Source organism: Castor canadensis, chromosome 1 (genome assembly GCF_047511655.1).
Source record: "Castor canadensis chromosome 1, mCasCan1.hap1v2, whole genome shotgun sequence".
Lineage (NCBI taxonomy): Eukaryota > Metazoa > Chordata > Mammalia > Rodentia > Castoridae > Castor > Castor canadensis.
The window spans coordinates 187,037,076-187,109,164 of record NC_133386.1 but is presented as its reverse complement, the minus strand read 5'-3'; the positions used below and the strand labels follow the sequence as shown (position 1 = coordinate 187,109,164).

Genomic DNA, 72,089 nt, shown 5'->3' with positions numbered 1-72,089 from the left:
CACTATATAAACACCAATGTGAAACAGAGTACATGATTAATAAACAGATAAATGAACTTCGGACAAAAATAGACAACATTAAAGATGAAACAACCCATGATATGGAATACTTCAGAAAAAGAATGAAATAGAACTGCAAAACAAAAGGGAAGGCCAAACCAGCAGAATAGAACAAACAGAAGACAGAATCTCAGGACTTGAAGATGAAATGGTAGTTAAAAGGAAAAACCGAAGAACTATTAATTAAACAACTCAAGAGTTGTGAAAAGGAAATGCAAGAACTCACTGACTCCATCAAAAGACTTGAGAATCATGGGCATCAAAGAAGGAGAGGAGGTGCAAGCAAAGGGAATGTGTAATATATTCAACAAAATAATAACAGAAAATTTCCCAAATCTAGAGAAAGATATTCCCATACAGATGCAAGAGGCCTCCAGGACACCAAACACACCAGATCAAAATAGAACTACCCAATGACATATCATCATTAAAACAACAAGTTCAGAAACTAGGGAAAGAATATTGAAGGCTGTAAGAGAGAAAAAACAAGTAACATACAAAGGTAAACCCATCAAAATCACAGCAGACATCTCAGCATAAACAATAAAAGCAAGAAGAGCAGGGAGTGAGATCTTCCGGGCACTGAATGAAAATAACTTCAACCCCAGGATACTCTACCCAGCAAAACTATCATTCAAAATAGATGGAGCAGTAAGTCTTCCATGATAAGCAGAAACTAAAACAATATGTGACCACAAAGCCACCACTACAAAAGATTCTTCAAGGGATTCTGCACACAGAAAGTGAAACCCAACTTAACCATGAAAAGACAAGCAGCATTAAACCAAAGGAAAGAAAAAGCAAGAAAGTAGAGAGTAATCTCAAATTAGGTACACACAATCAAACCTTCAAACAACTAAGACAACTAAATGACAGGACTCACAACATACCTACCTGCACTAACATTTAATGTTAACAGACTTAATTCACTCATCAAAAGGCACTGCTTGATGAAATGGATTAAAAAGGAAGATCCAACAATTTGTTGCTTACAGGAGACCCATCTCACTGACAGAAATAAGCATAGGCTTAGGATGAAAGGCTGGAAGAAGATTTACCAAGCCAGTGGACCCTGAAAACAGGCAGGAGTAGCAATACTTATCTCTGACAAAGTAGACTTCAAACCTACATTGATCAAACAGGATAAAGAAGGACATTCCATACTAATAAAAAAGGAAATAGACCAAAAGGAAATAATAATCATCAACCTTTATGCACCCAATGTCAATGAACCCAATTTCATCAAACATACCCTGAAAGACATAAAGGCATATATTTACTCCAACACAGTGGTTGTGGGAGACTTTAACAGCCCATTGTCATCAATAGATAGGTCATCCAAACAAAAGATCAATAAAGAAATCCAAGATCTAAATATACAATAGATCAAATGAACCTACTTGATGTCTACAGAACATTTCATCCAACTTCTACACAATATACATTCTTCTCAGCAGCCCAAGGAACCTTCTCCAAAATAGATCATATCCTAGGGCACAAAGCAAGCCTCAGGAAATATAAGAAAATACAAATTATACTGTGCATACTATCTGATCACAATGCAGTAAAACTAGAATGCAACAACAAAAGTAAAGACAAAAATCATGCAAACAGGTTGAAACTAAATAACTCATTATTTAATGAACAATGGGTAATTGATGAAATAAAAGAGGAAATTAAAAAGTTCCTGGAAGTCAATGAAAATGAAACACAACCTACTGGAATCTATGGGACACAGCAAAGGCAGTCCTGAGAGGAAGGTTTATAGCCATGAGTGCATACATCAAAAAAACTGAAAGATCCCAAATCAGTGACCTAATGATACATCTCAAACTCCTAGGAAAACAAGAACAAACAAATCCCAAAACAAATAAGAGAGAAATGATAAAAACAATAGCTGACATCAATGAAATAGAAACCAAAAATAACATACAAAGAATTAATGAAACAAAAAGTTGGTTCTTTGAAAAAATAAACAAGATCGATAGACCCCTGGCAAACCTGACTCAAATGAGGAGAGAAAAAACCCAAATTAGTAGAATCAGGAATGCAAAAGGGGAGAGAACAACAAACACCACAGAAATCTAGGATATTGTCAGAGAATACTTTGAGAACTTATATTCTGATAAATTTGAAAATCTTGAAGAGATGAACAGATTTCTAGATACTTATGACCATCCAAAATTGAACCAATAGGATATTAATCACCTGAATAGATGTACAACACAAAATGAAATTGAAGCAGCAGTAAAGAATCTGCCAAAAAAGAAAAGTCTAGGCCCTGATGGATTCTCTGCTGAATTCAATCAGACCTTTAAAGAAGAACTAATATTAACCCTCTTTAAACTGTTACAGAAAATAGAAAGAGAAGGAAAAATGTCTAACTCATTTTATGAAACCAGTATTACATTCATCCCAAAACCAGCCAAAGACACCTCCAAAAAGGAGAACTATAGGCCAATTCCATTAATGAACATCAGTGCAAAGCTCCTCAATAAAATAATGGCAAACCAAATTCAACAACACATCAGAAAGATCATTCACCATGACCAAGTCGGCTTCATCCCAGGGATGCAGAGGTGGTTCAGCATATGTAAATCTATAAATGTAATACATCACTTTAATAGAAGCCAAGACAAAAACCACCTGATCATCTCAATAGATGCAGAAAAAGCCTTTGACAAGATCCAACACCACTTCATGATAAAAGCTCTAAGAAAACTAGGAATAGAAGGAAAGTACCTCAATGGTATAAAGCCTGTATATGACAAACCTACAGCTGACATCACACTTAATGGTGAAAAACTGAAACCATTTCCCCTAAAATCAGGAAAGAGAAAAGGGTGCCCTCTATCCCCACTCCTACTCAACATAGTACTAGAATTCCTGGCCAGAACAATTAGGCAAGAAGAAGAAATAAAAGGAATAGAAGTAGGTAAAGAAACTGTCAAAATATCCCTATTTGCAGACAATATGATCATATACCTCAAAGACCCAAAAACTCTACCCCAAAACCCCTAGACACCATAAACAGCTACAGCAAGGTGGCAGGACACAAAATCAACTTACAAAAATCATTAGCTTTTATATACACCAATAACAAACAAACTGAGAAAGAATGTATGGAAACAATTCCATTTACAATAGCCTCAAAAAAAATCACATACTCAGGAGAAAACTTAACAAATGATGTGGATGACCTCTATAAGGAGAATGACAAACCCCTGAAGAAAGAGATCAAGGAAGATTACAGAAGGTGCAGAGATCTCCCATGCTCATGGATTAGCAGAATCAACATAGTAAAAATGGCTATACTACCAAAAGCAATCTACATGTTTAATGCAATTCCCATCAAAATCCCAATGACATTCATCAAAGAGATTGAAAAATCTACCCTAAAATTCATTAGGAAACAAGACACTGTGAATAGCCAAGGCAATACTCAGCAAAAAGAACAATGCTGGAGGTATCACAATAGCCATCTTCAAACTATATTACAAAGCAATAGCAATCAAAACAGCATGATACTGGCACAAAAACAGACATGAAGACAAGTAGAACAAAATAGTGGACCTGAATATGAATCCACACAATTATTCTTACCTTATTTTTTGACAAAGGCACTAAAAATGTATGATGGAGAAAAAGACAGCCCCTTCAACAAATGTTGTTGGGAGAAGTGGTTATCCATCTACAAAAAGCAGAAATTATATCCATGTTTATCACCCTATACTAGTATCATCTGAAAATGGATCAAGGACCTAATATCAGACTTGAAACTCTGAAGTTGGTACAGGAAAGAGCAGGAAACACTCTGGAAGTAGTAAGTATAGACAAGGACTTCCTCAATTAACCCCAGAAGCTCAGCAACTAAGAGAAAGTATGGACAGATTGGATTCATAAAACTAAAAATCTTCTACACAAAAAAAGAAATGGTCTATAACTGAAGAGACCACCTACATAGTGGTAGAAAATTTTTGCCAGCTATACATCAGACAAAGGACTGATAACCAGAATATGCGGGGAACTCAAAAAACTAAACTCTCCCCAAATCAAAGAATCAATAAAGAAATGGGCAACTGAACTAAACAGAACTTTCTTAAAAGAAGAAATTCAAATGGCCAAAATAAAAACACAAAAAATGTTCACCATCTCTAGCCATAAAGGAAATGCAAATCAAATCCACACTAAGATTTTATCTCACCCAGTTAGAATAGCCATCATTAAAAACATCACTAACAACAGGTGTTGGTGAGGATGTGGGGAAAAAGGAACCATTGTACACTGCTGGTGGGAATGCAAACTAGTGCAACCAGTCTGGAAAAAAATTTCTTGGCTTTTTCAAAATCTAAACTTAGATCTGCCATAAGATCCAGCAACCCCTCTCCTGGGGATATACCCAAAGGAATGAGACACAGGTTACTCCAGAGGCACTTGCACACCCATGCTTATTACAGCACTATTCACAATAGTCAAGTTATGGAAACAGCCAAGATGCCCCACTACTGATGAATGGATTAAGAAAATGTGATATTTTATACACAATGGAATTTTACTTAGCCATGAGGAAGAATGAAATCTTATCATGTGCAAGTAAATGGATGGAACTTGAGAACATCATTCTGAGCAAGGTTAGTCAGGCTCAGAAGACAAACATCATATGTTCTCCCGCATAGGCAGACTTTAGATCCAGGGCAAATACAGCAATGTAGTTGAACTTGGGTTACATGATAAGGGGAGAGCACACATGGGAGGTATGGGGATAGGTAAGAAACCTAAAACATGATAGTATTTTATGTCCCCACTGCAGAGGAACTAATACAGAAACCTTAAAGCAACAGAAGTCAATATGAGAAGGGGATCAGGAACTAGTTCAAAGGTCAGTTAGAGATGAATAAGCTTGGGATGTAACATATTTGTACATGGAAGCAATGCTAGGAATCTCTCTGTATAGCTATCCTTATCTCAACTAGCAAAAATGCTTTGTCTTTCTTATTATTGTTTACACTTTCTCTTCAACAAAATTAGAGATAAGGGCAGAACAGATTCTGCCTGAAAGTGAGGGGGAGTGGAGGGGGAAAATGGCCCAAAAAATATATGCACATAGAAATAAATGAATAAAAAAATCTGCCATTGATCACAATCTAGGAAGCAATATACTTTGCTTAGGAAAATTTTTCGGGGTATATTATACCTATGGAGAAGTCTCATTTAAAAAAAATCGCAAGAATTTTGAGAAATTAAAATATTCCAGTAGCTAGAATTAGGTAAGTAAAGAAAGAATAGTAGTATCTTATAATCAATCTCTTTATTCTTCATGAATTTTAAAACAATATGGTAGGTAATTTTATATGTTTCTGGGATAAATAGATGTCAAATCATACAGGTTTTATACATTTTTGGGTCTTTTTTAAAACTCTACATCATGTTTGTGAGATTTGTTTTGTTTATTCATATTTCATACAGTATAATTTCTGTGTAGCACTGCAATATACAGATATTCACATCTTTCTATATATATATATTTACATAATCTAAAGCAAAAGTCTGAACAAAATTTTCATAAAATTTAATGAACTCAAAACATCAAGTTATTAATATATTGTCTATGTCTGTTTCTATGATACAAGGACAAACCTGAGTGACTGTGACAGAGTTTATGGTTACAAACTCTAAAATATATACTATTTGACTCATTAATCAAATTAATAAAATTTGAGCTCTATTCGATTACATTCTATAACAAATAATTTAGCATTAATATTTCATATATTCTTAAGGTATTTGAACTAATTTCTCTTCATGATAAACCTAGAAATGGAATTTTTAAGTCACAGGGCATTTGTGCATCTAACCAAAGTGGATCCTGTCACAAATTTTATGAAGTAGAATATCAATTCTCCACTCTACTTTCAAGATTATTGGCTGTTCCCATCCTCAAGAATACTTGATAGTATTTTGAATGTTTTTGTTTTCACTATTTTGTAGGTGAGTCATAATGGCACTGACTGAGCTTTTAAAATGTGTACCGAAGCTCTAATAGGGTTGAACATTCATGATAATAATATGGTAATGAGAGTCTAAATTTGAATAAGAGGCACAGTTAAAAAGCCTGAAATTATAGATGCTTTGTATTCTGAAACTCATACTGCACCTATCTGACACCATTGCCATTCTTATCATAGATCAAAAAGGGCCATAAATGCAACATATTTGAGTACAAACATGAAGTGAATCATCTTTTTCAAAATAATTGCAGCATTGGAGGTGGGTTAACACAGCAGCAGAAACAAAATTCAAAAAGACACAATGTGGCACCTGGAAAGGGCACTGCAAATGGTATAGATTAAATTCCTCTTTTATGTAGAAGACTGAAGTAGACTGTGCTATACATATACACAAATATACTGCCTTTTTGCCATTCTTTTATATAGGAATTTCAGCATCAAAGATGAAGGAAGGTGTTGAACTATAGAATTTTTAGACCCTACACAAAGTCACTGATAATATTGCACTTGAGTAATAGTTGCTGTCAGTCATTGCTTGACATGAGATATGAATGTGATGTGGACAGACTTAGAGAAAAAAGAAATGATGAGGAGCAAATTAGAAAGTCTAGGATAGATGAGGTGTTCTGTAGTTCTGTGCAACCTCCAAGATAGGAAAGTCATGACCATCTACCTTAGTTTCTATTTGAGTTATGCAGTCCCTAAATTACTTCCCTAAAAACATTCTAGATAATTCATTTGGCACTGCAAAAATTCAAGGAAAATAGCTTACAATTAATCAAATGAATTTATTGTACTTTTAAACATAAATGCACTAGGGATTTAACTTTTCTTCTTTTTAGTTCTTTCCAACAACATCTAATAAAAGTGAAAATTAAAATACTTAAATCAATTTTTAGATGCTGAAATAAAAACAGCATATGAAAGAAATGGGCTGATTAGAGAAAAATTTGCATCTCCTAAGTTTTTGTCAATCTACTGCCATTTCATTTTGCTTACACTTTAATATTATCCAATGTTTTCCACCATGTAGCTATTTGTCTTAGGCTGAACTTTTATAATAAAATGCCATGGGTTAATTGGTTTACACCAAAAATTTATTTTCCACAATTCTGACTCTGAAAGTCCAAAATAGAGCTATGACATGTTTGGTGTCTTCTGAGAACCCATTTTATGGTTGATCAATAGTCCAGCTTTTAAAAGCTCTTGGTCCTCTATGGCAAGGGCACTAAATCCATTCCTAAGGGCTTTGCTCTTAAGAAGTTATCACTTCATAAAGACCTCACATCCTAATATCATTGTTTTGAGAGTTGGTATTTCATTATATGGACAAGTAGAAGTGCTCACAAGTGACAATTACGAAGGAGTAGAAGTCTTAGAGAAAATATAGTATAAGTGGAAACTCAAATGGCTTTTTATGTAAATCAGGACACCCTCAGAGGATTTTTTCAACATGCCATCTTCTGCTGACTGCCACAGTGTGCCACATGCCACCATCTAAGCAAAGGTTCTCTTTGGACTTTACTTTTATCCTGAAATGTTCTCACAAGGGAACATTCGATATTGGCTTCTAGAAAACTTAGCTGCACAGATGATTTTAGTTTCTACAATTGCAATGGATGATTGACAGTGCCCTTCTCTCTTCAGTGGTCCCACAAATACATGGACATATCCATTATTTTCTAAGGTAACTGACTCAGTTCTTGAGCCATAAGAAAATCAAAACAGAAAAAAAAATCAAATAGATACACAGATGTATCTTCTTAAATTCTTAGGAAAAATGATACCTATGTATGTGCAGATACATTTCCCCATTGTCATCCCATATACTTCCTTATAAGGTATATGTGTGTGTGTTTGTGTGTGTGAGAGAGAGAGAGAGAGATATACCATACCTTCAGTTATTTATTAACCAAGGTGTAGTCCTCTAAACAATTGTTGTCTGGAATTTTATTTAATTATTTGTTTCTTTTCTTTTTTTGTGTGTGTCCCAGAAATATGCAAATAATTTGAATAACAGGGATGGAATATTGAGTCCTTCGGTGCTTATAATCTAGTATTTCAGGTAGTGCTTTAAGAAACCTACTAACTTTATTTTTTTTTTTTTTTTGGCTGCATGTGACTTTATTAGCTATTTCATTTCCCAGTGCTATGTGACATTCTTCATGTTTCAATTCTTTTTTTTATTGTTTTATTATTCATATATTCATACAAAGCTTGGGTCATTTCTCCCCCCTGCCCCTACCCCCTCCCTTACAACCCACTCCACCCCCTCCCTTTTTCCCCACACCCCCTCGATACCGGGCGAAACTATTTTGCCCATATCTCTAATTTTGTTGAAGAGACAGTATAAGCAATAATAGGAAGGAACAAGGGTTTTTGCTGGTTGAGATAAGGATAGCTATACAGGGCATTGACTCACATTAATTTCCTGTGCATGTGTGTTACCTTCTAGGTTAATTCTTTTTGATCTAACCTTTTCTCTAGTTCCTGGTCCCCTTTTCCTATTGGCCTCAGTTGCTTTTAAGGTATCTGTTTTAATTTCTCTGCGTTAAGGGCAACGAATGTTAGCTAATTTTTTAGGTGTCTTACCTATCCTCACCCCTCCCTTGTGTGCTCCAATTTTTATCATGTGCTCAAAGTCCAATCCCATTGTTGTGTTTGCCCTTGATCTAATGTCTGCATATGAGGGAGAACATATGATTTTTGGTCTTTTGGGCCAGGCTAACCTCACTCAGAATGATGTTCTCCAATTCCATCCATTTACCAGAGAATGATAACATTTCATTCTTCTTCATGGCTGCAGAAACACACTAATTTTAAATAACAAGGTCTTACTTAAGCATCACAGAGCAGCATTTAACAAGGGCTGAGAATGGTGAAAAGGAGAGGCACCCTTCCCAGAAGTAGTGATGCACACACTGCCTGTTGAATTGTTCTTAATAACCTAAACTGGCTGGACATCTTTACTTTCCAAACATCATGGATCTTTGCATTTACAGATTCTCTAATTGTCAACCTTTCAGCTCATAATAATTTTCTTTCCCCAGAATGCATAACTTTAGAAGTAGCTGAATATCTCTGTCCAACCAAACCTTCCCCTGATGCTGGGTCTAGACATTTTCTCTGTATTATAACCCATACTATTTTTATTTCAGGATTTTTGGGTGCTTATGTTAAATTATTTCAGTGCTTGATATATTAGTGTTTGTTGCTTCCAGTAAAATATATAATTCAATGATAAATAGTCTATGAAATATGAAGAACATAACTGTCTCAAAGGGCATTTAACTGCTCACTAAATCTTATAATATTGAAATGATACCTAAATGAAAGAACAAAGAAAATGTAGCACAAAATAAAATTTTAAGAAAATGCTCTCAGAAAAGCAGTATAGCTTTTTAATTCAAGACATAACAAAACACATCATAAACTGCAATATTTTCTTTTGATAAAACATTACTACAAATATTAACCTGTCAAACTGTGTCACACAACTTTGTAGCTTGTGTATCAAGTCATAGTATTTTACATATTTACTACTGTAAATATGTGTGTATGGATAACATGATAACTTAAATTCACCTTTTATTTCTCAGTTTTTCCAGGACCTGTTTTACATCCTTATTCCAGAGGCCATAAATCAGAGAGTTCAGCATTGAAATCACAAATGTGTAGAACAGGGAGGTCATTTTAACTTGATCTAGAGAGTAGGAAGAACTTGGCCGGAAATACATGAAGAACCACAGTTCTTTGGAAAATTGCAGTTGCAGTTAAGTGAGAGGTGAAGGTGGAGAAAGCCTTGAGCCTCCTGTCAGCAGTGTGGAACTTTAAGCCTGATAAGATGATATACAATAGGAGACAAGAACCCCTGAAATGGTGCTCAGCTCAATAATACCAAAAATGGTGAATAATACTGGCTCATTGACTTCTATGTCAGACCAGGAAAGGAGGCAAAGTGGAGATAAATCACAGAAGAAATGACTGATCTCATTAGACCCACAGAAACACAAACAGAATGGCAATGTCTTATGTATCAAAGCATCTGCCATTCCCACCAGGTAAACCCCAGACATGAGCAAGGTGCACACCCTGCTGGACATGTTCACTGCATAGAGCAAGGGATTGCTGATGGCCGTGTACTGGTCAAGGTCATTACTCAAGCAGCACACACTCAGCATCTGCAAAGATACAGAAGATCAAAAACTGCACAGCACAGCCAAAAAAAGGGAATTGGCTTTTTCTCAGATAAGCGGTCCACTGGAATTTTGGGTCCAACTGCAGTGCAATAGCAAAGGTCACAGAAAAAGAGGTTGCTGAGGAAAAAGTACATTGATGTGTGAATCTGGGAGTCTAATCTAATTAAATGATCATTCCAAGGTTTGCTATAAGATTAGTGAGATAAACCAGTAGAAACATGGTAAACAGATTCACTTTCATCTCAGGATTATTGGTATTTCCCAGGAAAATGAATTCATTCAGAAAGGAGCAATTTCCTTTGTCCATTCTTCTTTGTACTTGCCTACCCATTAGAAAATGATAAAAAAATTGTTAGATGCACAGCTAATTCTTCAGAATATTCACAATGTATCTATAAGGCGGACAAAATTTGTAGCTTCAATTTTCATTTTTACTCTAGGGAAAACATGCAGTCATATATCACTCTTTTTTACTATAATTTTTTTATTGTCCTGGAAGTACATTGTGGCATTTACAAAAGTTCTTACAATGTATCAAATATATCAAACTTGAATTCATCCCCTCTATCATTTTCCTTTTTTTTCCCTCCCCCCAAAGAAGTATTGCATCTGTTTGAAATGATAATAAAACTTTTTTAAATCTGAGAAAGCACTTGAGAAAATGATACAAATCTAAATCCCATTTCCCAAGTATGTAGCTTTTTTGCAATATTAATTTCTCTAAACTCTATCTTTCTTATGTTAGGAAAGAAAATTTTACTTTATCAATATCTCAGCATACTTTTAAAATAGTGTGGAACAAATGCAATTGTAGAACTGTCTTAATGACAGAATCAAGCATTTTCTCTGCTTCAAAACGATCACAGGGAAGGAGAGTTACACATGTAGCTTTCTGCTCAAATCATGATTGACTTAAAAGACTGTTCCTTGAGTTATACAGATGTTGAGTAAATCACTGACTAACAATTATGAGTATTATTTTCTACTCTTGCTGATCTATGAGTTCTTTAATATTTGATGAGACCTGAGCAAAGTATTATTTCATTTTTTCTTATTGTGATTTTGCCAGAATGCTTATACCTATTTATTCTGATAGTCCCAAGCCAAAAAGAGATGAAGTTCCTGATCAAGGAAAGTTGCTTTTACAGAAGGAGTGTAATAAATTAAGAACACACTTGCATTATGTCAGATTTTAAATGGACTTACTCATCTATAAATGAAAACAGCATAATGGACAATAAAGTGCTGAGAGATATGAAAGCTTCTCTATGGGTATGTGTGGCCATGTAAGTTTTCATGCTTTTCCATGTGTGCTTGACACTGTAGACATATGGAAATTGGAAAGTGGGGGATGAACATTTGTGAGCATTCTGTCAGCCTAAGTACTCATGGTGCCACATGGAGTCAAAACTGCACACATTAATCTTTGCCATGTGGTATTACAGTTATTTAAATTACAAAATACACAAATTTCAAAATTCCTTAAACTCATGTATGTACATACACAATCATAAATCGAATAAACACAGCATATGAACCCATTTTATAATAATTAAAATGCTTTCTGGATAATGATAGGTCAATTCATGGTCGTACAGTTTTGAGAAGAAAATACTCTTTTTCAGAATTCATTGAACTGTGAAGACTGGTTAAGCTGGTTTAATTTACATTTCATTTTTTCTTGAAAAGGTTTTGTTAAACCTTATGTATTTCAATTCCTAAGTTGAGAAACTTACCCCAGGCAAGCAGCTCTTTGTCAGTTGAACACTAAGCAGTGAGCATTTTATTATAAAAGTAGCATTTGGGACTTAAATCTTTGAAACTACTTCCAGCAGGCTTTGTTGTTGTGTGAATGTGATTAATTGCATTTCTGCTTCTGCATTTCCCCTGTGAATTCAAAAGCATATATAGCAAAGTTGAGCTTTAATTCTTAAAAATTGTTCACAAACTCATCTGTGATGGGGCAACCACCTCAATCCAAATTTATAACATAAAATATATAGAATGCAAGCAAATTTTATACTACAAAGTATAATCTATGTCATTCTTGCTCAATTGAAGCAGAATCTAATGATACTCAAATACTGCCATCTTGAAACACTCTTAACTACTTTTGATAATTCATCCTTTCTTCCATTTTTAAAGTACTCTCCATAACTACCTCAATGGACTATTATGTTTGATGCCATTTTATTGACATATAAGTCAGATGTTATGAAATTCATACTTTTAGCAATAATTCTTTGGTTTTTAATATATTCATAAAATTATCCAGCCTTAGTCACCACTTACTTCGAGAATATTTTTCATCACATACTGAGTAGTGGTCCCTCCAATTTCTTTCCTACCTCAGGTCCTGGAAAACTTCACTTTCTAACTGTTTGTGTTCACCTACTTTTGACATCAAATATAAAGTTGTATAATTGGTGGTATTTTGTTTCATTATTCTTTCCTTTAACATAATGTTTTCAAAGCATGCTAAACATGCTTCAAAATTTCATTCATTTTGATAATTTTACAATGTTCTGGATTATATATATATAGTACTTTTTTATTACCATATATTAGTTGATTAGTTGTACAGAGGGAATTCATTGTGACATTTACATATGAGCTTAGAATGTATATTTTTTCTTTCTTTTATTTTATCATTTTACATCCACTTACATGTGTATACATGGTTTGGGCTATCTTCTCCCTCTTCACACCCTCCCCCCCACTTCCCCTTCTGGGCAGAGCCTGTTTGACCCTCTTGTTCTCTGATTTTGTTGAAGAAAAACCAGAAGAGCTAGTAAAAAAGACATACAGTTTTTGCTAGTTTGAGGTAAAGATAGCTAAACAGACATTCCCAGAATTGCTTCCATGCACATGTGTATTCAACCCACATTGACTCATCTCTGCCACACCTCTTCGCTGCTTCCTTGTCCTCTTCCCAAAGTGGCCTCTGCCAGTTTAAAATTACTATATTCACTCCACTACAGTGAGCACATCTACCACATCCAAGTTTTAGGTTTCCTTTCCTTTGTCTGTTCCTTCCTGTGCATTCTCCCCTCAGTGTGTGACCCATGTCCAATAATATTACTGCATTTGTTTTAGGTCTATAATCCATATATGAAGGAGAACATGCAATTTTTGGCATTGTAAGCCAGGCTAACTTCACTTAAGATGATGTTCTCCAGTTTCATCTGTTTACTTGAGAATGACAAAATTTCATTCTTCTTTGTGGCTGAGAAAAATTCCATTATATATAAATACACTTTTTCTTAAGCCATTCATTGGTAGTGAGGCATCTTGACTGTTTACATAACTTGGCTATTGTAAATAGTGCTGCAATAAACATGGGTACTCAGGTGCCTTTGTAATAGCCTGTGTCGTATTCCTTCGGGTATATCCCTGGGAGTAGTATTGCTGGATGATATGGTTAACATTCTTTGAAGGCACCAAGGAGCCACAAATTTATTAGGAATTTGAGTGGTAACTAGTCCCCACATGGTCAAACAAGAGGTACCTTGGGTAATGTTTACCTGATATGATAAGAGAAGTTGGACAGACTTGGAAACTATAGTTCTTTTTGTGGTTTTCGAGATGTGTTTTTGAGATAATTTAAGATCATAAATTGGAAAGGTTAGTGCCCTTGGTACTTTGGTTAAAGGGACAAGTTGCTGAGAGTCCACACAACATTTCCAGAATAAGAAGCTACCAATCTTTTGTTAGCTCTAGGTTAGTTTTATTTAGAAGTTGGTATGAGAAATTTGGGGTGGCCAGCAAATAAGTAGGATCTGAAGGCTTCCATAGAGGATGACTAAAGCAAGTTGTCAGTCCCAAGAGGAAAATCAAGTTAAGTGCTTTTAGGAAATGCTTCATAGTTATGAGTTCTCCAGAGTGGTAGTGTCTGGGAGGTGAGCCTGAGGAAGCATACCATAGCCAGATGAACTGTGTAAGGAATGTTCCCAGGAACAGGAGTCCTAGGCAGGGGGTCCATTTATACTGTGAAAGGGAGGTGAAAGAAGTAGGCATGTAAGGCTTTTGCTTATCTGTTAAACTGAAGTTTTTTAATCCCTCCAGAAGAGAAGTTTTAGGTCTTCTATCATCTCTCAGGAGTTAGTGTCCTTAGGCTAAACTTAATTGGAAGAGAGTTCTCCCATCACACAGTTTACTTTGGAAAGATGAACACAACTATTCATTCCCTCATTTTGATGGCTGTGGGAATGGGCAGAATCGCTGGACAGGAGCCCTTCCATTTTGGCTGAGGTTGGTAAGCTGGGATTCCTTCCTTCTAGGACATGATCAACACCTATTCTCCCAGTACAATTTTGAGTTCTCTAAACTAAAATAGGCAAGTAAAACCTATTTAATTCTAGGATTGCTTGTTGAAATGTTCCTAGAACTATTATATATTTTCAGACACCACCAGCCTCAGGATCCATCACCCAGTCATTGGAGAGGGTATGGCCTCCCATAGAGCATTTCAGAGAGGCTCAGACTAATTTTAGCCTTTAGGCTATTTCTAATTCTAAGCTGGGTAACAATAGAAGATGATTCCAATTTCCAGAGGTTTTGTGGCAAAGTTTGGCAAATGTATATATCATTGTTTTCTTGACACTTTCCACCTTACCATGGAACTGAGGTCTTTAGGCTGAATATAAATGATAGTTAATTCTCAAGGGCTGAGTGACCCCCTTGGTGACCTGTGAAACAAAAGCTGTCATATTATCACTCTGGAGTGGCCATGCTAGATCAAATCTAGGAATAATGTATTTAAGAACTAGCTTTGTCACCTAGAGGTTTTTTTCTGTCTGAGAGGAGAAAGCCTCAATCAATCCGATGAAAGTATCGATGATGACTAGAAACTCCTTATATCCTTAGCAAGGGCGCATGTGAGTGAAATCTTCTTGCCAATCCTGTCCTGGGTAAGTTAATTTCTTTAAATTGGATCAGCCAGCTGGGGAAACTTTGGACAGGGATTATCATCAGACCACAGGAGAAAGTCTTGGAAAAGCTGCTTAATTGTAGCATTTATTCTGGTCCTCACATACTACCTTTTGATTAGTTCCTGGGTTGCACTCCAGTCCAAATAGAAAGTGTTACATATAGACTTTATTGCTTTCCACTGAGTTGCTTGTGGCAGGACTAGTTTATTATTTACATGCTACCAAGCTCATTCTTTATGTCTTTCCATCAGAAAAGCTTCCTTTTCTTCATTGGTAATACATTTGGGATCTACAGGCTCCTGTGGAAGGAAAAGTACCACAGGGTGGAGACTAGAAGACATCTGTTGGCCTCAGAGCTGCCGAAAAACATAGTTATTTCCTTGTAACACCAGGGTTAAATCTTTCCCATGTCCCTACCAGTGGATTTCTGCTACTTCTTTAAATATGTGAATATTTTCCAGTAGATGGAGGATTTCTTTTCCATGCTTTATTGGGGATTGCCTTCCTGAGAGAAGTACCCTTTCCTTCCATATACATGCATGGGCATGTAGCACTAGGAAAAAATATTTTGAGTAAGTACATTTCTGTCTTTAGGGCTGAGATCCTGCCTGACAAAGGCTTTGCCTCCATGATGTCCTCTTGGATCACCACTACATATCCCACATTTCTTTTCCCATGCAGCACAAAACTTCTTCTATCCATTCATCCTCAGGTTTGAGGAATGGTTTATCTGCCAGGTCTGGTTACTTACATTGGCTTTTATGAACACCTGCTTGCAAGTATGCTCAGTCATTAGTTCAGAAAGTAGCAAAGATAGTGATTCAAGATCTTAAAGGTCTTTATTGTCACTTTTCGGGATGCTGAAAGGATGGCTTGATATTTAGTCAATCTTTCCCCAGAAATCCACAGCTATCTTAGTTTAAGTGTGGCCCTTACTTAATGAGGGCTAAGCACTTCTAGAAGCTGACCCATAGTTATTTTATTGGCATTCTCCACTAGGAGGGCAGTGGCAGCTATTGCCCTCATACATCCTGACAAACTCATGGCCATTCCACCCAATCTCTTAAAAATGTAGGCCACTGGATAAGCTATATCCCTAGTTTCTGGGTTAGGATGCCCACAGTAGTTCCCCCTTTTCTGATTAATACAGAATGAAAGATATTGCCAATTTGGGAATTACTAGGGATGGGACCTATTTTACCATGTTATAAACATCATCCATTCTCCAGTTCAATCTAAGTGTTCACTATCCGGTCCATTTGTTGCTTCTTATAGAGGCATGGCTATGACTCCAAACTTTGATATCCAGATCTGACAGAACCCTGCCATTCTTAAGCATGACTGATAATAAAATTTTGACCCAGAAGAGCTGATCCCTCTCTAGAGGAGGGATCAATGTTGGTATATGTTCAAAAGGTTTCCTCCAACCTATCATAAAATGATATAGGGGGAAAAAAGAGTAAAATGTTATAGAATTTTCTTTTTCTTCTTGAGTAATTCCTCTATCCTTATAATAATTAAGAGATGTAGTAATTCCCAATATCATCCCCCAGAGGCTTACTACCACCATGTTTTGCCTCACTCACATCCCCCGTGGAGTGTTGTAGTCTCATTTAGTTTCATTTTTACAGACAGTATCAGCCCCTGGCATATAATCCTGATTGTCCCTGGAAAAGATTTGTCTGTCCTCATATGGACAGAAGTTCTAATTGTTCTTTTCTGTGGGGGTGCAACAATTGACTAACAGGAATTGAGTATCTCTTCAGGACAGATCAAATGCCAATGACAGGGTCTGAAACTCATCTACAAATTTATTTGGTTCTTCAGAATACCTCCCCAACTTTTCCTTATGTTGCTGGATACCACACATGGAAATGGGTTCTTGAACTCAAATTGTACTTCCCAGCCCCACCACCTGTTGCAGCAGAAGTAAAGCTTAGAAGCCTCTGAGTAAGGTGTTCTGCTTTGAGTATGTGGGGAGCTTGTGAGTGTTGGGGTACAGAGGGAAAATTGTGGTAAGGAAGCAGTGGCATTCCCTTTGAGAGATAGGTCCCTATAGTAGGGGATCATCAGGACATCCACATTCTCATCATCTGCTTTCCCTTTTTGGGGTATGAGGGGTCCACCTACAAAAGGAAGCATTTTGATATATGGCTATATAGGCTTGAACATTCAGCATCTCAGACCACTTTATTTGTCTCTTACAAAACTTATCTAAGTGTAAGATGGTATTATGACTTAAGCTTCCATTCTTGGGCCACTTTTCTTGAGTCCTTAGTAAATATTGGGTACAGGGTATATTACAGCAAAGACAATGAGTCTTTTTTTCAGGTTAACTAGTTCAAAGCATTCCCCATGTTAAGGATACAGATGAGTAGAGAATACTTTGTAATAGAGGTGGCTCTCCCTATCTGACCTGTGAAAAGAGAAAGAGGAAAAGGGAGAAGGCAGGATCATGTACAGGAAACAGGACTTCTCAGAACTCTCAGGGAATCCTCTGGAGGGTCCAAGGAATCCTGAGATCTGAGACTTCCTCTAATTTACCCCACTATGCCCACTGTGACCAGATATGTCTGACTCTGGATGCATGCCAGTGCTGCTTGCTCATTTGGCTTTCTCCATGGGCAGTGTCCAACTCTTATTGGAGGTATCCCATGGTGAAGGACTTGGCTCTGGACATCTACTCAATTATTATGTTATTTTCCTGACACAAGATGCATCATGGAGTATGGTCAAACAGATGTGCCAAATGACCAAAGCAAACAAAGGAAGAATTAGTCCCTGGTCGCCCTGCATCAAGAAAAGAAAATTAGGGATCACTCCAGGATTCAGACTTGGAATTCTGTAGGGAAATCTGAAGTATTGTCTCAAAAATCATCATCTCAGAGTGATTTTTTTGGACATACTTGAGAAATAGATCTCAAAGTACTTCCTTAACACCTGAGATGTTGAAGAATGGTTCAGTCAAGTTCCAAGGTAGCCATGAGATCATCACATTCAAAAGGTGAAGGGACTAACTGAAATGACAAGACTCATCCCATGGGATATGGTTTCCCAAAGCAAGAAGAAAGTCAGGCAAAAGGAGCCCTTTAAGGTTAGAAAACATTTTCAGAAAGAGGTTCAGTTTGCTGAAACAAGCAGCAAAGATGGCATTTTGAGTAGGAGGTTTACCTGCTGGCTGGCTCAAAAACATGTTACTAGTGAGTTGTTGCAGAAGATCCTGGTCAAAAAGATCTCAGGTCCTTGGTATCCCAGAGTATGGATGGAGATACATGGATTACAAAGCAGCAGCAAAATCCTATTGAAAGTATAGTAGGAAACCCTGCAAGAGAGCAACAGGGTTGAGCAAGATGGCTCAGGAACCCCATTGCCTGGCTCAATGGACAATTTATATTTCATGAGGGTAAATGATGAGAATAATCTGGAAATTATTTTCAGGAGGGTTTATGGTAATCGATCAGTGTAATCGATAATGTTTTGTTATAGAACATGGGACATTCTGCACTTGTGGTTATTCCTATTCCTGGCCTTCATGCTTGACATGGAACCAATAATCATAAGGTCATAAGTAGGAATGGTTGCAAAGGTCAGATTGGGGACATATTTCTCCTTACTGATAATGTGCAATTTTCTGGTCTGAACTCTCAACAGACTTCCTTGTCTGACCACAAGATAACCACGAGAGGGAGTGTTTAATGGCAGTTCCTGGTGGCGATGAGGAGTCCAGCATGAGAGTGAGTTTTGCTGAGGAGTATTGAATCCCATGACTACTTTTTCTTTCTTTGTTCCTAGCCTGCCTGTTTATCATGTATTTCTGACAATTTACTCCTTTCTCAGGGGCACCAAGTCAAGCTGTGGGAACACAATACAACAGAAGTCTCTTCAATATGACCAGAACTCCAGTGGGAGATCCAGCTCTTGAAGTGCCTATGGCTTTTGCTCAGAGAAAAGCACAATAAGCATCATTATGTGTCTGCTAAATCATTTCTGTATTTTTTTCCTCTATTCAGGATGGAAGAAAAACTCACTGTTCTATAAATGCACAAATCCTAGCTTCCTTGGCAAGGCATGTTGGTACACACTTGTAATCCCAGCTACTTTGGAGGTGGAGTCAAGGAGAATTATGGTTCAACTCTAGCCTAGGAAAAGTTACTGAGATACTATCTCAAGAAACAAACCAAGTATGATGATGCAATCTTGTTATCTCAGGTACATAGGAGACAGAGGTAAAAGAATCATTATTCCAAGCTGGCCCTGGCAAAAAGTATGAGACTCCATCTGAATAACTAAAGCAAAAAATATATAGAATTTGATACATGGCTTGAGAGGTGGAGTGCCTGCCTAAGAAGCATGAGGCCCTTCCTAGGTTAGTTTTTACTTGTTAAGTTAGTGGACACCGTTGGGCAGTAGATTACTTAATAATTTTTCCACCACTACCCAATATCTGATCTATATCCTAATTACACCATTCTTTAAAATTTTTCACTAGAGTGATCCATAATTCACCAGGAGAGACACAAGACAAGTTTTGGTATCATTTTAACTATTCCTTTCTGCACTGGTGGGGAGTTGTAGACCATCCCACTCAAGGGGAATGGTACCCATTTGGGGTACTCAGAAGTCTATCCCAAATCCTGATTATCATAGCTAATGAATCTGCTTTTACCTTTTCTGATCTAAGACACTCCTTGGACTCTCACGGAAAAGTCGTACTGGGCAATTGAATGACTCTAGGATATGTGTTGTCTAAACAAATGGGCTTATTATTAGTGCTAATATGTCCTGTTGTTCCTATATCAATTCTTTGTCTCAAGTAGAAACCAATACTATAAAGATTAGGCCAAAATCTACTTGGTCATAGTAAACCTGGGAGCTGCTCATGTCCATTTTAGGTGACATGAATATGCGTTTGAAAGACTAGATTTCTGAACCTTTTTTCCTTGATCCCAATTAGTATCGAGTTTATTCTACTATGTATCTTTCATTTTGTTATGGTTATAATGTTAATTGTAGGAATATATATATATATACACATATATATATATACATATGTATGTACGTATACATATATATATATATATACATATGTATATACATATGAATGTATTATATGTCCATAAATTTTACATTTATATTATATAATTTTATACATATACACACAAATATACCTAGCATTCTGCTGTATAACCTACTGAAGCAAAACCACTCTTATATCCTTTAAAATCTACAGAGATGATTGGCAACATATTGGATACCTTCCAAGCTCAGCAGGAAGCAGCAAATGACAATGATGCTCCTTTTCCCTTAAATAAAGATGGGAACATTTGACAGTGGGACAAATATAAAGGAAACTGCCTAAGTATACTCACCCTGGTAACTTTAGCCTAGTCTGTTTCTCAATTACTCAAGCTATCTCTTTATTTTCTATATATCTTTCTTTCCCCCTCCATTTTTTACCATATGGGAGAATTCAAGATTAATCATTGTTTTAGCCTCAGGCTAGTTTGCCATGCTCACTAACATGAGGAAGATATGCAGCCTCAGAAATTAGAACCAGAAAATAAAGAGATAAACAAGCAAATTTTGGCCCCAAGTCATGCTTTCTAGCTTGTGGACTCAGAACCCATTTCCTGGACTTTCCCTTCAGACCTGCCAAATTTCCCTTGATATACAAATATTTTATGAACCACTAGTCTTCTGCTCTTCCCCTTTGCCTGACTAAACAGTAACCTGCTTTTCCTTTTTTCCTTTTCTTCAACTCTACTCTCATTATTTGTGAGTCAGCCCTATGTTCAGTGACTGAACTTTCAGTAATATTTCTACCACCTACAGGAATTACTGACTATGTTGCATAATTTTTAAGAGGATGTATTCATTATATGGGGGGATTTGTAGTGACAATTACCATTAGACTGACATTATACATTATTTGCTTTGCTCCCATCATCTCTCCCTCTCAGCCCCCTCACTACCCCATTTAAAGCAATTGCAAGAGTTTATTTAGGAGATTCCAAGATGGCGACTAGTGGGAGGAAGCAGAAAGTGTGCTTCCTAAAGTAAACTCTTGGAGAGACACTGGAGATACACCTGGCAGGAAAAACCACCAAGAAGAAGCAAAACTCCAATACCTCCACACCCCCAGCCCACGCATAGCATCCCCAAGCCACGTTAAATGGAGAAACCAGGGGTGCTCCCGCACTGCCAGATGCCAGTTCCTAACCTGCTTGGAGACCACCACGTGAGCAAATAAGTGGCATGCAGTACTCCCTGGGACAAATCAGCATAGATCCCTGTACTGACTGACCCCAGCCCAGGGAAAAAAGGAAAAAAAAAATACTGAATAATAAACAAGCAGCTGAAAAAAAAGATACATAACAAAAAGGGCAGGAGGCCCTGACCTCTGGAGAGTGGGGTAGGGCACCCCCACATGAACTGTAAATAAACAAACTGGCCAGAAAAGGTGGGTGTGATGCCACCTCCCCAGTGTAGTTAGAGAGAGGAAGGCTTGTAACAGCAGCTAAAATGTGGCATGCTCCACTGGAGAGTTGTGGAGGGGATCCTCCCCAAGTGAACTCAAAAAAAAAAAAGGACTGCAATTGCAACAGGCATGTAGGGCTGTACACTGGAGAAAACAGAAGAGGCATGCATCCAGGAGAACTTTAAATAAACAAAGCCTGTAGGGCTAGGTGAGTGTAAAACTCATTCCTGAGATCTGCAATAAATAAAGCCTACAGAAGCAGCTGGCTGACAGTAGGTGGCAAGTGAGCTTCAGCCTCAGATAGACATTCACAAAGCTGTCTCCATCTCCAGACTCCTTTTTTTTTCTTTTTTTTCCTTTGATGAGACTGAAACTGTATTGTATTTGAACTTGGGATTTTTTTTTTCTTTTTCTTTGTAACCCTTTGATGAGACAATGACAGAACTACTACTCAGACACCAACACCAGTACTGAATTCTGAAGGACAAACACCAAATCTATAAAGACTGAAACTTTATTGCATTTAAACTTCAGAAATTTTATTTATTTATTATTATTTTTATTTATTTATTTATTTATTTATCATTTTCTAATCCTTTCTCTGTCTCTCTAATACCTGTTTGTCTCACTGTTGATTAGTACACTATCTCTCCCTGTTTATTTCTTCAGCTCTTTTTTTTGTTTGTTTGTTTTGTTTAATTTTTTTCCCTTTTTCTTTATCTTCTTTGCTTTGTCATTCCTCTAAGCCTTCCACACTACATGTCATCATTGTTACTATGATAAGCTAGACAATACTGAATTACACACAGTATAGGGACAGTAACAGTACCAAGGGCAATGATGGGAACATGGAAAAAAGAGAGAAACCATTTTCTCTCCAGTAATAAATTAGTACAGGAAACAAAGGGAAATGAAGAAAACAGATGCCCAGATCCAGACTCCAAGAAAATGAAGATAAACTATGCCAAAGAACCCAATGAAGCCCACAAGAACACTCCAAAAGAAGAAATAATGCAAGTAATCAATGAGAAATTTATAGAGATGATACTGGATATGGCCAACCAAAATGTACAGGAGTCAGTTAAGAAATTCCAAGACAACAAAAATAGGGAATTTGAGAAAGCACAAGAACAAATACAAGAAACTATAGAAGCACTGTATAAACAAAAAAGTGAAACAAAGAACACTATAAATAAAGAGATAAATGAACTCAGGATGAAAATAAAGAATAGTAAAGAGGAAGAAACTCAGGATAAGGAAAACCCCAGAAAAAAAGAGTGAAACAGAAATGCAAAACAAAATGGAAGACCAATCCAGCAGACTAGATCAAGCAGAAGACAGAATCTCAGAACTTGAAGATGAGATGGTAATTAAAGGAAAAACTGAAGAGCTATTAGTTAAACAACTCAAGATCTGTAAAAAGAAAATGCAAGAACTTACTGAGTCCATCAAAAAACCAAACCTGAGAATCATAGGCATTGAAGGAGAAGTGCAAGCAAAAGGAATGCATAATATATTCAACAAAATAATAACAGATAATTTCCCAAATCAAGAGTAAACTATGCCTATAATGGTACAGGAGGCCTCCAGAACACCAAACAGACCTGAGCAAAATAGAACTACCGCACAACATATTATCATAAAAAAACAAGTGTAGAGACTAGAGAAAGAATACTGAAGTCTGTAAGAGAAAAAGAAAATAACATACAAAGGTAAACCCATCAAAATCACAGCAGATATCTCAACAGAAACATTAAAAACAAGAAGAACTTGGGGTGAGGTCTTCCAGTTACTGAATAAAAATAACTTCAACCCTAGGATCCTCTACCCAGTAAAACTATCATTCAAAATAGATGAAACAATAAAATTCTTCCATAATAAACAGAAACTAAAACAACATATGACCACAAAGCCACTACTGCAAAAGATTTTTCAAGGGATTCTGCACACAGAAAGTGAAACCTAACATAACCATGAAAGGGTAGGCAGTACCAAACTACAGGAAAAGAAAAAGCAAGAAAGTAGAGAGTAACATCAATTTAACTTCACACAATCAAACCATCAAGCATATAAGACAGCTAAATGACAGGAATCACCACATACCTATCAGTACTAACACTTAATGTTGACAGATTTAACTCCCCCATCAAAAGGCACTGTTTGACAAACTGGATTAAAAAGGAAGATCCAACAATTTGTTGTTTACAGGAGACCCATCTCATCAATATAAATAAGCATAGGCTTAGAATAAAAGGTTGGAAGAAGATTTACCAACCCAATGGCCCCTGAAAACAGGCAGGAGTAGCAATACTTACCTCAGACAAAGTAGACTTCATACCTACATTGATCAAATGAGATAAAGAAGGACATTCCATACTAATAAAAGGGGAAATACACCAAAAATAAATAACAATTGTCAACCTATATGCACCGAATGTCAATGCACCCAATTTCATCAAACATACCCTGAAGGACCTGAAAGCATATATTAACTCCAAACAGTGGTAGTGGGAGAACTTAACACCACACTATCATCAATAGATAGGTCATCCAAACAAAAAGTCAATAAAGAAATCTTAGATCTAAAATATACTATAGATCAAATGGACCTAGTTGATGTCTACAGAACGTTACTTCCAACTTCTACACAATATACATTTTTCTCAACAGCCCACAGAACCTTCTCCAAAACTGATTATATTCTAGGGCACAAAGCAAGCCTCAGAAAATATAAGAAAATATAAATTATACCATGCATTCTATCTGATCACAATGCAGTAATACTAGAACTCAACAACAAAAATAAATATAAAAAACATGCAAACAGCTGGAAACTGAACAACTCATTGCTTAATGAACGATGGATCATTGCTGAAATAAAGGAGGAAATTAAAAGGTTCCTGGAAGTTAATGAAAATGAAAACATAACCTACCAAAACCTATGGGACACAGCAAAGGCAGTCCTGAGAGGAAAGTTTATAGCCATGAGTGCATATATTAAAGAGACTGAAAAATCTCAAATCAATGACCTAATGATACATCTCAAACTCCTAGAAAAACAAGAACAGGTAAATCCCAAAACAAGCAGGAGAGAAATAATAAAAATAATAGCTGAAATCAATTAAATAGAAACCAAAAAATCCATACAAAGAATTAATGAAACAAAAAGTTGGTTGTTTGAAAAAATAAATAAGATCAATAACCCATGGCAACCTAACTAAAATGAGGACAGAAAAAAACCCAAATCAGTAAAATAAGGAATGCAAAAGCAGAGATAACAAAAACCATGGAAGTCAAGGAAATCATCAGAGAGTATTTTGAGAACCTATATTCAAATAAATTTGAAAATCTTGAAAAAATGGACAGATTTCTAGATAGTTATCATCATCCAAAACTGAACCAAGAGGACATTAATCACCAGAATAGATCTATAGCACAAAATAAAATTGAATAGCAATATATATCCTCCAAAAAAAAAAAAGTAGAGGACCTGATGGATTCTCTACTGAATTCTATCAGATCTTTAAAGAAAAACTAATACCAACCCTCCTTAAACTGTTCCACAAAATTGAAAGGGAAGGAAAACTGCCTAAGATGTTTTATGAAGCCAGTATTCCACTTATCCAAAAACCAGGCAAAGACACCTCTAAAAAAACAACTCTAGGCCAATTTCCTTATTGAACATTAAAGCAAAAATCCTCAATAAAATAATGGCAAACCAAATTCAACAACACGTCAAAAAGATCATTCACCACAACCAAGTAGGCTTCATTCCAGGAATGCAGGGGTGGTTCAACATATGAAAATCAATAAACATAATAAACCACATTAACAGAAGCAAAGACAAAAACCACTTGATCATCTCAATAGATACAGAAAGAGCCTTTGATAAGATCCAAAACCATTTCCTGATAAAAGCTCTAAGAAAACTAGGAACAGAAGGAAAGTACCTCAACATAGACAAGCTGTATATGACAAACATATAGCCAGCATTATACTTAACAGAGAAAAACTGAAACCATTCCCTGTAAAATCAAGAATGAGGCAAGGATGCTCACTATCCCTACTCCTATTCAACACAGAAATGGAATTCCTAGCCAGAGCAATTAGGCAAGAATAGGGAATAAGAGGAATACAAACAGGTAAATAAACTATCAAAATATCCCTATTAGCAGATAATATGATCCTATACCTTGGAGACCCAAAACACTCTACTCAAAAGCTTCTTGACACCATCAACAGCTATAGCAAGGTAGCAGGATATAAAATCAATATAGAAAAATCATTAGCATTTCTATACACTAATAATGAACAAACTGAGAAAGAATATATGAAAACAATTCCATTTAAATAGCCTCAAAATAAATCAAATACCTAGGAGTAAACTTAACGAAGGATGTGAATGACCTCTACTAGGAAAACTATAAACTCCTGAAGAAAGAGATTGACGAAGACTATAGAAAGTGGAACGATCTCCCATGCACATAGATTGGTAGAATCAACATAATAAAAATGGCTATAGTCCCAAAAGCAATCTACATGTTTAATGCAATTCCCATAAAAATCCCAATGACATTCATCACAGAGATTGAAAAATCTACTGTTAAATTTATTTGGAAACACAAGAGACCACGAATAGCCAAGACAACAGTTAGTAAAAAGAACAATGCTGGAAGTATCACAATAACTGACTTCAAAGTATATTACAAAGCAGTAGCAATAAAAACAGCATTGTACTGGCACAAAAACAGACATGAAGACCAGTGGAACAGAAAAGAGGACCCAGATGTGAAGCCACACAACTGTAACTAACTTGTCTTTGACAAAGGCGCTAAAAATATGTGATGGAGAAAAAGCAGCCTCTTCAACAAAAACTGCTGGGAAAACTGGTTAGCAGTTTTCAAAAACTTAAACTAGATCCTTGTTTATCACCCTATGCCAGTATTAACTCAAATGGATCAAGGACCTTAATATCAGACCCCAAACTCTAAAGTTGGTAAAGGAAAGAGTAGGAAATAGTTTGGAATTAATAGGTATAAGCAAGGACTTTCTCAATCGAACCTCAGAAGCTCAGCAACTAAGAGATAGCATAGACAAATGGGACTTCATAAAACTAAAAAGATTCAGCTCAACAAAAGAAATGGTCTCTAAACTGAAGAGAACACCCACAGAGTGGGAGAAAATATTTGCCAGCTACACAACAGACAAAGGACTAATAAACAGAATATATAGGGAACTTAAAAAACTAAATTCTCCCAAAATTAATGAACCAATAAAGAAATGGGCAAGTGAACTAAACAGAACTTTCTCAAAAGAAGAAATTCAAATGGCCAAAAAACATATGAAAAAAATGCTCACCATCTCTAGCAATAAAGGAAATGCAAATGAAAACCACACTAAGATTCCACCTCACCCCTGTTAGAATAGTCATCATTAGCAACACCACCAACAACAGGTGTTGGCAAGGATGTGGGGAAAAAGGAACCCTCTTACACTGTTGGTGGGAATGTAAACTAGTACAACCATTCTGGAAAAAAATTTGGAGGCTTTTAAAAAATCTAAACATAGATCTGTCATATGATCTAGCAATATCATTCTTGGGGATATACCCAAAGGAATGAGACACAGGTTACTCCAAAGGCACTGCACATCCATGTTTATTGCATACTATTCACAATAGCCATGTTATGGAAATAGCCAAGATGCCCCACTATTGATGAATGGATCAACAAAATGTGGTATTTATACACAATGGAATACTACTCAGCCATGAAGAAGAATGAAATCTTATCATTTGCTGGTAAATGGATGGAACTGAAGAACATCACCCTGAGCAAGGTTATCCAGGCCCAGAAGATCAAAAATCATATGTTCTCCCTCATATGCGGACATTAGATCAAGGGCAAACATAACAAGGGGATTGGACTTTGATCACATGATAAAAGCGAGAGCACACAAGGGAGGTATGAGGATAGGCAAGAAACCAAAAAACAAAACAAGATAGCATTTGATGTCCTTGATATAAAGGAACTAATGTAGAAACTTTAAAACAACAGAGGCCAATAGTAGGGGACCACGAACTAGAGAAAAAGTTAATTTGAGAAGTATTAATTTAGAAGGTAACACACACACACATGAAAGCAATGCGAGTCAACTCCCTGTATAACTATCCTTATCTCAACTAGCAAAAATCCTTGGTCCTTATTATTGCTTATACTCTCTCTTCAACAAAGAAGAGAGATAAGGACAAAATAGCGAGGGGGTAAGGGGAAGAGAGAAGTGATGGGGGAAAGACCCAAACACTTTATGCATATATGAATAAATTTTTTTTTAAAAAAAGGGGTTGTTTAGTTGTGTTTATGTAGATATTTGAAGTCCATCAACCGTATACCTTCACCTTTATATTCTTCTTTCACCTTCCCCACTCCCATTGATACCCCTTCACTCACACTGTGCCTATTTTTCAGTCCTGATTTTCATTATTAATATTTAAGTTGATGTTCAAAGCATGTCTCCATATGTGCCCTCTGTGGTTGTGCTTACTTTGGTCTGTTCAATGCCTTTGAATACTCTCCCTTACCCTTTTACCTCCCTCTTCTTGATTTTCAGCAGTTTTCAGTACACATTCTTATGTCCTCTACCTTTACATTTTGTGGTATGTGATATTACTGATGCTCTATCTTTCTCTTCTCCTTTCCCTGAGCTCCATAGAGTAGTTCCACTGTTACGAACATGTCCTACATCTGAGTTTGTATATGATCATGCGTGTTTTTGTGTATATGTTTATCTTTGTATCTATCCTTCCCATATGGGGAAAAACATGCATCCTTTGTTTCTGATCCTGGCTAGCTTCACTTAGCATGGTGTCCTCCATTTGCATCCATTTACCTTCAAACCCCATGTCATTATTCCTTGTGGTTGAGTAATACTCCATTATGTATGTGTACCACAATTTCATGATACATTGATCAGTTGTAGTGCATCTGGATTGCTTCCAGAGCTTAGCTCTTATGAATAGGGCTGCAATGAACATCAGTGTACAGGTGTCTCCACTGTATCCTGTTTTATGTTCTTTTAGATAGATTTGCTGGAGTGGCATCACTGGATCATATGGCAGTTCTGTCTCTAGTTTTTTGAGGAATCTTCATACTTCTGTTCATAGTAGTTACACTAACTTGCATTCCCACCTGCAGTGTATAAAATTTCCTGTTTCACCACATCCTCACTAGCATTTATTGTTATTACCCTTGATTATGGCCTTTTTAATTGGGTAAGATGAAATCTAAGTGTTGTTTTGATTTGCTTCTCTTTTATAACCATTGAAGTTGAACAATTCTTCATGTATTTACTGGCCATCTGTATCTCCTCCTTTGAGAATTCCCTGTTTCATTCATCTGCCCATTTCTTCATTGGGATGTTGAATCTTTGGGGGCTGGATTTTTTGAGTTCCCTATAGATTTTTGATATTAGGCCCTTATCAGATGAGTAGTTGGTAAAGATTTTCTTCCATTCTGTGGACTCTCTCTTGATTCTGGTGACTGTTTCCCTTGCTGAGCAGATGCTCTTTGGTTTGATGAAGTTCCATTTGTCCATTGTTTCTCTTAGATGCTGAGACTTTTGAGTTCTGTTTAGGAAGTTGTTCCCTATACCTATCTGTTCCAGTGTATTTCCCTACTGCTTCTTGGAGTTGTTTCAAAGTTATATGTTTTTAAAGTATTCCCATATGATCTTCTGAAATTCAGTGGTGTTTGTTGTAATATTCCCATTCTCATCTCTGATTTTATTAATTAAGATCTTCTCCTTTTATCTTTTAGTTAATTTGGCCAGAGGATTTTTGTTGTTTTTTTTCAAGAACCAGCCTTTAGTTTCATTGATTCATAGTTATATTTTTTCATTCTCAAATTCATGAATTTATGCCATGATTTTTATAATCTCTTTCTATCTGTTCCTAGCTTTTGTATGTTCATCAGTTCTTTTTTTGACCTTTATTCCTTTCCTGCCTCTAGTATTTTTCATTATTTTTTCATTCTCTTCCACGTGAATCATTCCTTTGAATATGCTTTGTAATTATAGAATTCATGGACTTGAAATGTTTTAGCTTGTCCTTGTCTAGGAAGGTCTTTGTTTCCCCACCCAGGTTGAAGGACTGTGTTCTGGAGGTTTCATTCCAGGGATACAAGGGTGGTACAACATAAGCAAATCAAAAGATGTAATACAACACATAAACAAAACAAAGGAAAAAAGCAACATCATCATATGAATAGATGCAGAAAAAGCCTGCAACAAAATTCAACATCCTTTCATGGTAAAAGCTCTGAGAAAACTAATTAGAAGGAATATTCCTCAACATAATAAGTGCTATATATGGCAAACCTAAAATGAATGTCATACTAAATGGAGAAAAACTGAAACCATTTCTTTTAAAATCAGAAATGAGGAAAGGGTATCTACTCTTCCCAGTCTTATTCAACAAACTGCTGGAATTCCCTTCCAGAGCAATAAGACAGGAGAGAGAAATACAAGGGATTTGAATAGGAAAGAAAGAAATCAAATTGTCCCTATTTGTAGATGATATGATCCTATACCTGAAAGATCCTAAAAGTTCAATCTAATAACTCTTTGATCTCATAAACATATTCAGAAAAGTAGGAATATATAAAATCAATACACAAAGATATGTAGCATTTTTGTACACAAACTATCAACAGTCTGAAAAAGAGATCAGGGAAACAACACCTTTCAGAATAGCTTCAGAAAATTAAAATACCCAGAAATAAATATAATGAAGGATGTGATTGATCTACACAATGAAAATTATGTCACTAAAGAAAAACACATCAGTGAAGACATCAGAAGATGCAAGGATATTACCATATTCATGGATAAGCAGAATAAATATTGTGAATATAACTATATCACCAAAAATGTTCTATACATTCAATGCAATTCTTATCAAAATTCCAATTACATTATTCACTAAGATAGAAAGGTCAGTCTCAAAGTTCATATGGAAGCACAAAAGACCTCAAATAGCCAAAGCAATCCTGAGTGAAAAAGAACAATGCTGGAGGTATCAATACTCAATTTCAAACTATACTACAGAGCCATAGTAATAAAAACAGGATGGGACTGGCACAAAAACAGACAGTAAGACCAATGGAATAGAATATAAGTTCCTAACACAAACCAATGCAACTAGAGCCATCTGATTTTTGACAAAGGAGCTCAAACCATGCATTGGAGAAAAGATAGCTTCTTCAACACTTGGTGCTAGGAAAACTGAATTTCCACTTGCAGAAGACTAAAACTAGATTCCAGTCTCTAATTTTGGCCTATCATCAATTCAAACTAGGTTAAATATCTTAATGTGAAACCTAAAATGGTGAAATTAATCCAGGAAAAAGCAGGGACTGCACTGGACCACATACACATAGGTAATAACTTTATGAATAGCACTGCAGCAGTTCAGCTATTAAGAGAAAGGACTGACAAATAGGCTGCTGTTTGTCAAACTAAAAAGCCTATGCACAACAAAGGAAATGGCCTCAGATTGAAGAGACAGCTACAGAATGGGAGAAAATCTTTGCCAGTTATACATCTGACAAGAGATTGATAATCTGAATGTACAGGGAACTGAAAAAGTTTCTCTCTCAAAGAGTCAACAACCCACTGAATAAATGGGCAAATGAGCTAAACATACAATTTTCAATGAAGGAGTGCAAAAGGCAAATAAACATATGAAGAAATGCTCAATGTATTTGGCCATAAAGGAAATGCACATCAAAATCACACTGAGATTCCACCTCACCCCAGTCAAATTGGCTATCATCAATAACACAAACCACAGCAAAGGCTTGCAAGGATGTAGGGGGAAAAAAAAAACACTTCTACATTGTTGGTAGGAATGTAAATTAGTGCAACTGCTCTGGAAAGTAATATGGAAGTCCCTTGAAAAACTATAAATAGAACTACTATACAATCCAGTGAAACCACTCCTGGCCTCAGATTGCAATCGTTCAACATATGCCTTCCACACAGTTGGGTGTGCCATGACATCCACCACGTTTGTTCAGATCGGTTCCTGCTAAATTTTCTTTGCAGGAGTTGATGTTGAACTGTGATCTTCCTGATCTTAACTTACTAAGTAGCTGATATTGCAGGCATGAACCAACATCCCTCAGCATAGGACAATTCCTTAGGAGAGTATTATTGATGAATTATTAAGATAAACATTTAACCAGGGCTCATACAGAGAAGGTGGGAGAACAAACAGAGTGCAAGCACTCTATCTTTAGCCATGTGCCTAACTCATTATTTTTGCTTTTGTCATTTTCAGGTAGCATTTCATGTTTTTCCCAGGTTATCCTAGTACTGAGATCTTCCTATCCACACCTCCAAAATTGGTGGCATTATATATGTGTTCCATCTTGTTTAACAGTGTATTTCTCAATGAAATAAAATTGTTCAAACTTATGAATAGAATGTGATTTAACAGCCATGTAAACATTACACACTAATCATCACCTTCAAAATTAGTCCTACCTCTGTGATTCTACATTCAATAGCATCTCTTGCAGTGTCTTGAAATATACAATGCATTATTAGCAATAGTCACCCAGCTATGCATGAGAATGACAGAACTTACTTCTCTTATGATACTCACTCTATAGAAAACAAAAAACAAGTGACAAATAATGTGAATAAACATGGTACAAGAGACCTATATACACATTTCTTACAGAAAAAGACATGAAAATTTCCAGTATTTCAAGTATTTGAAAAAAAAGTTTAACATCATTAATCTTTGGAGAAAAGCGTATCACTTTCGACTCTCCATTTTTCCTTTCATCTGGGATTTCTTATGCTTCCAAAACCCTTTTACCTGCCCAACTAGGGATGTCCAATATAACTTTTCTGTGTAAAAAGTTTTCTTCTCCCTAACACCCCTCCATTGCTTCTTATACTAATTGTTTATGTCTGAAATTGAAAGTTATCATTTGATGTGGGGAGCAGATTATGAGAAGCCTATGAGAACTTGACATTAGCATACCTATGCTCAATAATCTGCAGGCTGAGTTTGGCACAGCCCCAGACACAAAAGAGATTGAGGGCAAAATGCAGCAAAGCTGCTTTTTCTAAGATGTTTACATTCAGAGAGTAGCCTCACAGGTCTCTCCTGTTACAATGTCATGCCGGGGTCCAAGAAATGTGGCTCAACCTCCTCGTTTGCTAGTGTATATAAAAGACTCACTGAAAGAGGATGCAGGGGGCTGCTTGGAAAGCTGGCTCCTTGTGAGGTGGCTGATGCAAATGAGCCTGAGGATAGTTGCCTGCTTGCTAGGGGGTTTGCTGCTTGTGAGGTTGGCTATTGCTGATGATGCTGCTGGCTGCTGATGTTGTATGTTTGTAAGTCTAAGGACTGAGACTTTAAAGAATTGAAAAGAAGTAAGATTTTAAAGAATACAGAAAAGATGTAAGGTTTCAACAAATAGAGAAAAGAAGCAAAGTAAAAGAAGAGAAGAGAAGTAAAAAACAAGTAATGAGGCTTTCTTGCATCTCCATCCGAGTGGGCAGAAAACCTGACCCCAACTTTGTGCATGTTCTGTATTCTACCTTTTGTCTTTCCTGCATCTCTAGTCTCCCCCAATTAGGTCAGTAATACAAGAGCTCACATGGGTCAAGAGAATTTGATACAATATTTTCTCCTTTTCAGTGTGGCACTTTCCATGCCAGTGTCTATGACAAGACATTATCAACATTATGGACTTAAAAAGAATTTTCTTATCATTTGCAAATTTAAAAATGTTGCCAAAATAAATGGTTGGTTCAAAAATATTTTCTCAACAATCTACTACTTCCAAACCCTTTTGATCTGTCAGCCTGTAGATATAATTTCTGAGGAACACTACTCCCTGACAAATAGGAAGGGATTTTGTAGTAGCTATATTTTTATTGTTGTTACCAAAGACCAGACAGAAACAAATTAAGAAAGTAAGGATTAATTTTGGCTCATTTTTAGTAGATTACCTTCTTAATCATTTAACCTCATGCACTGGGACAGAAAATCATGGTGGCAGGAAGAAAGGGTGGAAGAGGGCAACAGGAAGTAAGAAAAAAGGCAGAAGGGTCCAGGGATGATAGAACTCCATGTGTATCCTACATTGAAACATTCTTCAAGTAGTTTCCAGAACGTAAAGTTTTAGAAACTTCAAAAAGTTTCCAGAACCTCCAAAACTGACACTGGCTCTAGGTCAATATGTGAGCATTTTGGCACACTTTATATCCAAATCATAAAAGATATGGAGCTTAGGAGTGGTAGAATCATAGTTTTAGTTTGTTTAAGTGGATTCATTCGTAGATTAAATATGGCTAAAAAGTAAAAAAGTAAATGAGTAGGTAAGAGGTTGAATTCAAGAGGAAAGCATTCTGGAAGTGAGAAGGTATTGTTCATGTAAATCTAGATCACAGGGCTGGGAACCTGTAGCACATGACTGAGATCCTAGCTACTCAGGAGGCAGAAATCAGGAGGATTACGGTTCAAAGCTGGTTCTGGCAAACAGTTCAAGAGACCCTATCTCAAAAAGCTCATCATATAAAAGGGCTGGTGGAGTGGCTCAAAGTGCAGCCTCTGAGTTCAAACTCCAGTACTGCAAAAACAATCTAGTCCATAGATCCATTCAGTATAACAGAATATAATTTTTTTAAAAATGGCATTACCACACAGAACCGTAGTTTGATAGGACTCTAGTCATTGTGGCCCTTCAATAGTGAAAACAGGAAGGGTGTTTTGGCCTGAATAGGAAGCACGAAATATTCTTTAAAGTGCATGGATTCACCAAAATAGATAGATACTGATTGTTTATAGTTTAGTATGCAATACAGCCATGATCCTTGGCATACTGCCATAAAAGGTAACAAAAAACAAGGTACTCTGGGATTAATTATCCAAAGTCACTTGGTGGGATTTTGGAATCTGGAACTTAGTTCAATAGTTTAGTTTCAGACCTCTGGCCTGAGTTGAGGAGTGATGGGCTCCTCATGGTAGCCATGAATATGCCTGTTCTCAGCTTGAACCAGGAGTGAATCAGACACAGGAAAAATAGTCAGAGATTGACAGACATGTTTTGTCTGTAAACTCAATGGAGGACATGAAATAGAGCCTGGAAACTCTGTTTCTTATGGTGCTATGAACTAAAGAATACTGTCATTTAGCAGTAGGAGGTTAGTCCCTGAGAGTCAGCTGAATGTGATCATAGGACTCTCTTATCAAATACCAGAAATATTCATGTTGCTGATAGAGATAAATAGAATCTTATAATGTGTGTATTACTCCTGTTAGCAAATATATTAATGTAATATAAACAGACCAACACATTAATAAAATCACTGTGATACCTGACTATGATCATCCAGCTCACCAGCTCGACACGAACTTGAAGCCATGTCTGACTCACTGAAAGTCCAGTGGTCCTCTTTTAAAGACTCTTTTCTGTCTTTTAAGTTTCTTATGATACTAATAAACTAAACTAAAAGTCATGAATTCCTTCCCAAAGTAAAACTATTAAAGAAATGTTTTGTAAAAATATACAAATGAAAGATATATGTAAAAGCTAGGCAGTGAAAGTAAATTTAAATATGACTTTGCATAGTTTTAAAAACGTTCAACATAATATGTTTTCAATGAAGTATGTTGATTTGGGACGGTAATTCCTCAGTTATTAAGAGCTTCTGATAAATTTTCTGAACAAGGTTTGTCATTTGAAATTATAGAGAACAAATACTGAAGAATGAGGGCAATATTTTATTTCTTGTAAATTCTATTTAATTAGTAACAACACATATATCTTTCTGAAATTGCACACTTTTATGAATCATTTCACTCCTATATTTTGAAGTATATAAAACACAGCACATTGTATAATTAAAAATGTATATAAAACTCAATAATAGTATTTCAGTCAAAACTGTGAATAGCCATTCATGTTCTTTTAAAGACAACCATTGAAAATAAAATGAATATACCTGTGAAGGTAGAAATGTGCTACATGTTTATAATGAGATTAATCATTCAGTTATTACATTGTGAACAGCACATTCAATTAACAAAGTTGAGTACTGAGATTATTTTAACATTATCCAACATTCTACAACTCAGAGATGTTCACTATTAACCTTATATTTAGGCTAGTGGAGTGGCTGAAAGGATAAGAACACCTACTTAGCAAGCATGAGGCCCTGAGATCCATTCCCAGTACCACCAAAAAAATTATCTTTAGAATTATTTTGACTGAATCAGTCTAATTTCCAGCTGCATGAAAAGCCAACACAAATATTTACAAATGAAATAACAATGTAAATATTACTTGAATTTCCATTAATGGTTTTCCCTTTTTTGGTTTATCCAATATTGCCAGGTATTTCATTTTTATTTATTTTCACATCAACAAAATAATAATATAATGCTATGAGCTCATTGAGAGAGACAGATTCCACTATTCAGGTGGCTGTGGAGAGGTCCATATATTTTGCAATTAGCTTCCATTTGTGCAGTTATTGTACAGCTGAAACGTTATATTTGTCTTCCAGAGTGATGACAAGTAGGGAAGTCAATAGATTGATGCACAGACTGTGTAATAAAACACTGAAGAGGAATTGCATGTATAAAAAGAAACATTCTTTACAGGTTCTTATACTACATTTCATTCTAGGCCAAAAACAAAAGGGCAGGAAGTTTTCTTCTAAAAGGAACATACCGCAGTGAAATGAAAGGAAAGGACATTTTTTTTTCTGCTTAATTTACAAATTCTCTTTTTAACACTAGGGTTTTAGATAATTGTTTAGTTTTTTCAATAAGTTTTTGAATGGCACCTGAGAGTTGAACTTTGTAAATACCAAAGGATAAAAACAGTCAAAGCAAGAAGCAAATACATTCCCTTTATAGAGTCTAAAGGTAGAAATGTATCATGCATTTTTATTTATTAATATATTACCTATTGACTTACTTCCAAGTGTAATGATGGACATTTAAAGATGATATACAGTACATAGGAAGAATAGAAACAAAACTTAATATCACTCTTTAAAAAGGTCACTGAATCAATATTAATTTTTAGTAATAACTCAGAGAGAACAAATTGAATTATGTGGGAAGAATTTGCTCTACCTCGTTATATGCCACTGTTACATACTCATCAATAAAAAGGGAAGAAAAGTACATTTTGTGTCAATTGACAAAATTAAACTATTTCTATTTTTCACTACTTTAGATGGAAGAATAGACCAATAATTACTAATCTTTACACTGAACTTAGTTACATTGGTTGGTGTGACCTATGTAAAAGTGTTTAATTTTATGCTTAGAATCCCCAAATTTGTTGATAAAAACCATGATTTCAACAAGAACAGAATTTAGTGTTGATTGCTGTTTTCAGAGCACCCTTCACATCCTTATTTCTTTAACTGTAGATCACTGGGTTTAACATAGGGATTCCAACTAACAGAGGACACCTTGTCTGTGTCCATTGAAAAACTAGAACTGGGACAGATGTACATAAACAGGAGTGTACCATGAAATTTGGCCATAGGTGTTAGGCGGGAGACACATGTAGAGGATGCTTTGAGTTGGCCCTCATTTGAGTTCATCCTAAAGATAGTGGCAAGACTGTAACTGTACAAGAAGAGGACAGTGAAAATACTGAACCCCAAAACACAGCCACCTACAGTGAACAGCAACATCACATTGATGGATGTAGCTGAGCAAGAGAGGGCTAGCAAGGGAGGGATGTCACAGAAAAAGTGATTGATAACATTTAACTTACAGAAGGACAGTTGAAATGTGCAAGAAGTATAGATTGCTGAGTCCACCAAGCCTACAGCATAGGCAGCAGCCACTAGTTGGGTACAGATCCTGGGGGACATTGTAGGTGTATAAAGAAGGGGATTGCAAATGGCAACATAACAATCATAGGATATGACAGCCAATATGAGGCACTCCACATCTGCAAAGGCTGCAAAAGCATACATTTGAATAGCACATAAATTATATAGAATCTTCTTTTGCTCAGATAAGAAGTCAGCCATCTATCTTAGGAGAGATAGTGGAGTAGAGGACATCAGAGAAAGGTTGCTCAGGAAATAGTACACAGGTATGTGAAGTCTAGGGTCTGTGTGAATCAACAGGATCATTCCAAGGTTGGCAATCAGAGTTCTACCATAAAAAGGAAGAAAAGCAAAAAGATCCCCTGTTGTACATTCTGTCTAGCAGAAAGTCCTAAGAATACAAAGTCAGTAAAGACAGTGCAGTTCTCAACTATCATCTCTGAGATCTGGAAATTCCTGGGTGGTAAAAGAATATGGAATTGAAGAGTCATCATCATCTTACTTTATTCAAACTTCAACTGGTAGTGTTTTGTTGCAGTAATTCAAAACAATAGAATGCTACAATTGCTTAAAGCAAACTGAGTCTACCAGAAATATAGCTAACAAAAAGTCATTAAGACTTACTAGTCCATCAAAACTCAAAAATGTGTTTTTGTAGAACGTTTTACAGAGGTTGTAGCACACAGTCATTTAAATTAGATTATACTATTTCCACACAATTCTTAGTAGTACTGTGATGAATTTTAATACCTCACTCTTATAAATAAAGAATCCTCAGGAAAGAAGATGCTAGTTATTATCAACAATTACTTTGTCCAGATATCCAAACAATTCTCAAAAGACATTTGTTGCTTTCAGTTTTGTAGACATGTTCTTGCACTCTGTAATAGAGAAGCATAGTTACATGTGAACTGTGGGTAATGAAATCCCATTCCCAGTCCCTTGTCTTATAAATTGTAGCAGGAAGTGCTATGACAGAGACCTTCTTCAATATTGCATTCTTATACTTCCCTATTAGTTTCAAAGGTTCTATCCAGCTTCAATAATAGCTTTGTATCTCATTGTCACTAGGATGTAGATCTGCTGGAGGCAGAGGTACAATGGTCTGCATAAGCAATAAGCCTGAACATTAAGACAGCAATATGGCAAGCTCACCTTTCTCACCTTCAAAGCTGCAGCTGTTCAGGATTATAAAGAATATCTGAACCAAATTTCAGATATGCAGGTATATTAGGTAGCACAAGAGGTCATAAAGGATTATGACTTCCTACATAATATTCACATGATGTCTTCACAGCAGATGAAATGTACATAAAAGATATTACAAAGTTCAAATATCTACCATCTCATATACTCATAGGCATTTTTTGAATTTTAATCCTTATTCCACTTCCCTCAAATACCTTATAACCTTTAATGTTTTTTTTCCCTATTTTTTGACATACCAGTTAAATCTGCAGACCTGTGATTAGATAGGACTTACAGTCCTTTGGGAGTCCAACTGAAGTAAAAATCTCAAAACATATTCTACTCAGACATCTTGTACCATGTTATGCATGTTACCCTCTAATATGAATATGCATGAAAAGTGGTGTTGAAATTAGATAAACAAAAATGCTACCCTGCATTTACAAAGGATTAAAATTTTAACTTCATAAACATAGCTGCTCCTCCAGTACATGTAGCAAAATTCCCACTGTCCATGAATGGAAAATTGTAGTAGCAATATGTTGCTAAAAATTTGTTAACTTAAATAAAAAATGTGCTTTAATAGAGAAAGCCTTGTTCTAATGAAGTGAAGCTGGTGATTTATTTTTTTTTTCATTTTTCTTTTATTATTCATATGTGTATACAAGGCTTGGTTTATTTCTCCCCCCTGCCCTCACCCCCTCCCTTACCACCCACTCCACCCCCTCCCGCTCCCCCCCTCAATACCCAGCAGAAACTATTTTGCCCTTATCTCTAATTTTGTTGTAGAGAGAGTATAAGCAATAATAGGAAGGAACAAGGGGTTTTGCTGGTTGAGATAAGGATAGCTATACAGGGCATTGACTCACATTGATTTCCTGTGCATGGGTGTTACCTTCTAGGTTAATTCTTTTTAATCTAACCTTTTCTCTAGTTCCTGGTCCCCTTTTCCTATTGGCCTCAGTTGCTTTAAGGTATCTGCTTTAGTTTCTCTGCATTAAGGGCAACAAATGCTAGCTAGTTTTTTAGGTGTCTTACCTATCCTCACCCTTCCCTTGTGTGCTCTCACTTTTATCATGTGCTCATAGTCCAATCCCCTTGTTGTGTTTGCCCTTGATCTAATGTCCACATATGAGGGAGAACATACGATTTTTGGTCTTTTGAGCCAGGCTAACCTCACTCAGAATGATGTTCTCCAATTCCATCCATTTACCAGCAAATGATAACATTTCGTTCTTCTTCATGGCTGCATAAAATTCCATTGTGTATAGATACCACATTTTCTTAATCCATTCGTCAGTGCTGGGGCATCTTGGCTGTTTCCATAACTTGGCTATTGTGAATAGTGCCGCAATAAACATGGATGTGCAGGTGCCTCTGGAGTAACAGTCTTTTGGGTATATCCCCCAGAGTGGTATTGCTGGATCAAATGGTAGATCGATGTCCAGCTTTTTAAGTAGCCTCCAAATTTTTTTCCAGAGTGGTTGTACTAGTTTACATTCCCACCAACAGTGTAAGAGGGTTGCTTTTTCCCCGCATCCTCACCAACACCTGTTGTTGGTGGTGTTGCTGATGATGGCTATTCTAACAGGGGTGAGGTGGAATCTTAGTGTGGTTTTAATTTGCATTTCCTTTATTGCTAGAGATGGTGAGCATTTTTTCATGTGTTTTCTGGCCATTTGAATTTCTTCTTTTGAGAAAGTTCTGTTTAGTTCACATGCCCATTTCTTTATTGGTTCATTAGTTTTGGGAGAATTTAGGTGATTTAAAGTAGAGTTAAAGGCATCAGAGAGAAACAATTGAGAAAAAATGAAGTAAAAAACTTCTCTATCTAACTGCCATTTCTGGGGTCACCAGTGCCCAGAAACATGATAATCACAGACAACAGTCTACTGACAATGTCCTTCCTTCAGAAGGAGGATGCATGATCCTGGCCTTTACCAAATATGTTCAAGGAAATTTCCAAGGGAAACCAGGCTCACGAATTTCCATTATATAAACTAGGTGCTGTAATTCTAGTAATGAAATCTATCTTACTCAATGACTTATTCAATGAATTTCATGCTTCATTTATTTTGTCAGCATAGTTTGAAATTATACAGAGTAAAGGAAACTGCTAAACATACAAAAACTAATAACTACATCCTGCAACTGCCTGAGCTCTGACATTAAACAGTGTTTTCTTTTGGTAAAACTTATACAGGCATTTATAACTGAAACAAAATAAATATTAAGTGGATATTCAGAAATCAACATAGCCATATAACCAGAAACTAGAAGAAAAACCACAATATGGCCAGGATTACAAAGATTGTCACCAAACTCTAAAGTAAATTGACACTCAGCTCTGTATGTTTCAAAACCATAGAAAAGTAAGATCACATTTATTGCAGCACTACTCACAATAGCCAAGTTATGGAAAGAGCCAAAATGCTCCACTACTGACGAATGCATCAAGAAAATGTGGTATCTATACACAATGGAATTTTACTCAGCCATGAAGATGAATGAAATCTTATCATTCCCAAGTAAATGGATGGAGCTGGAGAACTTCATTCTGAGGGAGGTTAGCCACGCTCAGAAGACCAAAAATCGTATGTTCTTCCTCATATGTGGACTTTAGATCTAGGGCAAATACGGCAATGTTGTTGGACTTGGGTCACATGACAAGGGGAGAGCACATATGGGAGGTATGGGGATAGGTAGCATGAAAGCGTTTGATGTCCCCACTCCAGAGGAACTAATACAGAAACCTTAAGGCGACAGAGATCAATAAGATAAGGGGATCAGGAACCAGTAAAGATCAGTTAGAGAAGAATCAACTTAGAATGTAACTCATTTGTACATGGAAGCAAGGCTAGAAATCTCCCTGTATAGCTATCCTTATCTCAACTAGCAAAAATGCTTTGTCTTTCTTATTATTGTTTATACTCTCTCTTCAACTAAATGCAGAACAGTTTCTACCTTGAGCAAGGGGGTGGGGAGGGAGAAGGAGGGAGTGGAGAGAAAGGGAAAGGGAGATAGGAAGGAGAAATGGCCCAAACATTGTATGCAGATATGAATAAACAACAACAAAAAAAACCTCTTTCCTTAGACTTCCTCTGTTCCATGTTTTCTCTTAGATGTTCTTTAATCTCTCAGTTTTTGCCCCCAGACTTGCACTGTCTCTTTAGCTTTCTTTATATATATATATATATATATATATATATATATATGTGTGTATATACATACATGTTTTATTGTAACTTTTTTAATTATTATTTTTCTCTAGTTCCTGATCCCCTTCTCCTATTGACCTCTGTCACTTTAAAGTTTCTGCATTAGTTCCTCTGAAGGTGCTCAGACTTCAACAACAGTTTCACCTAAAATCTGCATATGCATAACTCTAAAATTCACAGTCTTCAGACTTGCACTGTCCCATATTTGCTTAAGCTTTTCTTTGGCTTAGCTTTCCTAAAGCCTATGTATAAAGTTCTCTTTAGCTTTCTTAAAGTCTCAGCCCTCAGGCTTGCTAGCAATTCCCCTTTAGCGATCCTCCTTCAGCAGTTCTCCTTCAGCAATTCTTTTCCTTTCAAAAAGCCTCCCACACCAAAATGCCAAAAGCCCAAAAGCAAAAGCCTCAAGCAAAAGCCCCAAGACAAAATCCTGGGGTCATCCTTCAATGAGTCTTTTATACCCAGTAGTAAACAGGATGGAACAGAGGTTCCATCCATTGTAACAGGTGAAACCTGCCTTCCTGCTTCTTTGAAAGTAAACAGCTTAGAAGCAGCTGTTCTGCATTTCCCTCTTCTGTGGCCGGGGCTGTGCCTATCTTTGCCTACAGATAATCTTAGGAAAAACAGTTGAGCTGCACCTCAGCTTGCTTATGTCCAGTTCTCATAAGCTTCTCATAACCTGCTCTCCACAACATTGTTGCTCATAAGAAAGAATAAGGAAAGAGCATGATTAAATTTAGTACATATGGCACAAGTGGAAAAACTTCAAGATTCTTTTCCAAAATTATCTTTCCTCTCCCCAGATATTTTTTCTGTCACAGTTTTCTATAAACTGTGAAACTTTCCCACAAATTCCAGTTAGAAAATATGAAGATCCTCTTGATTTTTTCCTACTTTTTGGTATGTTTTCATAGGAGGATATTTAATGTCAAGTAGAATAGCCAAGACAGTCTATTTCTTTTGCTCATACAGTTTTAATGGATTATTGATTGTCACAGTTTCCTCAGTTCTTCATATGTGTGGTCATATCAATATTTTCTCAACTAGCTTCTCCCAATATGTTGACATTATAAACTTGAACAGAATCAACTGAGGTAGTCAAACATTGATTGTGTACTTAGACAAATGCTCTTTATTAAGTGCCTGTGTAGATACACTACTTACTAATCTGCATCATGGTTGTTGATGCTATATAATTTATGCTAAAAGACTATATCATACTCTAGTTAATTATAATTTCATAGAATATAAACAAACACAATACTATTGCATGGATTGATTTTCACTTTTTGGTTTTCCACTTTGTTTTTCAGTCATAATTCAGCATAGTGCAAAACATGTTATTCTAGAGTAATGAACATTCACAGTCACATATTAGAAGTTATGATTTAATATATAGATCAATAAGTATATAATTATATCTTTTGGTTGTATTAGGGCTTGAACTGAGGCCTCATACTTGCTAGGCAAGTACTCTATCATGTTGGCAGTCCTTTTTTATGATCTTTATTGTTTGGATAAAGTCTTGTGCTTTTAGCTGGGATTGATCTTGGACAATGATTCTCCGTCATACACCATCCACATAGTAGGGTGCCACCACACCCACAATTTTTGTTCAAATTGGATCATGCTACCTTTTTTCTTACAGGGGTTGACCTTGAATTGTGATCTTCCTGGACTTAACCTACTGAGTAGCTGGCATTACAGGCATTAACCATGATGCCTAAATGTAGACTAATTCTTCAGGAGAGTCTTGATGAATTACTAACATGAACCTTTAACCAGGTTTGAGACAGTTTGGGAGGACAAACCGAGAGGAAGGTGCTATAGAGAATACTAGCACAACAATGGACTTTACTCGGACATTTACTTGAGATTTTGTTGTATTTTACTCATTCATTTTCAAAACAATACTGAAGTTTTGAACTCAGTACCTCATGCTTGTCATGCAAGAACTCTGTGTTTTCAGTCATGTCCATAATACATTGTTTTTGCTTTAATTATTTTTTTAGATAGCATTTCATTTTCTCGGCTTGTCCTAGAACTGTGATCTTCCTATCCCCACCTTCCAAATAAGTGGGGTTATACATGTGTGCCACCATGTCTAGCACTGTATTTTACTTTTGAATGACATAAATGATCTTTCCAAGACAAAACAATGGTATAGACAACTAGAAATTCAGGAATAGAACTACTTTCAACCCAGGGTTTTTGATAATTTCTAAGAAAAAGGAATTCAGTTAATGTAGAGGAATTTGCCTCATGCATTATTTGTTCTTCTTCTTTTTCTAAACTTACAAAAATTATAAAATGAGATGATAGATTAGGGCTTCTTTTCTGGATTTCCTAAAAATTGTTATTCATAAGAAAGAAAATAATTTCATTCTGTAAAACATGTTCTTGAGCCTTAGCTCTGTGTTTGTGTGTGTGTGTGTGTGTGTGTGTGTGTGTGTGTGTGTGTGTGTAAACTCATGAATATGTCACTTTTAAAGAAATATTGTCAGGTAAAAAAACAAAGGAATTTGATGGAGTTTTGTGTGTGTGTGTGTGTGTGTGTGTGTGTAAACTCAGGGCTCTCTGCTGGCTAAGCAAGTACTCTACCACTTAACTCATACCTCCAGTCCTACTGCTTTGGGTTTCTTTTTCATATAGGATCGCCAACTATCTTTATGTAGATTGGCTTTAGACTGTTATTCCCCTGCTTCTGCCTCCCAAATAGCCAGAATTACAGGGATGAGTACTTGCAAGAGAACCTCAATAACTTTTTGCATAACTGACCTCAAATTATAATCCTGTTTCCTTTTCTCTGTCCCTTTTTTTTCGTCAGTACTGGAGTTTGAACTCAGGGCTTCATGCTTGCTGTGTATTCTCTCTTACTGCTTGAGCCACTCTGCCAGCCATTTTTTAGGACAGTTTTTTTTTTTTTTTTTTTTTCAAAATAAGCTTTCTGAAACTATTTGCCAGGGACTGAGTTCTAACAGCCATCCGCCTGATCTCTGCCTCCAGAGTATCTATGATTACAGGTGTGAGGAATCAGTGCTCCACTGTTTCCTCTTTTTGATTAGCTGGAATTACAGGTGTTTGCCAGTGCACTCAGGAGTCCATAATTTTATAGATTGTGATTGCTTTGTAAATTTCTAAGCATGCATAAAATACAGCTTCCTTTTAAAAAACACCATTAAAATCATGCATTTATACCAAAGATAATGTGTATGTGTTTATATTTAATTGAACAAAGAATCACTTGAGTTTTCATTCAGTTGCACTTATGACTATATCATTTATTTAACAAGGTGTTAAAAATATGTAATTTAATATGATCTCTCTAAGCTACATTTCATGTTATTTATCGTAATTCAGTTTCTCAGGAGGGAAATTTTTATTAATGTAACCTATGCACCGTATATTCCAGTGAAAAGAAGACAATTCACCATTTTCCAATTACTTTATCTACTTTCTTATGTTTCCATTATTTTCTTTGACTTGCTATTGCTTTTGGAAATGTCTTTCTTGCCTCAGCCCCATCTTTCTACTAATATTCATGTTACTATTAGGCTGCTATTTCTCATGACCAATGCGGATAGGTCCATTGACCTAACTGGGGGTGACTGAGGATTAAGAAAAAAACAAAAAGACAGACATAGAGAAAGCTGAGATCTGGTGGGCGTGACACTCTTGATGAGAGATGCCAGCAACCCCCTCGGCCTCCAGGTGCACTTATTTATACAGCGTAGATGGGAAAGTGGAGTGGAATGCAGGTCCAGTTCTCATGGGTCCAGTCGAGTAGGCAGCAGGAGCAGAGCAGCTATGGTGTGTTGTTATTTAGTACAGACTGTACTGCCCAGGTCAGCATGCCCTGTTTTTCTTGCAAGGCAGCCTTGTTGAACCTTGCTTCCCCTTGGCTGGGTGCATAGCTATCAGCCAAGAGGCCTTTGACATAGCCGTGCTTACGTCAAGGTCTCCTTCCACTGCCTCGTCTCCCATAGTTATCAATGATGACAATAACTCAAAAAATTTCCCATGAAAAAAAACATGGACAGGTAGGTTCATAATTCTATTAGGAAAATACTTCACTGGGCCAATGAATAAATGCCATCAATTTAACATGAACCCTTGCACAGACTTGAAGCGGGGACATATTCCACCTTTTGCAATGGGGCCACACATTCTTGATTTTAGGATTGGAGAATATGCAGGGATTCACCAAGGCCAATGTGGCTACAGTCTTCCTTCTGCTCTTCAGTCCTGAGTACTAAACCTGAAAATGTGGATTCTAACAGTACACCTGAATCATATATTTCTAGAGGATTGGCCCAGCTACTCCCATACTAAGTATATGCAGTGCTTCCAACATGGAAGTGCTATCATTCCCATATTCCAGATGATGAACTGAAACTTGGTCAGTAATTTTGAACAAGGTTTAATAGCTACTGATCAAAAAGACTCAGTCCGTGAGATAAGTAATTCAGAATCTTTGCTCAGTTTTTTTATCAGCGGACTTCAAATAACTGAAGGGAATTCCTTAGTTTATTATGGGGGAGCTTTATCTCAAAGTGAAAATCACAGGGCTTCTAGTCACTTTACAAGGCTTCACCTTCACCTGGAAAAACAAAAATCTTACGTATTGTAGAGATAAACAAAAGCACAAAAGGAAGTAGGGAAGTAGATGCTACTACTAATTAGATGTCTGACAAAACAAATTCATTCTCCCTCAAACTTGTACATTGATGATAGATGAGAGAGATAAGTAAATTAAAGGTAAATCCCAGGTTTAGAGTTTTATAACCCATAGAAAGGTGGTGATGGTAATTTAAATAATAGAGTGGACATACTGATGATTTAATTTTTAAAAAATAGACAATGTTTAGCTATTTACTATTGATGTACTGTAGATTCAGAACTATTGTTATATTTATTTAATCACTATTCTTTTTTTATTTGTGTCTTGTCCAAATGGGTATGAATACTTAAATTTTGACTCTATCACAAGGTAGAAACTCTGAAGCACTTCAGATTATGAGGTTGGAGAATGGTACTGTGAAGACCATGCTTTTTCCCAAGATTTGTGATCATCACAAATTCCAGAGTACTTTTGCCGTGTTTTTGTTTTTCCTATCTACTCTATTACCAGGATGGGAAATCAAAGGTGATTTTTACTAATCACAAACATTTCCCACATTCACACCCCAGTGTACTTTTCTCTCTGCATGCTGCCCTTCACAGATGCATGCTACTCTTCTATCATTGTCTCCAAGTTGCTTTTCAACTTGATTTCTGAAAAAAAGACCATCTCTTATAATGGTTGTGCTGTTTGTTTATGTTTTTATTCTCTTTGGCTGACTCAAAATTTTTCCTCTTGGCTACAATGGCTTATGCAACCTAGTGCTTTACACCATTATTATGTGCAAGATGATTTGTTGCCAGTTTGCACATGCAGTATTACATATGTGTGTGGAGGGAATTGCTGAGTCAATTTTTCACATAATTAATATTTTCCATCTAGCATTCTGCTCCTAAAACATTTGCCACAACTTTGTGAAATCTCTCTGATCCTCTTTCTGTCCTGCTTTGACACTTAAATGCCTGACATCATTCTAATTGATTTTTCATGAGTATCGGTGGAAATTTCCTCTTGCAATGTTGGTCCTCTTTTATGTCTGTATTATAGCAACTTCCTCAGAATAGGTTCTGAAGAGGAAAGAAAAAACAGTTCTATACTTCTGATTCCTATTTATTGTGGCACACTGATCTTCAATTATCTATGCCCCAAAATAGATCACTCTATCAATATTATTAAAGTGACTTCAGTGTCTGCTACCCTAATTAATGCTACGCTGAATCTCCTAATATATAACTCAAATAAGAAGGGTGTCAAAAATGCCTATTGATAAATGTTTAGCTAAAATTTGTTTCTCAGCATAAGATGAAATGAATCTGATCATTTCAACAATATCTAATATTTGAGTTATCCCTTATTGTTATAAAAGTCAATTTAATATAGATACTCTCTAAGATTACCTATGGATAATAAGGCCCCATCACAGAATAGGGCCAGAGCTTAACACTAGTGTTAAGATCTTCACAGATCATTTATATTGCGGCAATTTTTTTGTTATTTTTTAAAGTAAATACTATATTAAGCATTTACATCAGGGGAACAGTTACCTTTCACTTATTCTCTGATGTCTAATAACCTTAGTTAATTTTTCTCTTTATTCTTTATGTGTCTTTTAGACTTACTCTCAGTAATGGATGTCATGGACACAGCATACCCCCCTGTCTGTCTGTCAAAGACAATCATTGTAATTCAGAAAGACTTTTTTATCAATAAAATTGATTTCCATATAACTATGTAAGATTATAGTTTACCGGTCCAAATCCTACTCATTCTAAAAGTATTCCTCAAATACTAACACCTGTATTTTTTCTGACACCCCCTCCAGTTTCTGAATATAACATATTCCCTCTATCTCTCCCTGTTCTCTCTCTCTCTCTCTCTCTCTCTCTCTCTCTCTCTCTCTCCAGTTTTACATTTGACAAGGGATTAATAACAAGAATATATAGGTACCTCAAAAAACTAAACTCCAAAAGAATAAGCAACAGTAAGTAGGCAAATTCACTGAACAGGCAATTCTCAAAACAAGAAGGTCATATATATTTTAAATAAATGAAGAAATGCTCAATATTCTGGACCACAAGAAATGTTCAACATCCCTAGCCATAAAGAAAATACAAATCAAAATGAATTTTTACCTCATTTGAGTCAAAATAGCTCTTATTAACAGCACAAACAATAAATGCTGGCAAGGGTGCAGGAGGAAAGAAGGAACCTTTGTACACTGTTTTTGGGAATGTAAATTAGTGAAAACCCTATGGAAAACAGTATGGAGTTTCCTTAAAAAACTAAAAATGGACCTATCATTTGATCCAGTGATATCAGATCCTGGTATATATTCAAAGGAATGTAAGTCAGGATACCGTATAGATATTTGCACACCCATGTTTACTAGTTCACTAGTCACAATAGACAAGCTATGGAAAAAGCCCAGATGCTGTCTTGATAAACTAAGAATATATGGTGTGTTGACTCAATATAGTATTTTTCAGCCATAAAACACAAATGACATTTGCAGGTAAGTTGATGAAACTGATCATCATGCTACAAGAAGAAAGGCAGGTTCAGAAGAAAAAGGTCACATGTTTCTCTCATAATTGGGATATAGACCTATAAGATAAATGTCTATATAAATGTATACTTTTTTGGAATACTGGAGCTGCTTGAGAGGAGTAGGAAGAGCTAGAAGAAGACAAGAGAGGGTAGAGAATAGATAATATCAAAATACACTGCATTACTAAGAAGATGGTTTAATGAAATAGATGGAAAGCTGTTGAATATTTAGGTTGTGGGGGGGTAGTGAAAGAGAGTAATAGAGGGGTTAAACTGAATAAAGTACAATATATTCATGTGTGAAATATTATGACAAAAGTCCTTTGAGCAATCAATATGGAGGGGATACAATAAATACCTCCATAAAGTAATATATGCCAATAAAGACCCTTAAAATGATGTTATTTATAGAGAACAACAGTATAATAGCGCCACAGCCAATGAAATAATTCAAGATGAAAACAGAAACGGTGTCTTGGGATTGATCAAAATGAAGTACTTTAGCCTGAATAGGAAGCAGGAAATATATGTGCACATTCACCAAAATAGATGTTGATTCTTTGTAGCTAATTATGCTATTTCAGCCATGAGCCTTGGCACAGTACCACTGAGGATAATAAAAAATGAGGCACTGTTGAATTAATTATCTAAACTCACTTCCTGGAAATGTGGGGTCTGGGACTTAGTTCAATAGTGTAGTTTTACCACCTGGCCTTAGTTGAAGAGTGGTGTTCCAGCACAGGTAGCCATGCAGAAGTCTCTACTGAACTCAGGTCTCTACTGAACTTCAACCTTTTAAGGTTGAAGGCAGAGACTGGACAAAAAATCCAGAGATAGACAGACATATCCTTGGCAAGAACCTGCAAGTGTTGTCTGACAAGCTAGATCAGCAGGCTCCATTGAGGACAGGAACAAGAGCCTGGAGACTGTTTCATATAGTGTTATGAACTGAAACATCCCTTCATTTCTCAGTAAGAAATAAGTCCCTAGGAGTCAGTTGAGTGTGATCACAGGACTCTAATAACCAATATCACATATATCATGTTAGTGATAGAGATGTATAGATATAATCTTAAAATGATTATATTAAATTCTGTTGAACAGGAAAACAATATCACCTTGAGACTTCAGTACGGTCACATAGCTCATAGTTTATTATGACATAAATTCATAGACATGTCTGCCTCACTTCTAAGTCCTAATCCTTTTCTAAAATCTCTCTGATCTTTATAATTTTCTTAAAATGAAAACAAAACAAAGTAATCCCCCAAACCATGGATTCCTGCACAAGAATAAAAGGTATTAAACCAGTGTCTCTAAAGAAAAACTAAAGAACATATATGTGTAATGTGAGGAAATTTTAATTACAAATATGTTTAGTTTCTGATACAATAAATGCAATTTTTAATATTAAAAGCATGCATATAGAACAATTTATTTGGACAAGTACACTGAATAGATAGTATCAATGTAATTAGTATTGTTAATGAAATATCTTAATTTGGGTAGATAATCAACAGTGACTAAAATCCTATGATTTGCATTTTATGAACAAGTATGTCATTTCAAATTAGAGAGAACAAATACTGAAAAGACAGGGAAATATTTTATTTCTTACAAACACTTTTAAATTTAAAATGCAACAAAAATATCCTGCTAAAATTTCATCCTTTTGAAAATTGGTTTGTTCTTATGATATTTGGAAGAATATAATCTTTAGCACATTTCACAGCTGAAGGATATATGAAATTCAGGAAGAGGATTTAAATGGAAAACTGTACAACCATGCATGTTCTGAAAACAAAATGAATACACATGAAAAGGTGAAAATGGGTTACATTTTAATGATAGGATTCATTATTCAGTTCTTACATGCTGAAAACACATGCGATTAACTACATTGAACCTTAGAATATACTATGACATCATCTAACATCCAACCACTCAGAGATGACCACTATTAATATTTGGTTGAGAATCATTTTTATACAATACGCACATTTTTCATATGCAAGAATATACAAAATAAATTTATCTGTAGCAATTCAGCATTTCAGTTTTTAAAATTTAAACTAATATTTAATAATATTATAGAATTGTGCTATGAGCTCATTGAGGGAGACTGACACCTCTTTCCAGAGACTTTCTCTATCTGCTTCTGTTGCACAGTTGTGGTCCAGTTGTCAATAGCAACCTATGTGTCTTCCAGAGTGAAGGCAAGAAAGAAAGTACATGAGCACTGTGTGAGGTGCCTTGAAGAACTGATGAGGATTTCAGAATCTTAGTATGAAACTTCTTTCCTTCCACTGACACTATTCCTCATACCAGATTTCATCATAGTGTAAAGTCAAGAGCTGGAATTAGATCTCTTATAAAGAGAACACAGTGCAGTAAAATGAAAGGAAGGGAGATAGGATATATTTTTTCTGTTAAATTTTTAATGGTCCTTTTTGCACTGGTTTGCTGGGAACAACACTTTGCTCATTTAATAATTTTTTGAATGGATCCTGCCGCACAACATAGTAAATAGCAAAGCAGAGCAATGAAAGAAAGAGGCAAGCTCATTGTTTTTATGAATTTTGAGTCTTAAATTGAAAATTTGTTCATCCTTATTTATTTATTAACTACTTATTTACTTATGTTATGATGGAAATTTAAGAATAATATATAGAAAAAATATAACAAGATCTAATCTTACTCTCTAAAGTTATCTTTTGAATCAGTAACTATACTTGTTACAATAGTTTTTATTAATTTACAAAGAAGAGGTTGATTGTCTTACAAGAAGAGATGCTATACCTTATGACATGTCATCGAGACCTTGATTATCTGTGAAGAAGGGAGGGATAAAAGACTCTTCTGTTTTGGGACAAAACATTGATATTATTGATATTATGAATATCAATAATTACTACTCCTTGTATTCAACTCAGGTAACAAAGTAAGAAGTGGAAAATTCCTTCAAAGTTTCATTGGTGAGAATCTATGTGAAAATACTTGAACTTTACTCCCAGAATCTCAATCATTTGGGATAAAAACCATGCTTTCACCTAGAACAAAATTTAGTGCTCATGAATTTTTCCAGAGCACCCTAAACATTCTTCTTTAGAGAGAAGGCAAAGCCAGTAATTGCTGAGCCTTATACTTAAATTGTGTGCACTCAAAAAGAATGGAAAATATCATGAAGGTTGTTTGGGTGATGACCAATATCAACATACCAGAACATATTCTCAGAATATTCAAGAAGTTTTGAATGGAAAACAAAGTTTTACCAAAAGCAGAATTTGTTGCTGATTGCTTTTCTCAGAGCACCCTTCACATCCTTATTTCTTAAGCTATAGATAAGTGGGTTTAACATAGGGATCACAACTGTGTAGAAAACAGAGGACATCTTGTCTGTGTCCATTGAATAACTAGAGCTGGGACGGAAATACATGAACAGGAGTGTACCATGAAATATGGCCACAGCTGTTAGGTGGGAACCACATGTAGAGAAGTCTTTGTGCCTGCCCTCTGCTGAGTTCATCCTAAAGATAGTAACTAGGATGTAGCTATAGGAGAGGAGGACAGTGAGAATACTGCATCCCAAAATAAAGACACCAAAAGTGAACATCACTATCTCATTGATGGATGTACCTGAGCAGGATAGGGCTAGCAAGGGAGGGATGTCACAAAAAAAGTGATTGATGATATTTGACTTGCAGAAGGACAATTGAAATGTGAAGGAGGTGTGAATTGCTGAATCCACCAAGCCTAAAATATAGGCAGCAGCCACTAGCTGGATACAGATCCTCTGGGACATTGTAATTGTATAAAGAAGAGGATTGCAAAGGGCCACATAACGATCATAGGCCATGACAGCCAACATGAGACATGCTATGTCTACAAATGCTACAAAAAAGTACATTTGAATGGCACATAAATTATATGGAATTCTCTTTTGCTCAGATAAGAAATCAGCCAACATCTTGGGAGAAACAGTGGAGGAATAGCAGACATCACAGAAGGATAAATTACTCAGGAAATAGTACATAGGTATGTGAAGTCTGGTGTCCATGTAGATCAGCAGAATCATCCCAAGATTGGCAACCAAAGTTATACCATAAACAAGTAGGAAAACCACAAAGAGCCCCTGTTGCACATCCTGTCTTTCAGAAAGTCCTAAGAATACAAAGTCAGTAAAGACAGTATAATTCTCAACTGTCATCTCTCAGATCTGGAAATCCCTGGGTGGGAAAAAGGAAATGAAGTGAAGATTCATCATAACCATATTGTGTTCATACTTCAACTGGTGGTCCTTTGTTGCACAAATTTAAAACAGGATAATGCTATAATTGCTGAAATTAAGCTGATTCTACTAGAAACACACCTAACTAAAAGTCAATAAGATGATAATGTTATACAACATGTATATGGACATTGATACAGAGATTATAGTACACATTCATCTAAATTAAATCAAGCTATTTCCATAAATGCTATGTAGTATTTTAATTAATTTCAGTGTCTCTTTCTAATAGATTAAGAAGTTAATGTGACCCAGTGTATGCACATGTGAATAAATGAATAATAAAAAATTTTTAAAAATAAGTTAATATCTTCAAGCTGAACATGACTTGATTTCTGCTCGTACTGTCTGGAGGAAAGATGAATTTATGGATGAAATTCCCCAATGTTACAGGGTAATGATGAAGATATGAACGAAGACTCATAGACCTTCATCTATGGTATTTAATTTATAGCTGTGTTTTATAGAAAATAGAAAGGATCATGTCTGCATTCAAAACAATTTTGTTTCTCCTTATTTAAGTTAATAAAATAGTAGCTTAGTTATGATTGGACTTCTACAAATCTAAAGGCAAAAAAAATGCTGGTCTGTAGCTTCTATTACTTAACATCCAGAAAATTTATTTTTATTTGAGTTTGGTAAGTGATTCAATGTTAATATGATAATATTTTTGAAACTGCCAGACGAAGGTAGGATTTCAGAGCAGAGTGATTTCCCCTCAGGGAAATTTTGGCCATTTTCAGAGGTCACCTAGGAGGAATTGTGCAGAAAAAGTTTACATGCCCCAACATTATTTTTTTATTCAGATTATTATACTATCATCACATTATGAAAAAGTGAGTAAATCATAAAAAATAAAATGTGTGTGTGTTATTGTAAGTAGTTAAATATGGCATATGAGTTAGAATTGGCTAATTTTTAAAATTAATTCCATACATTGAATTATAAATCAAAGTTCAATTTATTTTATGGAAAATGAGATTCAAGTTTATATCATAACAAAATATAAAAATAAGACAGAGGAAATTGTAAGCAATTGGAAAATTTTAAAGCAGTTAGTAAATCATAGGAGTTGAAGGAATCATTTTGCAAAAAGAATATCAGCACCATGGAGAGCAACACATGTGCCTTGACCCTCCTAGCCTCCTACATATCCTCGGACTAGGACGCTAATTCTAATAACTTCGTAGACCTTGTGTGACTTCTTATCTCCAGAATGAGATATTTCATATATATTTTTAAATGCAAATGTATTTTTAAACTTGAAAAAATGGAATTTAATATCTCCAAAAATAAAAGTGATAGATGTTACAAATAGTTGGTCCACGCAATTACAGAAAGATATGTGATGCTTTCAGTTTTGTAGAAATGTTCTTGCTCCCTTCAGGAGACAAGGATAGTTAAGTCAGAACTGCAGGTAATGAATACCTAGCCTCCAGACCTCATCTAAAATTGTGGAGCAGACAGAGCAGTGAAAGAGATATTCTCACAGGTGGCCTTCTTATATTTTCCTCTTAACTGACAAGATCCTATCCAGCTTCAATATTAGACTTGCATCCCATTGTCACTAGACTATGGACAACTATGTTAAAGATCCAATAGAGTAAGAAGGTTTGTGGCTCCTGGAGGCAGAGGTAGAAGAGTCTGCATAAGTTGTAAGCCTGAGCAATTAGACAACAATTTGCAGAGATCATGACATGGACCTTCAAAAGTTAATGTTGTTGTCAGGATTCTGAAGAAAAATTTACACTGCATTTCATAGATGTTAGTAGAACAGATGGCAGAAAGGCTAGAAAAGGATTATGATATGCTTCATGTGATTTCCTGTTCTCATCAACCAGTATCCATTGATCTTGTCACAGCAAATCAGATGTAGATAACACATGATACAAAGCTCTCATGTACTCCTTTCCATAGCCCAGAGACATTGCTTCTGAACTGAACTCATTCCAACTCTCCCAACATTTTTATAGAGTTTCAATGTTTTCTTGGTCCCTATATTTATACCAGTAAGTTCTCTAACTTTTGGTTAAAAAAGAGTTTGTAGTCCTAGGGAAGACAACTGAATTATAGGGCCCACTGATGTATTCTACTCAAAAAGGATCTATTGTTTCAAGAATGGCCCTATGAAGTGGAGATATAAGAAAAGTGGAATTGAATGTCAATGAACTAAAAAGGATAAAATGTGAAAAAAAATTAGAGATCAGTGTATAGGTAGTCACTTTTGGCATAAATTCATTTAAAAATTTCTCCCAATAAATAGATCTTAAAAGTAATGATTTGGGTGTCAATATGAAAACATTTTAAAACCATTGAAACTACAATTAAGTGATAGAAGTGGTAAATGATTTCTGACCATATAGATAAGCTATGTTAGTGTTTATCTATTCCATATTTTCTAGTTATAAATATTAAAATACCCAAAAGTACAATAACTAAAGCAAGTATTTGGATTAAATTTCATAGTCTCATTTGGATTCATATTGTGGTTTTAGTTTTAAAATAATAAAGTATTACATAATATAAATGAAAAGAACAGTAAATAATTTCATTACCTGATCCAGAATTACTCACTTCTTTACAGGATTCAGCAACATCTGCAGTGTTCAGCACTCTCTCATTACTGACCCAGATTATAACCATCTCTTTACCTGGTCCCTGTGTGTGGAAATTTTGGTCTCTCAGGACTAAGTGATGGCTCTGAGAACAATATGATTTAACATCCAGTATTTCATACAAGTAGAGTAGGGAGCTGATGAAGAAATGCAGAATATTTTTCTCCATTCCTGTCTGATAAATGCCCCAACTTACATCACATTAGCATGAATGTAATGATATCAGTCTACCAGCAGCCACTTCACCAAAGACTGAATAACATTTTTAAATGTCATAAAGCAAAAAAAAACATACATACCAACACACTTAGACACAGACACACAAATATCATGCCAGAAACAGTCACAACATAAGTATTAAAGGTATTTTGCTTATTAAAGGTAACAAATAGCATAATGCAAAGAATTAGTTGGCTATAATATTGGATTTTTAATTTTTAAATTTAAAATGTGGTCAGAAAAAAATATACTTGTGCTATTTTGTGTATTATGATTAGAAGCAAGGCACTCTCCTATATTATAATACCTTATTTCATCTATTTTTCAGTGGCCATTTGGCTTGTATATAGTTTTTGTAAACTGTCTGTATGTGTGTGAACTAATACAACCATAATTTATGATAGGCAAGAATTTCTTGGAAGTAAATTGATATGGTGAATGAATTTCTAGCATGTCATAGACAATAGGTTAGGTAGAATCCATAGAAACCGCTCATAAAACATCTCTGAATGAAGAGCGATAAAACAGATTTTACCTTTAAAAAACTTTTTTAATTTATGTGAACTGTCCCTTGGGCATTATTAATATTGGTGTTAATAAAAATTGAATTCAAGTTACATTGCATTGTACATGAATCAGCACAATGAAAATTCAATTGTTGCCCCCTGAAATTGCACAAAATGCCAGCCCTGGGTTGGCAGTCTTCTGAGTGTTACTTTATACTGTGTGAATCATTGCACTGCACACACAAGCACAACTTTCTATGTGATATTTAAATGAATACTGTTCATTATTCTATCAAGAAAATGTACAATGATCATATATAATTAGCTGAACATCATGAGTCTTAGCATGGTTGATGTAATGACCACAAATTCTGTATCTGAAAAGGAATGTAACAATTTCTGAGATCTACTATTCCAAGTACTTTCATTTTACTTTTGAAAACTCACTTAGAGTACAAAGTCATGGCTTTTAGGTAGGTATTTTGTTTTCCTCTCATATTTATTTTTATGAACATTTTCTGTGGCCTTTTTCAAAGGTTGAATACTCATGAGATGAAATTCCATAACACTAGCATTTTTAAGTTTGAGAAAAGTGATTCTTAGTCAAGTATTAATTTTAAATATTTCATTCTCATTTGTGTATGAGGTTTCCAACACAAAAATATCAGATGTACACCTGCAGGAAATAGTGAGGCAAACTTTAGTCCTAATTTATTGCAAATCATTTTTCTCTAAACTAACCGAATACTGAATAAAGTAGTTTATTGTCTTCCCAGTAGGATTCGTATTTCTCTTAGCCTTATTTGGAGACAATAGAGCCATATGTAGGTACTTTCTTCTCACTTCTTTCCAAGTTTAATTTTTTTTCCTTAAATTGCTTTCCTGTCTCCAGGGATGTCTCATTTTTTCAGGTTACTGTGTATTTAGATAGGATTGGAATTTCAATTCACTTCCTGTTAATGCAAGAGTTTGGGTAAAAATATGTTGATGGGAATTGGTTAATACAATTTATATCACAAATGAATCTATTTCAATAGAAAATGGCTTTTTCTAGTGGTGGACAGGAGAGACACAAGGTAGAGTGAAGGACATAATAGAAAAACAAATGAAGAAAACAAAATACAAAAACATCTCCGATATTAGTCATCCCTGGTGTCACAGCATCCCTGGTGTCACTAGTGCCCAAAACATAATCATCAAAAGCAATTATCTATTCATAATGTCAGTCCTTCAGGAGATAGCTCTATGGCCCAGTGTCATTGGCTTTTGTCAAATAATTTCAAAGAATGGTACCAAGGAAAACCAGATTCACTAATCTCTGTTGTCTGAGCACGGCAGTGTAATTTCAGTAATACAAATATTTACAGAGAAAACTGTTCTACTAGACTAATCTGTATTAAATTTGCAAGCATAGCTTGAAAATATGTTCTGTAGGAGAAACAGGAAAAAATTTAAAAATAAATAACAAAATCCTGTAGTTGTCTGAGCTCTAGAAATAAATAGTATTTGCTTTTGGAAAATTTATTGAAGTATCCATAACTAAAATGAAGTAAACACTAAGTAGATTTCAGAAATGAAAATGTTCTTGCATCCAGAAAATTGGTCTAAAACCTCAATATAACCAGCAATTCAGAGAATACAATTATGAAAGTGTCATAATGAAATCCTGTTTTGCACAGTTAACATGCACTAGTTGAAATGAAGAGAAAAAAACTATTCAACACGGTGTAGGAAAAGAATTCCTGAAGTGGTGCTGAGTTTAATAAAACCAACAATAGTGAATATCACTAAATCCTATACCAGTATTGTTGCAGGAGGTTGCTAGCTGAGATATGAGACAGAGTCAACTTAGAAGGAAGCACTGTTTTATTATGCCAGAATAGACCCAGCGGACTCATGTCCAAAGGCTGAGCCTAAGAACAAAGAGGGTGTCACCTTATGTACCCTTACAAGCAGATTACCGAAGCAATTAAAAAAAAAAGAAAACCACAAGGTTTAACCATATATGGTTACATGTAATTCTATAGGCCACTTCCCCCTAGTTATTTAGTGCCCCCTAGCCCTAACGCTATGTGACCCTCTTCACCTTTGAATTCTTTAGGTTTTATCTCTCTGCTATGCCATCCCTTCCTCCCTGCTACCTTATCAGAACTCAGGACTAGTTTGTTTTCTTCTGATCCTCCTCCCTGCTACAGGATAGTAGAGCAACAAAGTAATAGGAAAGGGGGACATCATTAATAATTTACAATTATTAGACCACAGAAACATAAACAACATATAAACATTGTGTGTATCAAAGCATCAGCCATTCCCACAAGCTAAACTCCAGCCATGTGCAAGGAACTCACCCTGCTGCTCATGTATTCTCTATAGGGCAAGGATTGCCGATGGCCTTGTACGGGTCAGAATCCATCACTGCTAACTAACAGCATGAACTCAACATCTGTAAGATAGAGATGAGGAAGAACTGCAGCACATAGCCAGCAGAGGGAATTAGTTCTCTTTTTGGAAAGAAGATCCACCAATTTCTTGGAATTAATTGCCGTGGAAGGGCAAATTTCAGACAAAAAGCTGTTCCTGACCAAAAAGAACATTGTAATGTGAAGCTGAGAACCCATCTGATTAGAACGAGCATTCTGGGATTTGCCAAGAGAATAATGAGATAAGCAACTAGAAATGCAGTGAATAGACCCTTTTACATCACAGAGTTAATGGTAATTCGCCAAAAGAAGACTTCAATTAATGATGAGAAATTTGTCTTGTGCATCTGTGTTTGTTCTTTTTATAAAGTGTTACAAAGTTATTAAAAAGGATACATTTGGATTTTTCATTACACAAGACATCCTAAAATGTTATTCAGATGAATATAATTTCTTTCTGTGAATTATTTTCTTCACACTGAGAAAAAAATTTGTTAGAGAAATATTATCACTAAAAGAAAAAAAAAGCCTGAAAATTTCTAGTGTAAGAAGTTGATAAGTAAAAAAAAAAAAAAAAAAACAAAGAAGTTGATTAATTTGGTTTCTAATCCTAGATGTAATTCCTGAAGTCTGTGACTTGTCTTGGTCTCTATCACCCATTCTCATGCAGTACATTTGAATAATCTACAAATGAAATCAATCTACAAATGAATAAATGCTACAAAGGAAATATCAATGAGAGTCAGACAAGCCAAAAGAACCAAGACTTAACATCTCATATGTTGTTTTACAGAAAGTATTATATTTATTATATTATTCAAGTAACCCAAGTAATTTCATCACTGAAAATAACATTGTACGTCAGTTAATAAATGAAAATTGTTACAGTACTTTTTTGAATATTAGGATTTACTGAAAAAATGAAATGTTACATTGAATGATTCTATCACCATCACCACTGGTTTGCCACAAGTTTTAAAATCCCTTTCTGTAAATAACATGAATCCCTGTAATAGCCAAAGAGCAGGGATAAACATGTAGGAACAAGACTATAACAAATATATTTGCTTTCATTGGCTCTTAAAGTGAGCTTTTAATTAAACTGAAAATGGTGAGGCAAACTATAAATGGTTCTGAGGTATATAGGCTTCTGGTGGTTTTGTCCATGTTTTCATTTACCTATGTATGTTGGGGTGTTAGTATGTCTGTCATTTATCTCTTGATATATGGAAATTGAAAATGTATTATTGTTATTTCTTCTGTATGAAATATTATGTCATATGGTCAATTTGTACTTTAATTCAATATTGGTGTTTGCAACATGTTATCTCTATTATTATTATTTGAATAAAATCAGAACAAATGTTAAATTTAAATATGACACATCACTTTCAGAGTTCTTTGTTTTTGTGGTAATGGGGTATGAACTCAGTGTCTCATATTTTCTAAACTCTGTACCACTCAAATCACTACCCCAGCCTTTTTTTTTTTTTTTTTTTTTGCTTTAGTTACTTTTTTAGATAAAGTTTCATGCTTTTTGCCTAAAGCAGACTTTGACAGTGATCCTCCTACTTACAAACCACCATGCCCAGCTTGAGGAATGATATATAAAATGAATGTTTTACTTATGGATTTTGATTAAAATATTCATGAACAAATCTTTATAATCCTTATAAAAGTGAAGTTACTCAAATTCACCCATGTCCAAAAAGAAAATATCATTATATATTATATTGCAGTTATTTGACTTAGTGAATATGTTTAAATCATTCATCTACAAATTCCATAGTACTTTACTCCACTTTTCCAAATTAAGTAAAGTTTCATTTGTACTACATTCTTTAAATATAGGAAACCTACTACTACTTAAGTTTCCTGAAGTGGGACTGTAGATCACATTTTATTTTCACATATTGACTGTTGGGTTTTGAATCTCTTAAGCCAATCTCTCACTCTTTGAGTTATTCAAACATTATTAATTATATTCCTGACTCAGCAGTCCCCCTGAGAATACTGCAATAACTTCATCAAAGCTTGAACTTTCAATTCTTTACTCTTGTTATAGACTGATCATTGTCAGAAACTGACCAGAATTTATTTAGCAGTATGTTGGCTGGAGATCATGTATCATACTCTCTTCTATGAAAGTCAAACATCTAAGGAAATTGAAACAGGTTGTCTACTTCAAGGTGGTCAAGTCTTCATTGGTCATCAAGTGTTTCATCCCTCTCGGAAAAAAAATCTCCTTCATTTCTAATTTAGAAATTATGGTAATTAAACAAATTGCTTTTTTTATTAATCATTGTATATTTCTTTTCTCTCAACTTTATACCTAATACCTTCAGTTCAATTGTTTTATGGCTGTAAAACCTGTACAATACTTATTACATAGTTTCAGATTTTTATTATCTGAACATATGTGTGTAGTTCTGCTTTCCAACATTCTGTAGCATAGAGACCTGCGTGAGCAAAGATCAACAGAGATGTGTTGTTAAATATATTTAAGCTTTCAGACAGTAAATGTTTAAGAAAAATGGAAATAAGCAATATTGAAATCTGTTTCTACTTTTATAGTTCATATATATGCATATGTATATATATATAATTTATAACCATGTATACTTTAGGTGTGTTTGGATAAGTTCTATTCATTTTCAAAATAGCTTTTTTGTAGTGTTATATAGTAGTTCTTGATAATTCAGAGGAGTCAGATGTGAATTTTGTGTCTAGCCCTATCTCCTACAGCTACAAATGACCTTTATACTTTCTCTTCATCTTTGTTTGTCATTTTAGTCTGATTGGACTAGAATAGTCATTGAAGTTGTTCATGGCAAAGAGATATGTATTCACATTCTTCTGCACATAAGGATGGATCTACCTTCCTTCCATAAAGAGGCTTTTTCAGTGCCTCTTCATTCAACACTGCACATGTGAGAGTGAGGGGTATGAATGTAAATATAAACTACTGTTGCTTTATTACCAAATTTTATGTGTTTTGTGAATTAGTTTAACTGATCTCCATAGATATTATCATTATCACATATTTCAAATATTAACTTTTGATTCCATCTCTAACAACCTGATTAATCCAATAGAAAAGTGAGATCCAGAAGTAACCAGTAAAGTTGTATAATCCCATAAGTATAGGGAAATATACTTAAGAAATATTAAATATAGTCTGTTTTTGTATCATAGCTGGACACTTTGATTTCCTTTAACTTCAGTGTAAAAAGATCTGTTGTATCATATAATTTCAGGAAACACATAGAAAATGAATAAAATAATCCTCCAGAGGTTTGTGAAGCATACCAGCCTTGGAAGGAACTTTTTGTATTGATCGTGTCCTGAGGTATATTTTATACTATATATATCATTGAAGAGCACCCAGTTCTTCAACTGTGTGTTAATACAGTTAATTTACTTCATTTAACCTCAAAACATATAAGTAAAAAAATCTACTTGTACAAAAAAATAACAACCAAGATCAAAAACTGAAGTATATACACAAAAAATACAGGTAATTCATGCATCTTACCTAACCTTGTCTGGGAGAAGAAAGGGGTATTAGTCTTTTCTCAAAATCCTTTTAAGGCTTAACTATATCTTAGGCTAAAACTGGGAATACAATCTTTATTAAGGAATTGTTTCCTTAGTGATCTACTACAACTACTTATCATGTTTTATGGTATGCATTTAGGTGACTTTGTTGATATCAAGATGGTAAATTTACTGTTATATAATTCATTGCTGAGGGAAGCCCAAACTAAGTGATTATAAAAATTTACTACCAATTAAGATGAAGACACCAATGTGTTTGTGTTACCTAAGGGTTTTGCTACTATTATCTACATTTCTAATGCATACTAGAAGGACTGGGAATTATCTTTCATCTAAACAAATTTCCTCATTAGGCAATTACCTCTTTCCAGGGAATAATCCTTTACAGGTTACACTCTGTTTAGGCATAACTTAAATTTATCTTCTTAAACATGCCTGTGTTTTCAAACCATTATGCCTGACTTAATAATATTTGTCATTGGTTGTTGCTTTACATTAAGGAATGATGTGATTTAGAGAGACTAAAGAGGAGATGCATGGTAAAAATTGGAATATTCATTATAGGATACAGCAAAGTCTTTGAGGCTATGTTCCAGATTTATGTAGAATAGTAAGACAGAAGAGTATAGGTCATCTGCAGTTTCATTTTAATCATAATTCCCTAAAAATAATTCCAAACAGACAAACTTTGGCCTTGTAAATTCAGCATAATAAAGCTCACAATCAAATCACTTTTTTGTATTTTGGGACATCATTGCATAGGATTTTAATTTTTAGTCTTTTTTATTTTACCTAACTGTGGACATGAAGCAGTGAAAAGGCTAATTTTTCTTCTCTTTAGCTGATACATACACATGATAAAAGGAAACCAATAGATAGCTCAAATCATCATTTAAATGTTGCAAAACAAGTGAAGATATGAGGAGATAGGTTTATTGAAGAAAAATTAGTGTCCTCCAAGTTAATGAAAATCCATTGCTATAACACTTTGCTTTTTTAATGCCATTCAAATATTTTCTGCTGTGTTGCTGCTTTTCTTACTGTGTTTAAATTACTATAAAAAATAACATAGACTTTGTGGGTTATGAATAACATCAAAAACCCATATCACAATTCTTGAAAATTCTAAATAATGGCTTGGGTAGAATTGATGTTTAGTAAAAAGCCACTTTTTGGTTCATAGGCAACACAATATTCACTGTCTTTTTGTCCCTCTTGGCAGAAGGGACCAAGGAACTCTTAAGCGTGTATTAAAAATGCACTCATGCAATTTCTGAGCACTATGTCTTTTGAAATTTATTATGTCCCAAGAGCTTCATATCTTACTACCAATATTTTGGTGGTTGGGATTTTAACATGAGGAAACAAACCATAGCTATTATCATAGGTCACAACTGGAAAAGATTAGGGATTAACAGAGGAAATATGGTTCAGGTGGAATTGCAGGTAGCTTTTTACATAAGTCAAGAATCATTCATAGGTATTTTTTCACCATGATATCTTCTAACTTGTCCTAGTGTGCCACCACCTGCCACTGTGAAAGCAGAGGAGCTCCTTGGGATTTACTTCTACTATGAAATGTTTCAGAAAGGGTTTTTCCATGCTAGCAGTTATGAAACTTGAGAGGCCCAGTGAAACCTCACTTTTCACTAATAGAAAAATTGGTAGCATTGCTGTATCTTGAATAGGCTTTCAAACTTAGACCCAGAGTCATACATTTTCAAGATCGTCATTTCAGTTATTTGTAATGGTTTAACCATCACAAATACATATAAGAAAAGGATAAAAAAAGAAATATATCAGGAATATACTCACATGGATGCTGTGTACATTTAGAACGTAATATCCATTTCTTTATAGATTTACTATATTTAAGTCCATAACCATTTTATGTATTTTCTCAAAAGCTGTATTTTGTGTGTGCATGTTATTTTAATCTCTGTTATATTTGTTTTAGCAAATTCTGATGAGCACCTCAAAATGGCATTTTATTTGGAACTTTATTATTTGTTTGTTTTCCCATTTATTTCCCATGCTTCATGCAAGTGCTTTAGACAACAGGTATTGAATGTTCAAACTTTGACTGAAAATAAAATAATGTTTTAAGGAAGAAAGTGTTTTTTAGCCACAGAGGGGGATCTATCTATATGGATAGTAACAGGGCCATTTAATTTACTCTTTCTATCCTAACATGGTAGACATAGTTTGCTTCTGCATATGAGACTTCCCACTGAAGGCTTCTCTAAACAACCAAACCATGCATAGAAAGTGTTCTCTTTTTGATTATCATCATTTTTGATCACAGAATCAGTATTTCCATCCAGAGAAGTCTTTGCCCTGGATTTAAACACTTTGCTCTGGAGTTTAGTCAATTTTTTCTTTTTCTTTTTTTTTTTGTCTCAGGATTGTTTCAGCTCCTTAGAGTGTGAAGTTAAGGTCTATATTTCACTGCAATACAAAATTCACCAGTGAACAAACTACTGGAAATCCTGTGAAAAACAAAGCACCTAAATGTGTCAAAAGGCAACTAGCGAACAATCTTTAATCTTACAGAAAATTCAATTAAATGAGAAAATAAACTTTAGCACAAATTAAACTGTCAGAATAATTTCCATAGAAAATGAGAACCACATATTAAATAAACATAATTATTAATGACAGATTTGGATATTAATGAATTTTTCTTACAGCTGCATGAGAGTACAAATATTTCCTTTAGTAAACTCTGTGAGATAATTTTTTCTTGTGTGTCATGCAATATGATATAACAGAAACAACAGCCACTGTGAATATGTGTTTATGAGTACATCAGAAAATTATTTAAAACTACCTTTTATTTTTTAGTTTTTGCAAGGCATCTTTCACATCCTTGTTCCGTAGGCTATAAATTAGGGGGTTCAACATGGGAATCACAAGGGTATAAAACAGTGAGTCATTTTGTTTTGATCTAGAGAGTAGGAAGAACTTGGCCGGAAATACATGAAGAGCATAGTTCTCTGGAAAATTGCAACTGCAGTTAAGTGGGAGACACAGGTGGAGAAAGCTTTGAATCTGCCCTCAGCAGAGCAGATCTTTAAAACTAATAAAATGACATAACAATAGGAGACAAGAACTCCTGAAATGGTACTTAGCTCAATAAAACCAAAAATTGTGAAGATTGCTAATTCATTGGCCTGTGTATCAGAGCAAGAGAGTAATAGCAGAGGGGGGACATCACAGAAGAAATGGTTAATCTCATTAGACCCACAGAAACATAAGCGGAATGTTAATATCGTATGTATCAATGCATCTGCCATTGCCACCAGGTAAGCACCAGCCATGAGCAGGGCACACACCCTGCTGGACATGTTCACTGCATAGAGCAAGGGGTTGCTGATGGCCTTGTACCGGTCAAAAGCCATCACTCAGCATGCACTCAGCATCTGCAAATATACAGAAGGTCAAGAACTGCAGAGCACAGGCAACAATAGGAATCGATTTGTTGTTAGCGAGTAGGTCCACCATCATCTTGGGTCCAACTGCACTGGAATAGCAGAGGTCATAGAAAGAGAGGTTGCTGAGGAAAAAGTACATTGGTGTGTGAAGGTGGGAATCTACTCTAATTAAAATGATCATTCCAACATTCCCGAGAAGATTAATGAGATAAACAAGTAGAAATACAACAAATAGAGCCAATTTCATCTCAGGGTTATTAGTAATTCCCAAGAAAATAAGCTCATTCAAGGACGAGCAATTTCCCTTGTCCATTTTCCTTTGTTCTTGTGTAAACTTAAAAAAAAGTCAATAAAATAAAAGATACAAGATTAGTTCTTCTGTGAGTCTATATCATATCTATTACTATACCTCTAATTTTCTTTTTCATTCTCAGAAAATACCCAGTCTGATTTTACTCTTTAAATAGCATATATTTGACAAAAAATAATAATAAAAATAAAAATTTTCCATTGCAGTTAAGAAACTCTTAGTGAAATCTAGTAGTCATTCATATGGGAAGAAGTGTCTTCTTAAAAGTTTTTTAAAAGTTTTCTGGGCCTCATGCTCCTTATTTTAGGAAACATATTTTTAATGTGCTGAAATCTCAGTACAAATTAAAACAATATGAAATAAATGCCAGATTTAGAGATATTAAGCTTAAAAATATCGAGCTATGAAATTTGCTCTTTTTTAAAATATTCTTGCACATGTTATTTTGATGTTTCTCAAAAATCATGATTAATTAAATAAACACTGTTTTAGTTCTAAAAGCAGTGATCATATCCTTCAATAATATTTGCTGTTTACTTGTGATAAGACAAAAAGTAAATGTCATTAATTTTTTTCTACAAGAAATGTATTATGATTTTTCACAATGCTCATTGCCTATTTGTTGGGTTATCCCGAAATCAAAAGGAGAGACTCCAGATAATTCAAAGAGAAAATAGAAGGAAGAAAAAAAAAACACCATACCATAGCACATAAATATACATACCAGACTTTAAGTGGAATTTTATATTTAGAAGGTAAAAAACAATGTAAGGGATAAGAAGGAGTTTTGAAGTACATAGATTTCTTATATATGTATATATACATATATATATATATATATGTATATATACATACAAAGATACAATGTGTGTATGTATGTACATGTGTGTATAGTTGTATCTGTTTTCATGAATTTCCATGTGAATGACTTTGTTGATATGTGAAAATTAGAATGCAGGACATGGATATTTGTGGCATTTTGGCCTAGGTCACCATGGAATGTGGTTCTCATGGAATTGAAATTTCACAAATTGTATTTTTAATGTATATCCATCAACACCTCAAAAAACCAAAATTGATTCCCTGAATTCATGTACTTGCCTACACAATGACATAATGAGTTAAGGCTTGTGTATGAATCTAGATTAGAAGAATATCACCAAGACATTATTCTGTGCATACTAACAAGTTCAAAGGATAAAAACAAAACATTATTCTGTAGGTATTAACATGTTCAGGCAATCTTCTAGTTCTCAGTTCAAAATCTCATTTTTCATCATTAGATTTCAAATGTGCAGAACTAAGTTAACTTCAAAAATCATTCATTTCCATATATCTCACTTGTTTTTCAAAATAGTATGTAATTTAACCTAAGATGTTTAAATTCGGAAACTCAGGAACTTACCTGAGATGAGAGGCTGTTAGCTGAACACGGGGCAGATGGTGTTTTATTATACTGGGAAACAGACAGGAGTTAAGTCTCCAACTACACATCCCTCAGGCTTTGATGTTAGGCAAGCATGTAATTAGCAAAACTCATTTTTCTATATTTCCCCTGAGAATATATGAACATCTGTAGCAAAGTTTGAGTTTTAATTCTCACTGATTTGTTGCCAAATTAATCTATGCCAGGAGGAAACTGCAATTTAAATTTATGTCATCAGAAAACAGCATATATACTTACCTCATAGTATAAAGTGTAATCTTTCTTATTAACATTTTTGTTAGCATATAGTAGTTAAAATAATTTCAGCAGGTTTCCTCATTTTATTTTCATACACATGTATAAAGTGTATAAATATAAATATATGTTTTTATTTATGTATACATTACACATTTATCTTTTGGGTCTATCGCTCACATATGAGAGAAAAATATTCAACCTTTGTCTTTATGAAACTGCTTTACTTTACTTAAGTTGATAATCTCCAGTTCTATCCATTTACCTACCAAGGACATAATTTCCTTCTTCTTTATATTTGAATAACATGACATTTTATTCATTTATTTCATCAGTTTTAGGACATCTGTGCTATATCCATAGCTTGGATATAGTGAATAGTGCTGCAAAAACAGGGTGTGAAAATGTCTTTATTTTACACAGATTTACATTCCTTTGTATATATGTTCAGGAGTGGTGTTGTTGGATCCTTTGCTAGTTCTATTTTACTTGTTTGTGGAATCTCCATACTATATCTGTAATTGTACTATGGAAAGTACTATGGTTGTACTAATTTACATTATCCCCCCAAGGTGTATAAGGTTTCCTTTTATATTGCATCCTTGCCAATGTTTATTGTTGTTTATGTTCTTGATGACAGTCATTCTGAATAGAGTGAGAGGAAGTCTCAAAGTTGCTTTGATTTGCATTTTCTATATAGTCAAGGGTGTTGAGCATTTTTTTGTGTATTTAATGTCTATTTGTACTTCATTCTTTGAAATTTTTCTGTTCAGTTCACTTTGCCATGTATTCACTGAGTTGCTGATTCTTTGGGAGTTTAGATGTTTTGCTCCTTATGACTTTTGTTATCAGTTGTATAACTTGAAAAGATTTTCGTCTACTTGTAGACTGTCATTTCAGTCTAGTGACTATTCTCTTAACTATAAAGAAACTTTTTAGTTTATTAGTTTATAGATAGGTTTGTTCAACTTATCCCTTATTTGCTGAGTTATTGGAGTTCTATTATGGAAAATATTCCATATGGCTATATATTCCAGTGTGTCTCAACTCTTCCTTAGACATTTCAAAAGTTTAGGTCTTACATTAATTTTTAATGCACTTTGAATTGATATTAGGAGAGGGTTAGAGACAGGGATCTAGTTTCAGTCTCCTATATGTGGCTATCCAGTTTTCCCAGTACCATTTGTTGAACAGACTGTCTTTTCTTCAACTTAAGGCCTGGGCATCTTTGTCAAAAACTAAATGATTGCAGCTGCTAGCACTTATCTCTGGGTCTTCTATATTTTTCCATTGCTCTATGTGTCTGTTTTTGTGTCAATACCATGCTGTTTTGACTGATATGGATTTGAAGTATAGTTTGACTTTGTGTTATGCAAGCATACTCCCAGATAGACTTCAATGAAAATTGTCTTATTCCTTGAAACTTGGTCTACCACTGTGATATCTAATTTGACAGGGATACTTCAAAAGGATCCAGAGGGATTCCAAGATGGTGGCTAGATGGAGGAAACAGCAAGTGAGCCTCCTATAGTGAAATCTTGGAGAGACGCTGGAGACACAATTTGCAGGCAAAATCACCGAGAAGAGGCAAAACTTTGGCCCCTCCACACCTTCAGCTGGTGCAGAGAATCTCTACTTCACGTTAAATGGAGAAACAAGGAGGGCACCTGGGCTGCCATTCACCCATGCCCAGATGACTTGGGAAGACGTGGACAAGGTGAGTTTCGTGGTATTGTGGTACTCCCAAAGACAACCCTGGGCCAGAGCAGCATAGATCCCTGGACAGACCGACCTCCACCCAGGGAAAAAGAGAAACTGACTAATAAGCAATAAGAACAATAAAGACCGTGGGAAAGAGGGTGGGATGCACTGAGTGCCGAAGATTGGGGGAAGGGAATCCTTCCCAGAACTGTAAGTAAACAAGCCGGGTGGGCAGGAGAAGCTCCGGCAGGAGTGGGGTTGCGCGCCTAGCAACCAGGAGCGGGAAAGCTTGTGAGAGTGGCGGAGGGAAGAAAACTCCACAGGAGAGGAGGGAAGACCCACTTCCCACGTGAGCTGTAAACAAACATAGCAGCTGGCAGGAGCAGCAGCACTGCCCAGTAATCAGGAACAAGAGAACTTGTAAAAGTGGCAGTGGGAGGAAAGCTGCACAGCAGAGGGGGGAAGACCCACTTCCCACATGAACTGTAAATAAACACGCAGGCCTGAGAAAGTGAGTGCAGTGTCATCTTCCCCAGTGTGCTTGGAAAGGGGAAAGCTTGTAGCAGAGGCTCACGAACAGGAGAACTCTGAGCAAACACAGCCTGCAGGGCCAGGTGAGTGCTAAGCTCACCCCAGAGTTCTGCATAAATAATGGCTCCAGCAACAGCAAGCTCACAGCAGTGGGCAGGCAAGCCACAGCCGCAGATACCATTCTCAGAACTGTCTCCAGACTCTTTTCATTTTTTTCTCTTTTTCTCCCTACCTTTGATGAGAGAACAATCAAATTACACCTGCATGCTGAAAAACTTACTGAAACTGTATTGCATTTGAACTTGGGACATTTGGTGGGGTTTTTTTTGTGTGTGTATGTAGTTTTGTTCTACTTTACGCGTCCCCTTTGATGAGACAACTACAGAACAACATCTGAGGCACCATCTCCAGGATTGGAGACTGAGATGGACACCCAAATTATTAAGACTGAAACTTCATTGCATTTGAACTTGGAAGTTTTTTGTTTTTTTGTTTTTTTGTTTTTTTTAATTTCTATTTTTCATTTTATTTTATTTTTATATATACATTTCTTTCATTTACTTATTTTTTATTTTTTTTCTTATCTTTATTTACTTTTTATTTTTTATTTTCAATCCTCTCTATGTCTCTCTAATGCCTGTTCAGCTTACTGTCGATTAGTACACCAACGTTCCCTGTTTATACCTTTGAAACTTTCTGATCTGATTCCCTGTTCTGTTTTCTCCTTCTTGTCTGTTTATTTGTTTTTCCATTTTCTTTAACTTCTTGCTTTCCATCTCCGCTCATCCTTCCATTCTAAATATAACCATTATTATTATTACAAGCTAGAAAATACTTAATTGCACACAGTACAGGGACAGTAAGAACACCAAAGACAATGATGGGAAGACAGGAAAAAAACAGGGAAACCAGTTTCCCCATAGCAAAAAATTAGTACAGGAACCAGAGGGGAATGAAGAAAACAGATACTCAGATCCAGACTCCAACAAAATGAAGATAAACTATGCAAAAAGGACCCAATGAAGCCCACAAGAATAATTTAAAAGAAGACATACTACAGGTACTCAATGAGAATTATATAGAGATGAACTGGATAGGGTCAATTAAAATGTACAGGAGACACTCAGGAAATTCCAAGACAACAAAAATAGAGAATTTGTAAAAGCAAAAGAAGGAATAAAGGAAACCATAGAAGCACTGTATAAACACCAAAGTGAAACAGAGAACACAATGAATAAATGGATAAATGACCTCAGGACAAAAATAGACAACATTAAAGAGAAAACCACCCAGGATGTGGAAAACCTCGGAAAAAAGAACAAAACAGAACTGCAAAACAAAACAAAAGGCCAAACCAGCAGAATAGAACAAACAGAAGACAGAACCTCAGAACTTGAAGATTAAATGGCAATTAAAGGAAAAACCAAAGAACTATTAATTAAACAACTCGAGACCTACGAAAAGAAAATGCAAGATCTCACCAACTCCATCAAAAGACCAAACTTGAGAATCATGGGCATAGAAGAAGGAGAAGAGGTGCAAGCAAAGGGAATGCATAATATATTCAACAAAATAATAACAGAAAATTTCCCAAATCTAGAGAAAGATATTCCCATACAGATGCAAGAGGCCTCCAGGACACCAAACTCACCAGATCAAAATAGAACTACCCAACGACATATCATCATTAAAACAACAAG

The 72,089-nt window shown here is 35.4% G+C and overlaps 1 protein-coding gene and 2 pseudogenes across 1 annotated transcript; all 3 read right to left on the bottom strand.

Annotated features, from left to right (window-relative positions):
* Positions 1 to 37,068: 37,068 nt before the first annotated feature.
* LOC109681075 (olfactory receptor-like protein OLF2) lies at positions 37,069 to 37,992 on the bottom strand (annotated as a pseudogene).
* Positions 37,993 to 52,394: 14,402 nt separating this feature from the next.
* Positions 52,395 to 53,333, bottom strand: LOC109681072 (olfactory receptor 5AR1-like). The gene has a single exon (XM_020155651.2). The coding sequence runs from the start codon at positions 53,331 to 53,333 to the stop codon at positions 52,395 to 52,397; it is 939 nt and encodes a 312-aa protein (XP_020011240.2).
* Positions 53,334 to 65,558: 12,225 nt separating this feature from the next.
* LOC109681073 (olfactory receptor 5W2-like) lies at positions 65,559 to 66,482 on the bottom strand (annotated as a pseudogene).
* Between the last annotated feature and the right edge of the window lie 5,607 nt (positions 66,483 to 72,089).

What these genes read in the sequence shown, in the direction of transcription:
- LOC109681072 (XM_020155651.2), bottom strand. Translation starts at nt 53,333, where the DNA reads ATGACAGTTGAGAATTATACTGTCTTTACTGACTTTGTATTCTTAGGA.